The sequence below is a fragment of the Chelon labrosus genome (genome assembly GCF_963514085.1).
Source record: "Chelon labrosus genome assembly, chromosome: 13".
In the NCBI taxonomy this organism is placed as follows: Eukaryota; Metazoa; Chordata; class Actinopteri; order Mugiliformes; family Mugilidae; genus Chelon; species Chelon labrosus.
This window is the reverse complement of record NC_140346.1, coordinates 4,556,566-4,628,654: the sequence shown is the minus strand read 5'-3', so window position 1 is coordinate 4,628,654 and position 72,089 is coordinate 4,556,566. Positions and strand designations below refer to the sequence as shown.

Here is a 72,089-nt window from a genome sequence, read left to right as displayed (position 1 = left end):
ATTATAATGCCAGGTGGGATCATGGCCTTTGTTGGCTTCACACATCTGATAATGAGGTGGGGGTGTATTTAAAGAGTAGGCTACAATAGAAATTGGTCAGACTGTCCCGAATGGGGGATGGTTTTGTGAGCCCCGTCAGCTTTTGTGTAAACATGGTCCCGTGTCTCGTCTCCTCTGGTGTGATATTTTACTGACGTTTGGGGAGTACAGTCCTCAAGTTACAGTGACAGAAGCAACAATAAAAGCACCTTCCAGGTGGGCTGTTCCCTGCTTGTAGATAGTAGTTTGGCATCAACATCTGGTGGCATAGAGACTGCAGCTGGTTGTTGTAAACTCCCTGGGGGTATAGAGGGGCTTATACCTTATCATCAGGAACTTAAGCAGAAGTTAAGCAGAGCAGCAAATGAAAACCACAGTACCATCTGTACACCACGATTTATTTACGTAGATACCAGTAGTCTCTCCTGTGTACACAGTTCGTCCTGCATTTGTTTTTAGCCTCCAGTCGACCATAGTGTATTCTGGCGCACTTCAGCAGTAGCTTCTAGCAGTAGCTTCTAGCAGTTCTAAAAGTCTGGAAATCTCTGATGTCTAGCAGGGCTTTCAAGATGTATGAGGTAGTCCCATGAGTCATCCAACAAGAAAGCCCAGATATTATCGACCGTATAATGATATAATGGACCTTGTAGTGCCACTGCAATATTGCTATTTGCGACACATGTTTTTTAGAGGCACTGATACGTTTGATTGTTGGGTCTTTATTGTGCATACATTTAATTCACAAATTGCTAGTCATTGAGGGACAGACACGGAAAGACATCCCTGTGCCTGTCAGACTGCAAGACGAGTGTGGCTCAGAGTCAAATACTGCACATGTCATGTGAGGATCAAACTGATGAGCAGTACTGTCATCTTTATATAGTGCTACACATCTGAGGTCAAATAAGGCATGTCTGTAAGAGGGTCAATAGTGTACTCAGTGTCCGGTTTAGTGTAAAGTAGAGGGCAAGTGCGTGGACGTGAAACACAAACCCGAAAGAAAGACCAGTGTCGGCTGGCATGCCAGTAGAAGAGAGTGGGAGGATCTTAGAGGTCTGATTTGTAGACTACTCAGGTGTACTGCTTCACGCACAAGGTCTCTCCACTCGCTGACTTCACGGAACAAAGGAAACCAAAGAGGAGTAGATGAGGCTGTCACGCCAGAAAGCCTGAATGCCTTCATGTTTAGACTACAGAATACAGAGCAGTGTGTGAGCATCTGTGTGTGACCCGAATTTAAGAAGAAATGAGTCAGTAGAAGGTCCCTTTTTCCAGTCAGTTTGTCCTTCTTGCAGGTAGGGCGTGTTTGAAAGCAACAGGCCAGGAGGTGGAGCTAAAGTCTTCATATTTTAGTAATATCAGACAAATTAGTTAAGTTATACTGTTAATAAAATGCGGTTGAAAACAAGTGGCTCCCTGTGGAGGAACTGTTACTTGTTCTGCTTCCTCTAAAGGAAGAGGTTAGAGATCGCATTCAGATACAGGACACCTCCCCTAGAGAGCCGGTAGGGAATCAGCATGCTGCTCAAGGACACTTCAGCAGGGAGTGTGTTTATCTTCGGAAGGTCATGACCTGAAGATGGAGGACAACTTGTTGTTCATTATATCACCCTGCTGCCTACACTTCCAGGACTTGCTATTTTAAAAAGACTCCCTCTCCTCTCCTCTCCTCTCCTCTCTTCCTCTCCTCTCCTCTCCTCTCCTCTCGTGCCACTTTTCCCTCTCACCAGGAAATGAGGTGACTGATTCCGTTTCAAAGCCTACCGCGAAACAAAAGGCAACTGCTTCCTGTGTAGAATGTACAGGAGGTAAAGTTCAGACTCCCTGTGAGCCAGCTGGCCTACAAACGCCGCACAAGTATACCAGTGGGCATACATGCTCAGCTCACACACTCCCTCAAAAACACACACACGAGCCTTTCACCTTTTGCTCCGTTGCCCGTAGTTCATCTCTGACATTATTATTGCCACTTCATTGCATAACTGCTGCGGTTGCCATGCAAGTGAGAACACATACAGAACAATGTACAGGACAAAGTGTGTGTGTGTTTTTCAGTGCCCTATGGTGCGTGCTCAGAGACAGAGAGGAAGCAATAAATGAATACTCTGTCCTGGCAACAAGCTGTTTTCCTGTCAACATTGCTGTATCTGTGCACGGGTGTGTGTGTGTGTGTGTGTGTGTGTGTGTGTGTGTGTGTGTGTGTGTGTGTGTGTGTGTGTGTGTGTGTGTGTTCAGCTGACCATTCTTCCAAACAGTTTTTCCAGCCAGGAAATGGTGGAGTGTCATTCTTTCTATCATCCTCCACCACTCATTCAGTCAGTGTCCTGCTCTCTTACTACCTCTGTCTTTCTCGGCACTTTATCTCTGCCTCTCTCTCCGTTTCCTCTGATGTCTTTGTGTACTTGTCATTTGGAGTGATGGACGGTCAGCGAGGGAGGAAGACAAGGAAGAAGAGAGTATCAGTAGATCAGTAAGAGAGGGAAAGACAAGATAACAGGCAGGGGGAGGTTAGAGTTGGGGAAAGAACGAGCGGAGAATGATTCTTTTTACAGCAAGAAAGTTCAGTTTGAGGCACAACCTAACAGCTACTGTAATGATTTCAAATAAAAAATTCAGTTTTGTGAACGCTAGACCTCCGCAATGCATCACACAGGATCAGACAACAAATTATAAACTGGTCTATATGGTGGGATGAGAGAGTGGGCCTCAAAAATCAATACATTCTCCTCCAGAGTTCATTTGTGCTCAGTAACGCTGGCTGCAATCTGTAGATAAGGCATATCTTGCCTGGTGTTTGGCACTAGAGGAAAGCACCAGAAGAATCCAAAATAGACAGGGTTGTGTTTTAAATGTCGGTGCTTTTAGATGTTCCTGGCGCTAAATGAGAGGCTCATCCACTGGGGACCGCTTTGGGGACCATGAACAGAGAGCTCATTGTATTTCATGGCTTGTAATTTTTACAATATCTGCCTGTGGAATAATGTTTGGGGCACATGAACACATAGACAGATGGACCGAACGACTGACATTAAAACCTCCACAGATAGCAATCAATATCTGATGAAAAAATTAGCATGCAGGAGGGAGGAAAAACCGCCAGTAAGTTCCCCCTTTTAAAAACTGGTTTAAATATGTTCCATATCTAACCAAATGATATTCAGATGACATGTCTCAATCAAGTACGGAGTAAACACAGCCTGTCAAGTGCCAGAATTTATACTGTTTAATAGATGTAAGCAAAACAACCGTTACCACATCCTGAACAGAACTCGTTTTAATGGCCTTTCATTTCCTGAGACCTCGTGAGTTTATTTGGTGAAATCAGGCACCACAGAGACAGCGCTGGAGGTCACCATGGCGATAATGTCACCTTTCGCTGGAGTTCATTCCCTGATCAGTAGGTGTAACAGTGTCTTAGACACAGGTGCCACGGCTGATTTCAGGCACAGGAGAGACCACTGACCTTGAAATTGACATCAAGACGAGGCTTGCATTACTGTCCACATGTATGTTTTTAAAGAAAACAAAAGCTGTAGTTCACCCACTGAGATCACACTATTGTGCAAGACAAGGTGCAACGATGTGTTTCATTTTCAAGATAACCCTTCAAAGCACCTAATCTATATCTTTCATGCTGTTTGTATTCTTGTAACCTGATACTTATGATGTAGGGACAAATACAAAGAAATACAATGAAATGAAACCAGGAGAGACGGGGATTTTTCAGGTACAAGCATACAGTATGCAGTATATAATTAAAATTAAGCACAATAAACTAATTATAATAACAGTTAAAGTGATATTAAGTAGCCTATAAATAACATCTGGCTATTACACAATGAGCTTGTGTAGTGCGCAAAGCTTAGTACCAAAACAAGGACAGAGAATGGAAACCAAAACTCCCCCAGCACACACAAACACTCACAGGTCACGTGCACAAGAGCCCTGCACTCAGCACTACAGCAGGACAGTAACAAGTCATCTGCTCCTAGGCTGGTTAGAATAATAAAAAGTGATTGATTCCCAAGGCTTTAGTAAGCGGAACAGACTGAGAAAGGAAAATGGAGTGTGAGACTCATGTAGGGAAAGGGAAAGGACACACACAGCCACTGTGAACAGAAACTTAAAAGAATCATTAACTATCTTTTATACCAACCGGGGTCATGGAATTCAAAGAACAGAGAGCCACATGAAAGACAAAGTAACAGCTTTGACAAGCAGGGGAAGCTGTATACTAAAGGTGTTGCAGATAAAGATGCTACCTGTGAATAATATCATGGATATTTAACTTAATAAGGGGGAGGGGTCCCTTAGATTTAGAGGAGGACGAGGGAGGTATCTGTGGCATTCTAGCCCTCCAGACCTGCTAGGCTGGTTTCTGGGTCATTAAAATTCCTCCTCTCTTCACGTCTCCTCTCCAAAGCCACAGTTTCTGCCCCAAGCGACATGTTGGCTCATGTCCACCTGCTCGGCCTTGCCTTCCCTCTTCTTCTTTCTCTCTCTCTGTTATCTCCCTGCTGCAGAGCACACTGCCTCTACTGTCTCTACTGTGAGTAAGGAAGACAAATTTCTCTAGAAGTTTTCTGTTCCTGGCTTCCTCATGTTTTCATGTACCTTCGCTCCTTTATGTTCAGATGCAATCACAATTAATCCTCCTTGATGTCACAGATCTAGAAAGCCATCCTTCATCTTTGTCTCCTTCCTTCCAGCTTTTCTATTTTATCCCCCTTTAGCTCACCTTCCTCTCTATGTCTGCTCCCTCTCTCTCTCCAGCGAAGCGTGTAAGCCTGTGTTCTCTAGAGTGTCACTTCTGTTCAAATCCGAGATGAAGAGGCAAACAAAGTAACGTCAAACCTGCCCAGACTTCTTACCACTTGTTTAAGTATCCCCTGCCAACAACAGCAACGACCACAACAAAAACAGCACTGACCTGACTAAAAAATGTACAGGCAACCCGAGCTCCCAAGCACTTCCAAATGTCACCTACACAAGAGAGAAAACAACAAGTATTGCAAATCAGTGCTCAGTTAGAGAGTTTTTTTCATGCTGGAATTAAATTGGCAGATACACCTTCAATATCTGATGCTGACTCTACATGCTGACACAAAATGAGCTGAAGTGTTTGCATCAATACAACAGCTGAGCCCATGCAAGAAATATTGGTCTTGTAACCTTCAGTCATAAAGGCTGCAAAGTCCAAGCTTCCTCCAACCATAAACATGGGACAAACAAGATGCCCATCAAAAACAATATAACACTGTCACGTTCAAACATCTAGTTCCAAATGTGAAAGTACCCCCGTTCTTCTGCGTCTCCCATTCTTATATGTCCACCTTTAGGCTCTTTTAACTGCTTTTCAAGCGAAAGAGAAAATGTTGGTGAACATACCATCAGTTAATGTAGGTGTACATTAACTGGTTTAACACATAAATCGGGCCCTTGCAACCAGCTCTAAAAATAACTGCAAACGTTGGTAAAACGTTAGCCGTGCAATAACAAATGGACTAAAACACGGCTTTATGCAGCTTGTACGCAGTATTCTTTTATGTAGTTGAGTGACATTAGCTGTGCTCTTAACGTTAGCCTTAAAAATCAGAACAAAACAAGAGATGAAGACTGGCTAGTGAACCAAAGTGCAAAATGTACAAACCTATAAGACTGGACACATTTATAAAGTTGTGCCAGGTTGAAATATAATGTAATTTTCCTTTAAATCCCAAAACAGAGGACTTCTAGCCGTCACTAGACGGCTGCTGGACTTCCTGGGGAATTGAATTAACCTCATCTGTGACTCCAAGTGGCACCACTCTCAACAGTACATTTCAGTTTTTTTGAATGGACAGTTACTCAAAACATTACACAACCCATCATGACTTCCGTCCATTACCCTATGAGATGTTTTGTTAATTGACAGTTAATAGGCCTTTTAACAGTGCCACATATTTCACATAAAAACAGCAACAGCTCTTTTGCTCTGGAGATTCTGTGAAAATTCTGAGGAAATAACTCATGTTTATCTGGAGTAGGAGGAAGGCAAAATAACTACCTGACTACAATCTACTTATTTAAGAGCCACTCAATTGCTTTCAGAAGAGTGAGTAGTCGACTGAGCTTTTAGGCCACATCATCATCTTTTTTTTTCTTTTTTTTTTTGTGGATGTGACACTGCAGTGGTTTACACAACTATACAATGCAACAGAATACAATTATTAACTGAAAGTGGCTTACATGGCATAGACTGTTTTATTGTTCTATTGTGGAAGGAGTTTGAAAGACGTGGCCGTTCCAAAGGCATCGAGAGTCAAACGGACTTTGACAGTGTTATGTAGCTTGGTGTCTGCTGCAGGTTTTGCCCTTATCGGTGTGATACTAAAACCTTGTGGGCGAACTGAGGCTTGCACCGCTCATCCAAAAAAACGGCAAAAGAGTGAATGAGCTGCAGTCAGTGAGCCGCGTCCTGCTGATAATGTGCCATATTTCCTCCGCTGAGCAGTAGCAGTACGTAACATTTAGCCAAGTGATATGAGGACCACTCATCTGAGTGGCTTCAAACTCAACACTGCACTTATTCTGCTCCTTAGCAATATACCCACCAAGTGTGACGTAGATTGACTAATGGTTCTCGAGAAAATCAAAGAAAAGACACAAAGAGAGTGGAGGTTTATTGCTTTTATAGAGAGATGTTTATTGTATTGATGCCCTTAACAAGTCCAGCAGCTGAAGAAGCCATTTGTCAGCTATTTGTCACTTCTGATTGCTGAACACAGCAATAATTGTGTTAGCATGCACACTAGGCATGATATGCTGGGCTAACAGAAATCATTTGGCAATATATCTGTGACCTTTGGGCCAAATGACACAAGTGAAAAGTCCTTTCTTTATTGTTATTTGTAAAGCAACTACAGTGCTTGTTACTGTAATTCGCGGTCTAACATTTGTATCTACCCAAAAGCTTTCTTGTGTTTCTCAGTGTGATGTTACTTCCCTCGCACCTCGAGACATTGACAAATGGCAGGCTTTGGGGAAATAACAGAAGAGCTGTTGACCCACAGCACACATGGACACACACACACACAGCTCCCTCCCGGGCTAATCTTCCATACAGCTTCCCCACCCCCTGACCCCAACCCCAGGAGCCAGGGCTTGCCTTTGATCAGAATACATTGTCAAGGCACACTGGGTGACCTGTGTGTGTGAGAGAGAGGGACAGAGCCTGAAGATTGGTGGGGGTGGGAAGTCCTAACCTGAAGTGCCGGATATTGTTCCGCTACTTCCTGCCCTCTAAGCCCTGACCCGGGGAACCACAGCCAAAGAGCCTTTTGTTTAGCTGACCCTCAAACTCCCCCCTGCCCCTCCCCGTCTCCCTTCCCTCCCCCATCTTTCTTCTTGTCCCTTTTCCCTCTCTCCTTGAACCTCAAACATACACTAATGCCAGACTCTTGGAATTGATCATCAAAGAGACCACCAGAGCACACGTTTATACAGCCGCACACACACACACAGACACATGCGTTCCTGTTACGTTGCCATAGCAGCAGAGATCCCTGATAGTATGCTTTGAACCTGTGTGTGAGTAGGTCATTCTCACCTTTAGGGGTCCACTCAGACGGATCGGATGTGACACTGAGACGGTTCCCTCTAAAGGTTAATGTATAGTTAGAAGCCTGGAAAGGAAAAGATAACATGGATTACACACAGTGATGAGCAGCACTTAGAGAGTGGTCACAATGATCCACCACATGTATTTTTAGCCTCCTTAGTACCTTAGCTTTAGGGCTTGTAAATTTGGTCAGCCTGACAGTCTGGTGGAATATCTCAATGCACTGTATATAAGAAGCCCTGTCCCAAAATGTTTTACAGACTTTCAGATTGTAGCTTAACTTCTGATGTAGCACCATTGTCATCAACATTTTCATGTTCGGTTCATGAAATATCTGCAAAACTAATGGCATCCCCAGTTGCACTTTTTATTTAGAGATAGTGTTAGAGTGCTAGGGTACAACTGTTTCAGGCACACCTGCTAAACATTGGCCTGTTAACTCAAGAGCATATCCAAATGCTGACAGTAGCATTTAGCTCAGAGCACTGCTGGCTGCAGACTCTTTAACATAAATTATACTTCTGCTACGGATTTACGCATATTTATGCTGCTAGTTGGTCGCCTGTGAGCTATGTTGTGTGTCCTTCAAACAATGGCAACGAAAACTGAGAGACTCATGTTGGAGTTGGAGCTGATAAATGAACAACTGCTTCTTTTACTTTAATTTGAAATACACAAATGTGAGAAAACAAGGCAGAAGTAGGATGGATTTTTTTGGGCTTGTACGACCACTGGGAGCATTTTGGATCAATCACAGCTGTTGCAGTCTTTGCCACGGCATGTAATTCCATTTCTGGACGATGCATGTCAGGCAACAGTGCAGATTACAGTAGAAGGTACAAAGCTGTGCTTATCCCATGGCATAGACTGGATGCAGAAGTATAAAACTAGTTTTAGTTCGGATTCATTTAGGTTAGAATAACACAAATTTATACATTTAAAACTGAGACTTAAATCTTGAAGGTTATTACTGTCATGTCTCCTATAGGAAGATTGCATAAATGCTTGTTCTACGGTACAGGCCTCTAAAAAAAGATGAAAGTTCTTGTAATTTCACCCTCCACTGCATCCCAAGAATTATTACCACATCCACCAGCAAATGAGGTACTAATGCACATGCCACCACATGTGACTGAGCTCTACAGTTGTACAAGGGCACACAGTGCACTGTGTGAGAAAGCTAATGTCTTCAGTCTGAAGCAACGGCGTGTGTGCAGACGACGCATTAAACTAGTTGGTATTTTAAGATTTCACTTCAACTAGCATGCTTGTCATAGCTGTGCTAGTAATTTCAGATTATCGAGAAAAGTTCGGAAAGGCATTTAAAGGAAACCTGACTGGATGGAGCACAAAGAGAATGAAGTCTCAGTGTGTTGTATTACAGAGAGAGGATAAGTGCGTGTGAGACACAGTTACTGTGTAGGACGATCCTGAGTCATGCTGAAGGAAGATTTGACAGATGAGAGGAACTCCTCTCCTCACATGGTTGGGTGACCTTGTAATGGGTCACACAACCATGGTGTTCCTTCCAACACTTTGGGCAGTCCACGGGCCTTTTTAGTCACCTGGTTATATCACCCTTGATTTCTAGCTTGCCTCTAGATTGAGCTCTTCATAGAATGCACATATCTCTGACAGATTGTCTGCAAAAATGCCTCCCCCCCCACACCCCCCAAGTGTTTCCTGTTTTGGTTGCATAAGCGCAAATGTAGCACAATACACAAAGAGAAGACACAAAACAATTTCAACTATTTTAGTCTCCAGATTACTTCTGGGGTGTGTTCTCACAAATCGAAGCTTCCCTGCAAAAGAAAAAACAAAACAACAAACAAAAAAACATTCATTTCAGTGCCTTCTTTCATCATCTGAGAGAAAACTGTGGAGCTATATTTAAAACTAACCGAGTTCTGTGTACATGAGGTCTATGAGGGTGCATGCAGGCTGCTGCAGGTAGCTCACCGGTGATGCTACACTTCTCTTTTACTGGCTGTTTGCATTTCATTTGTTAAATTTATTCGGTCTGTTTGGCAGTTTGCTGACTGTGGAGATGCAGATATGATTTGCAATATCTGCAATACAAAGCAAGTGTTTCTCCAGGGAATGAAATCCCTTTCATAATGTTAATGTTTAGATGGGTAGCAACCAGTGCAAGACAGAAGCTGTATATGTGGGTATGTTTAACTCTATCTTAATGCTACATACCTCATTCATTCTTATTTGTATTGCACAGAATTTTTCATTTGTTGTACTGTTTTGCCGGATTAAAGGAATAAATAGTAAATGTGTATATGACCACATGTCTTTTAGCAATATTGACAACATTTCACAGTATTTATGTGTTTCATACACTTCACAAACTCCTTCATTCATGTCCTTTCATCTGTCACAAGAAAACAATTTAAAAAAAAAAAAAGTGAAAAAAAAAAAGGTCTTGGCAGAGCTGAAAGACAGTATAATACACACAGAACCAGTTTCGATCTGAAAGAATGGTACAAGCTAAGTCACCGACTTACTAACTGAGGCACCTGCTATGGGCGTTGGAAGTTACGCATATCAGGAACTTTAGTCATATAACGACAACAGTCTGAGGTCATTCACAATGCTGTCTGTCGCATCAGAGAAGACTTGACAGCAATGTGAAAATATTACATATTACAAGTCCCCAAAAGGAAATGTTACTTTAGTAAATGCAGTGAGTAACAAAATGAAGCTATTTCAAAGTAAAATCCCCAAATTTAACCATTATGATTCACTTGAAAGAGGTAAAATTACTTGCCGTAATGACAATAATTATACAGTGAGGCTTTTATCGTTGTTTATAACAGCCGTGGGTTCCACCGCCGCTTCAGTTACATCAATAAAACGTATTTTTATGTTTCCATGCCGTGGAAGTGTTTCGCGTGCGTAAAACAGGCGTGTCAAGGCTGATGGCCTGTCACCAGTGTTTACTGATTTGGCTTCAGTAACTGTGTTGCGTGTGGGCATGTGAACAGATAAGACTGAAAGGGTGGTGGCTGAAACACAGCACCTTTACCCCGCTGGCTGGCAGAATCGGTTTACCGTCAGTTTTATTTGGAACTGAGTGGCCACCATTGGTTAGAAAACAGGTTTTTTTCCTGCTTACAACAGCAACCGCCTTGCTGCTTCCGACCTCTCACCTCCTTTTCAGGGAGGTAAGCATTTAGGAATTTACTCACATGGACGGAAGAAGCTCCAGTCCTGGCACAATATTACTCCAAATGATCCTATATGTGTTAATGTTTTAACACATATAGGATCACACACATGTATTAATGTTAGCTTTGGCAAAAAAATGTTTTCCGAATGCTCTAGGGTCTCTATAGGTCTGTGCAATGTTTCATCTTCAATGCTATAATATTGCTCTAATTAGGTTTTCACCTTTGATCATAAAAGCACTCATTCCCAGGTGGATTAATGGTTCGTCACAGTACTTGTTGTTTCATGTGCTGAGATCACTCACTGACTTTTGTGAGACAACAAGCAAGCTGGCAGGCAGGTATCTCTTTTATAGGGCGTCCCCTAAGACAAGTCAAAACTTGAACAATGGGACGTCGTTATGCGTGTCAGCCGAGGAGGAATGCTTGAGATCCGTCGGTATGCAACAAGGCAATTATTCTCATATACGTCAGCACACCAACGTCCTCACCAGCAATAATGTAATTTCCCAGTTACTAACCATCACTGGAACTGCTTTGACGGCATCAGTGTTTGCCAGGAAGGTGGCAGTACATATTTCTCTTATGTGGAAGGAAACTCCTTTGAGAAATGAATAATTCGGAAACTCTCCGGAGAGGTTTGGCCTTTTGACTTGTGTCATCAAGAGGTTAACGGTGGGATATGTTAAAAGATATGCTCAAAACAGCGCTGAGGAGGGTTATTAATAGATAATCAATCTCATGAATAGCAAATTCAGTTCAGTGTTTCCTCTGTGGTGACTCACGCGGAGATCCTGACGGGGAAATGAGGGTTACTTTAATTTCCTGTTATTTCACTTTCTAGAACAATAGGAAAGAGAACAGGACTGAATGTTTCATTGTGTGATAAACGCTTGCTCATGTATTCAGATGAAACGTAAATGAAAATCTCTCCACATGTTACAACAGACGCAGAATTTCCACAGTGCTTCTCTTTGATTAGCTAGATTAAAATGTATACTTAGAGGTCCACCCTTAAGAAACCAGAAACTGTTTTGGTTGAGCTGGCTCAAAAGACGAAACTGACGCCGGAAGGCAGCGCAGCACGGCAGGTTCCTAAAAACCTTCTTCTGGTAAAACAGGCAGGAGAGGGAAGCTGACTCAACGCACAGTCAGTAAACATTACACTCCCTTATGGAAATGAGACTGATCAGCTGCACAAGTCACACTGAGGTCGCCTAAACACTTAAAGGAACCGATGACTACTAGATAAGCAAAATGATATTTCTGTCTCAACAGGTTTCGTGTTTGCTATCTTGGGTAATAAGTCATGCAAAGGGTTTCAGTGGAGTTTCACCTCTTTGCTCAAACAAGATTTAATTAGAAAAATATTTGAGTTCATACATTTCTTGTATCCAAATGTGATGTGTCATGTTTAAAAAAAGACGATAGTTTTGCACTTCTTCATAATGAGCAGTGGAAACTGAACAAATAGGAGTACATTTGCTTAAGAGCTGTAGCTAGGGTGCTTATTCTTCACTCTTACGTGCAAATACTTAGCCTTTTTTTTTTTTTTTTTTTTAACTTCACCACGTTTATATCAGCCAGCTTTGCTGTAATTGTCAAGATCAATATTATGCATTTGATTAAGTAATTTGATGAATTGCAGGGTGTTGTATTCTGCATTAATCTCATTAATCTGAGCATCTTGGGAGTGTGTGTTTCACCTGCAGTAGTGTATTTGTTCCATGTAATTTACTAAATGATTTTTCCATCGCTGCTTGCAGTTTGCTTTGAAGGCTGCACGCTGTAATGTTGTAATGCCGGCCGGTTTTATGAGGCTACATCCGGGGGCCGGCATGAAGGGGCCCGAGGGTCCCCCACCCCACACACCCCCATGCAGCTTCTCTCGATCACCGCCAGACGACTCTCTCACCCTCTCTCTCCGTGTCTGTGAAGCGAAGCCCCGCCTCTGGCAGGTTACGGGGCGGAGCCTGGCCGTTCGGAGCCGGGAGGCAGTCAGAGCGTCTCTCGACACAGCTGTGCTCCGCTCTTTGTCGGTCTGTGCTCTCCTGCGCTCCTCTATCCGGGTACAAGGATACAAAGAGAGGGACAGACGGCACGAAATAGACATGAGGTCTGCGGGGGCAACCGAGAGGGCACGAACAGCTTGACCGGACCACAGTGTAGCCCAGACACGGATACTATTATCCCCGGGCTGGATACGAAGCTTCGCCGATGTGCGCACTGGATTTTACACGCCAAAGAGTGTCGAGATCAGGGGGAGAGGGGTGGACGTTGTCGCGCAGGTAGGGTTTTTTTTGTCGCCTCGGCTTTAGAGACATGTTGAGAGGGTATTCTGTCTTTTAAATCTGCTGCTCTGTAACAAACCACCCTGTGTGTCTGCTGCAGTGCTCGGTATTTAAAAGCTGAAAGTCCACAGTGCGTAAAGCTCCTGCTCTGCTGAATAAGTGCTTCTTAACGAGAGCAAAGCTGCTGTAGCGCGGTGGTGAAATAAAGCACCGGGGTGCCCCGCTTGTCTTTTGTCGTTGCTTCGCTGCAGTGCTGCCTGTGTGTGTGAAAGAGTGTGTGTGCGTATGTGTGTGTGTGTATGTCAGCTGGAGCCTACGTGCAAACTTGCTCGGGCAGCGATGTGTAAGCGGCACGTAGACGGCAGGGGCCGCGTATCGGACTCCCGTGATCAAAATATATAGTCCCGAGAGAGGGAGGTTTTGTTACAGTGATGATTTTATCGCTCCTGTTCGGATACGCAGCTGTAATTGCGGGAATGACGTTAGCCGGAGACCAAAGACACCGGAATAGAGGCAAAAGACGCGCACGCAGTTACACTAATGTCCTCGTCTTCTATGATTAATCTGGTGCTCGAGTTCCCTGCAGCAGGATTAGGTAATATTTTTACGCTTCAGTTCCTGGCTGCGCTAAGCTGCGCGAACCTCCCGTAGCCTCCCAAATCCAGAGTCGGTATAACAGGCTGTTCCTGTGATAATGTGTCCGATCGTTGTGCTGGGGTCATTCCAGGATCAGTCCAGGCTAGCTTTAGGTGGCGAGCGAGTTTCGTTTCAACAGGGCGACGGTTTTCTGCCCAGGAAAGGAAAGAGGAGTTTTCACGGTTATGTTTTTTTGGCATTGTAGCTCCTCTGACCAACCTATTAATCATTGCTTTATGCGCCAGGATGACTTCACCTTTGGAAAATGAGATTATAGGATTATGCGAGTTATCTTTGATGACTACCTCTCTCTCTGTCTTTCTCTTCTAGGACTGTCGGGGTTTAGGAGCGGGCCATGGATAAAACTTTGCACATTCTCCATAAATCCGCAGACGGTGTGCCGGCTGGGATCTCCCTGGACATGAGTTTAAATATGGACGACGGAGAGGATTTCACGGAACAGCAGATCGTGGGGCTCTCGGACAAAATACCTCTGGTGAAACCTTATTTTAAGAAGAAACAGAGGAAATTGGATGCTAAATGCCTCCACCGCGCCCTGGAGGATCCTATACTGACCACTTTGCTGAGCACGGACACGCTGGTCTCTGGGGATGGGGTGTTTGTTCCCCGGAACCAACCGGGCCGGACGCCGGGTAATCTGTGCGCTGCGGCTGTGGTGAAACAGAACTGTATGGGCCAGGTGTGTCTCAAAGGCCCGGGAGCTTCTGAAGATGCCACAGCTGCGGCGGGGGTTGGTGGGTTGATGACCCGGGACGTCGATGTGGAGATAGCCGATACTACTGCGGAGCTGGAGGAGACAGAGAGGCGAGGGGAGCGACCCAAGATTGCGGAATCTACCCCTGACTGTTTTCAGCTGAAACCTTGCCTCAAGGCAGCCGGCAGCACAGTGACAGTAACACCCCCAGGCAGGGATTTACCTCCCACAGTTGCACCCCAAGCTCCTCACCAAGAGGGGGCCATCAAAAGCAACGACCTCTTGACCTCCGGGGCTAAGAATCTCCCAGTCAAAGACTGCACTGGAATCCAGGACCCGCATCCCCTCCTCCTGCAGCCTGACAAAGGGGTGCTATTTGAGGATAAAAGCGAAGAGGCCTCCCTGGACCTGGTTTTTGAATTGCTCACCCAGCTCCAGTATCACACACACCAGTCGGACTCAGTGGACATTTGTGTGGATTTTCTCCAGGGACGCTGCGTCTATGGCAATGACTGTGCCCACCACCACACTGTCCTGCCCTACCACTGGCAGATCCGCAAGAGCAGCACTCAGACGTGGCAGAGCATAGTGGACGACTCCCAGGAACAGCTGGAGAGATTGTACTGCAACCCTGACAATGAGCAAATCAGGCTCAAGTTTCAGTAAGTACCCCACTTCCCTGCAACCTGTAGACCTAAGCTATTCTATTCTCTGTAGACGCCATACGGTTAGATACTGCAGAGGGAAGCAATAACAGTGTCTGTTTTACTGATCTGGATCTGTGCCATCTGTGGAAGAGGGTAGGGGGGCAATTCACTTTCAATTCAATCAATTCAAAATAGGAACTGAAACCACAATTTGTGAGCATGTGGAAGTTCATCCGCCTTCAACTTTTTCTGTTTATTCCACACAACATTTAGCGCAGCATTAAAGCAGAACAAGTTTCACATTGCGACAAATATCCACCCTCTGGATCAATAGAAAGTGCAGTGCACTGCAGTAAACTGTTGTGTTGTAAGTACTGCTGAAAAGACTGCTGTGCGGTAAATTGATAGGTATTTGTGACATGGCAACAATGGTGCAGTAAGCTGAGATAGGGTGCCTTTGAATGATAAGCCACTTCTGGTTCCGTGTGTTGGAAACAGTAGACATTGGCCTGAACGTCCGATTTGGTTTCACCGCCGGCGACAAACTGAAGGTTTCGGCTCTACAGGTGTTCTGTCTGTATGTGTGGCTGATGGACTGTAGCCAGGTGAATGTTCCTGTTTGGGTGTTACTTTCACAGCTCTCGGTGCAGCAAATGTGATTTATCTGTGCACGTTGGAAAGTGCACATTAGTCCCTTTGGCCTTCACATGCCTTCAAGTTAATGTGTACCCTACTTGTATCTTTTTATTTGAACTGCTATCGTGCCCTTGTGCACGCATGGCACCCCATCTCCTGATATTAGTTATCTTGTTTCCTGTATTTCCCTTCTTCCAAGCCTAGCCCTTTGATTGGCTGGATCCCCGTACAAACCAGACTTTACAGCCTTCACGGCAGTGCGCTGTGAACTTCCGTGACCCTCGGCTGCCTTGTGCGGTCAGTGACACAGACGCACTTGGCAGCTTCTCTCCTTCCCTCGGTCAGAGTCATGCACATTGCTGTGTACATTCACACCCACACACACGCACGCACTGCTTGGCACGCAGACGTTCGCACGGATCGACTGCAGAGGGAAGCTGAGTGGCTCGCAGTGCTCACACGCACGCTTTATAGCAGACAGAGATAAACCTCTCTTTGACTCTCTCACACGCCCAGAAGATACACATGCATGCTAGCACTTGGCAAGCCACAGTGGGGTGACATAAAGGAGCATGCACTGTTTCCTGTGAAACCGTGCTGTGTGCAAGCGCATTTATACACGAGCGTTCATACACAATGAGCCTTCAGACCTTATTCTGAACACAAGATGCTTATCGTTTATTCTTTTAAAACTCTCCTACTCACGACGGAAAAAGGTCCCCATAACAAATTACAGCATATTTTTGGTCACATTATTGTCTCGGTCTATGTCAGCGGCTCAGTATTCTACGCTTAAATCTATCAACCACATCCAAACCTCCAATCGCATTTAAGTAGCCATGTGTGTTTGTTTATGTCTGTGTGTACGCAACACACACACGGGCTTGTGTGTGTGTGTGTGTGACTTGTTGACTCATGTTTTCAGCTGAAACTCTATGCAAAGTGCATATTGCTCCCCAAACAGGATATGCACCTGTAGGTGTCAACCTAGATTCTTCAGAGGCCTTTTGAGTGTGTTACACTGTCAGACAAGACCATCTGGCACTCTCCACTGAAACTCTAGTATTAAACTAGAAATACCAGAAACATTTTGCCAGTAAATTTCATGTGTATTGGCATGTCGCTAAAACCATAATCAAGATTGCTTTGAACTTACTAAAAGCCACTGTTTTGTATCAAGTACTGAACATTATATCTGTTCATCTTGTGATTAGTGTGTAAAATATTAAAGGGCTTTTCTTTGCGCACAGTTTATCTGTGGCGGAAAGTATGTCGGGAACCACTCCGTAGAGAACTGATTATGCCCCAGCAAAGAGTTGCTCGTCCAATGGGCGAGCTTCATGCAGGGATGGACAGATGAGCAGTGACGTAGTCTTACAGTCACCTGAGCGCTGTGGAGTTTAATTTGTTTACAACAAAATGGCTCTGATTGGTTGTGGGATTATATTTATTTCTCTGTATTGGTTGAAGCACACTTTGTGATGAAATCCAAATGCCCTGATACCAGATTGATATTCTGACAAGGAGTCTGGCTACACCGGGCTAGCTCAGACCTATACTGTGATAATTAGTATTTAACTCACTATTGAATCCAACCTAATTCCACTTAACTAAACCCTTCTGGGAACTGTGAACTCATTTGAACTTGGTCTGGCACTGTCAGAAAATTCTCCGCATAGGCTTTCTTGTTTCTGTTGCTTGTATAGAATTAAGTTTCTACATTTTTTCCCCGAAGCAACCAGAGCATAATAGTCTAAAGAATGTGGCTGAAGTGTATATTCTTACCCCGAACATAAAAACAGGTTTGACTGTTTGCGAATGGTCGAGTGGCGACACTTACATTCCTGAAACTCATGACCTCTCTGACAAATAGCAACCCAAGAAGAGATCCCGGGCTAGGCCTGTAAATATACAGTTGTTTCGTCTCTGGTGGATACCGACATTATTAAATAGTTTGTTTCGGTGTTGCGTTGATGATGGGCGGATTCGGTATTGGTTTGAGAGTGGTGCAGCCTGTTGAGTCACAACCCGGGGAAAGTCAGCAAACTGTTCTGGTTATTCAGTGCTCAGTTCAACCATGTACTCAAAGCTTTGTGTTGCGCTGGGTGTGTGTGAGAGCCCTTTTGATGCCTCCTCTTTACAAATGCAACCCAGCTTGTCTTTTCATGCTCGCAAGTACACACACACTGGGCGAAGGCATCGCCGTGGTTACTACAGCCAAATGATAACATCGTTAGCGATATAAAGAGCAGCAGATGACTTAACAAGCTCTACTGTCGGTATGGCAACGCGGCCCTGTTTTGCCTTGTGCCTCCTGTGTGCAGCAGGAAAGGAGGAAAAGGACAGAAAAGAAGTATTTTTTCATGTATCCGCGTCTGATTATGTGCTGAGCGGCCTGTTGAGGTGCGCGACATGTGAGTGTGTGTTCTGTTCACCGGCTGAGCTGTTTCCCATGTGTGTATGATCCATAGCACAGGTTAATCCCATCCATATGATAAGCAGGAATGGAAGTCTGGCTAATCCGTCTTACTCATGGACTCAGCAGTAAGGAGGAATGTCGCAGTCATCGCTTCTAAAAGTTATACTGTAATAATCCTCCGCTGTAGAGTTGCTTGTTAACAGATTTACTCAGCGAACTTACCCAGCGAACAGCGCGGTGGTGTGTGTGAGGAGGAAAGTGTGTTAAAAATATATTTAATCTTATTTCTACTTGGCCGATTAGAGCATTTCGTGACATCTATTACTTACAGGGAAACAGAAGGCCTCGACCAGATCTCCCATAATTGGGCCAATTTCCTGTAATATCTGGGACTTTAGGACTTCAAAAACATCTCGGCCACTTTTAAATAACCCTGATGAAGCCCACTTTTGTGTGTGTGTGTGCATGTGTGAGTGATAGAGACAGACTCTTTTGTCAGCCAGGTGATAAAAGCCTTGCTTGTCATTAACTGACATAAAGAGTCACTGAGTACCAAGGACAGAGCGACCTGACACCAAGGTGTGTGTGTGTCTGTGTGTTAGCGTGTGTGCGTCTTTGTGTTTATATCGCAGGGATTCCATTTTACCTTGCCATGCCACGAATCAAAGAAAATGAAGGATGGTTGAACCTAGGCGAGCTTGTTTGTGAGCTCGAAAATAAGCGGTGTCAAGATAATCAGTGTGTGTGTGTGTGTTTGTGTGTGTGAGGATATAACGTGTCAGACAGATCATGCCATGAATCAGAGGGGCGAGGTCTGGGTCGCTCTGCCTCTCATTACTCTTGAGTCTGCCTTCCTCCCTCCATCTTTTTTTTCTCCTCTTCACCTCCTTTTGCCTTTTTTGCCCCGCAATCATTCGCTAGGTTTCCTTGTACCTCTGGTCTCGGTATCAATTTTTTCACCCCTCCTTAAGCAAAATCACCCATTCAGTCCTTCTTTTCTCAGCTCTTGGCCTCTGAGGTGTCGCCAAGTGTTCATTTTAATGCAGAACTAAAGTGCTTATCTCCACTATTTTTATCTCATGTTTTATATCCTCACAAATTATACCCTGGGCAGCTTTAAGAATTTAAAAAAGGGTGAAAGGACCGAGAGAGGACACCGCGAACTATGAGCTTAATGATGTGGACAGAAAGATCCACTCTCACAGGAACAATCTAGTACATTCAAGAGACGGCGGTGTACTTTTTTCCCTGTACTTGTTCTCTGGTTGCTCACAGCCTTTAGAGCTAAAAAAAAAAATGGAATCAAATGAAGCTCATTTAAATAGATAAGTTGAAAGTCAGTAGGTTTAACATGAGGAACTAACAGTAACCCATGACATCAAGGCAGTGTGAGTGTGAAAGAAGCCTTCGTCAGCAGATTTGGTTGACTGGCTTATCTAGGCGTGACTGGATGAAGTTTGCATGTGTGTACACGAAGCTGTCGAAAGAATGTGTGTGTGCGTATAAGAGTGTCTTCTATTTTTTTTCTTCTTCTAGCTGGTGACGCTCACAATGGCATGACTGATGCAGGAATGCGGGTCCTTGTATGTGCAGCCGTGAGAAAGTTGGAAGGTGTGTGTGTGTGTGTGTGTGTGTGTGTGTGTGTGTGTGTGTGTGTGTGTGTGTGTGTGTGTGTGTGTGTGTGTGTGTGTGTGTGTGTGTGTGTGTGTGTGTGTGTGTGTGTGTGTGTGTGTGTGTGTGTGTGTGTGTGTGTGTGTGTGTGTGTGTGTGTGTGTGTGTGTGTGTGTGTGCGCTCGAGGCAGCGTGAGGGGGGATTAAAAGTCATATTGACCGTGCAGTGAGTTTTTCTTTATTCATCCAGGGAAGCATTTTGCTGAGCACACACTCTCTCTCTTTTTATTTTTCCATCAACCTGCTTGTGCGTTCCCAGTTGGGAGCTGCCACAAGAACAAAGCGGGTTTGGTGCATTTTCAGAGCCACTTGCTTTGCTCAAGGGCCTCCTTCTTTTACGGCTACCCCCTCCCTAGCCCGCAGTTGGGTTTGCTATTCAAAAGTCGTTTTCCTTAAATAACAAAAGACATTTTAAATATGCTGTCTGAATTTGCATTCTCAGTTTGTGTGCATAGCATTGCACAAACTTGTCAGCAGCCTGACATTTCGAGCGTGGTCTCCGACCTTGCGTTGTGGCCGTGCGTTGCATCCCTTTCCAACTTTTGATTGGCCTCCGCGCTGAAAGCACTCAGGAATCTCAGTGCACTTAATTTAACTGGTGGAATTTTATTTTTAGAACAACTCAAACTAGTCAGGGAGCAAAGGGACAAGGACTGTCAGTAAGAGACAGGGCGTGTGAGAGGTTGATACAGAGGTAATCAACGAGGTGGGGAGGCTGCTTGTAAATGCGCTAAAGCTCACTTCCTCATACTGAAACTGGAATATTTATGCACGCACCATGGGTCACCCTTGAGTTCACACACACACACACATACGGAATCTCTTGTCATCGTGACACACTGCTGCAAGCAGAAACTGTTCTCTACAGATACAGTAAATGCTATGCAGGTGTGTGGCGTGCACTTTAGTTCTCAGAATGAAAAAAAAAAAACAGAACAGAGACGTGCGGAAAGACCGAAAGAAGCAGTGAAACGGGGAACAGAGCGAATGTATGACAGAACAAAGTGAGAAAAATGCAAGGAAACAAAGTGAGCAGAAGAGGTGAAACAGAAAATGTACCATGTCCTCAGTTAGTTTGTTTTTACTGCGTCTTCAGTCACTTGCCTTTTGCTTCCTTATTAGTGCTCTCCTGAATCTGTTGCTGCCTTTAACAGTCAAATTAAAGGTTTGGTTTGCTCTTCGTGCGAAACTGAAATGCTTTTTATTGACGTGAGGTCTTGAAATCAGGTGGATGTTATCTATGTGTCTGGTCTTTCTGGTAATCTGGTGATCTGATAATCAGTGACTCACTCCACAGTTACTGTTTTGTTTCTGCACGTGCTCAGTGAATGAACTCCTATTTCACTTCCTCTTACGGACATGCAGTCACACTGTGACTTAGCAGAAACAGATTGTAAATATAGTGTATAGAACTACTATTTCTATCTGCGTGTGCACGTTTTTGGAAAATGACTCAAGGCCCGTTATTATCACCTCCCTCACGGAAACTGATGTGTGTGTGATCCCGTGTAATCCCACTGACCAGTAACTGCACTCGCAGCAGCCGAAACTGGATGCTTGTGTACTGCATACTCATTGTAATATGCGGTTTCTCTGCTTTAGGCTGACTAATGAGGAGGTTTACACATTCCTACTCAGCTTCTTTGTGTGAAGGGCCTAAAAACACTTCCTTTATTTTGAACAAACACAAATTACCAGAAAACACCCCATGCTCTTCACGCACATTCTCCAAGACAGATGCACGCTCGCAAATGTCTAACCTTTGACATTGCTTCCACTTAGTTTCCCGGCCATAAAAAGTCAATGAGCCCATTAACACAGCGTACTGTTTGCCCTGTCATTGTGCGCGTCTTTTAAATTTTGCATGGCTCTATATGTGTTTGGCTGCATGTACAGTATGTGTGTGTCTGTATGCCTTCCATGCCATAGCGTGCCAGTGTATGATGCCCACATCCATGTAAGTGGTCTGTCTGACCCAGAAAGGATTTGCCCAAGGCCCTATGAAGGACTAATATAGAGAGACTGATGCACACGGCCCGCACTCGTCCAGACAAAGAGGGGTTAAGGGAGGGTGTATGAACGTGACACGCTCATGTGTGCCTGCTATTTATTTAAACACACAATTGAAAAGGGGAATCTCGTCATGCATGCTGATGATCAATGACTTCTCTATAAGAGGACAGGCAAAGCTTCAAAACAATTGTTGAGAATTTTTGGATTCTTATTAGCATTCTTTCTAGGGAGTTAAGTGAGAGTTCATGCAGCTACATATAGGAGGCAATTAGCTTTGCATAGCACAAAGACCAGAAACAGTGAGTCACAGCTTGCTTGCTGTGCCCAAGGTGACAGAACCAGAATTGACTTGGTATACTAATATAAGCTAACAAGCTAAGCTAACATGCTGCTTGTACAGATATGGCAGCAGCGTCAGTCTTCTCATCTGACTCTCAGGAGTATTCTGTGGGGGTTACGATGATGTTTTGATCATGTGTGCCTTGTGTATTTCTATTCCTTGCTTACGTGTGGCTTGAAAGTCACGTATTTGATGCCATGTGACTCATCTTGAGTGAGCAATTAGAGGTTTGGGCATCTTGCTTCAGGGCGCACGGGTTAAATTAAGGTCCCGTCTGTACCCACATGTTTGATCACACGGCTGCTGATGGAAATACAAACTGTGACCATTTAACAACAAGGTGCCACAGCCGCATGTTAGCTGACCGTGCGAGCATTGCCCTTCTCACAGCAGTTGCTTATTTCATTTTATTTAATGACGTCAACCTTGTGTTTCAGGGGCCGATTGTTTACCCTAGACTTCGGGGCGATGCGAGTGTGTGACCTCGAGTTCGACTGCGTCCGGCGGCTGACCACTCCGCCCAGCCCGCTGCCCGTCCCCGCAACGAACGCAAACCCAACCCCCAGCTGTCACACGGTGTGGAAGTACTACTGCAGAGACAACTTTGGCTGGAGGGAATACTCCGAGGTGAGTCATTCAGTGCACGCTCTGCGAACACGTGGCCAGACACATTAACATCGCCAACCCCGATCAATTGTGTAGCCACTGTGATAGAATCAATTAGATAACACATACAAACTAATCACCCTTTGTGACATGGCTATCCCCAACCTACATCAATCCATTCCGCCAAATCAGTGAAAAGTATTATAAGTATCATAAGTACAGTGGCACGTATTATCATCATAGCTTTTGTCATTTAAAAACCAGGCACGCACCACTGACATTTCCCTCTTCCTCCTTCCTCTATTGAATGAAAATGCAGAAAATGACAAGCAATTCAGTCTAAATTCTTCTTTATGTTTTTGCCCTACTCCTTCTCCACCGCCTCCTCCTCCTCCTCCTCTGCTTCGTTTTTGTCCTCCATCCTGTCCTCCTCTACAGCCGGTGGTGAAGCTAATAGAGGAGGCGAGTTCAAGGGGTCTTAAGGAGGTGCGATTCATTACGCTCCAAAACCAGTATATCCTCAACATCAGGGAGGGCTTCCAGCAGAATGCTGTCTTCGGGTTCAGGCGGCAGATCAAGAAGCGGCCCATGTTCATGTCGTCTGTGATACTCACGCCACACCTACAGTAAGTAAACACAACAGATGCTCATTCTAACCAGCCTGTGCTGCTACGGTTAGGAGGTCAGCACCAACATGCACCTAGCTAGGATCCAGAGGTTGAGGTTTTAGCCATAGCATTGCCATGGCGGTCAGCTTGTCAACCAATTATGGTCCAAACTACAGTGATTTCTAACTATTATTCTAAGTATTATTACCTGTAATCAGTTGTTCTCCATAGCATTGTCACTGATGTTAGCATGCAGGCATCACCAAGCTGCTAACATGGCTTGTTAGCAGTCTTGTTCATGCCAACCAGATGAAGGCTGAGCTTGTCAATATGGAAGCTGTGTGGATGCCAACAAGCATTGTCTATGTGCAGTCCATTAACCTCTACAAAGGAGAGCCAAATATTTGGATGAGGACTAAGGTTTGGAACTGGTACTAATTGATAGTAAAGGAAATTAGACCAGTTTCTCTCTCCATGCTTCCGTTTTCATTCGTCCTCTCTAGCAGACCCGTGTCAGTCATTTAGCACACACATTTCAACAGAGACATTTAGTATTTTGGACTAACGCCAGCTATTAGAAAAAGGCCTTGATTTACATAAAGTTCCTGCCAGCATGTAAAAAGTCACTCACACAGAAAGTTGGCACTGAAATACGTGGCACACTGTCTCTGCATGTCTCTCTGTGTTCTCCGAGCGTCATGAGTTCCTATTTGGAGACATGCGGGCACACAGAGGTTGGTACACGATGCTAATGTCACAGTCAGGGTTGCATTCTCGAAATCCTGCGAGCACTGCATTTGCCTTTAATCCATTCCAGTGCTGCTTCACAACGGCAGCCGGAGCTGAACCCGAAACCCGCATTAACACTTGTTATGAATCAGATTTTTTGGCAATCAAACGGAGTCACCGGGAAGCAGTAGATGTCCTGTGTAGAATAAAGCAGGCCTGAGCCAGACAGAAAATGGGATAATGAGGCAAAAGCGATGAGGGGAAAGTTGATAAATGAAGAAAGGTTTAAATGAAACGAAAACATCGATGCTTCCAGTCCCTCTTCAACTCTGTAATAAGCAATTAAGTTTCTTTTTCTCAAAACGTCCTGTCTTTACAACTATGAAGCGATCTGTCTTGCAGCATTGTCCCAGTCTTATTTCTGAAACAAGTGATAGCAGATTGGAAACAAGTGGAGTCATTTCACCCCATTTGCAGATTATTTTTTTCACTTCCTTCGCCGAGCAGGCTGCTGTAGCGGTGTCCTGCCAGTTTCCCACACAGAGCGAACGCCGGAACGAGCTGTTCCTACCGGGCCCCGGCAGTCAAGAGAAAACAAAATGGAGAGCAGGAGATGGAGGAAGGAGAGAGAAAATTAGATGGAGGAAGCATGAGACGGGGAGAGAGAATGAGGAAGAAAAGAGACAGCGAGCTAGAGAGCCCAGCTGAGGAAGTGAGAGAGGCCTAAATGGTTTCCAGACTGGGTGCACAGCAGAGTGGAGCTGTTGAGTGAAGGAGTGTGACATGTTAATGTGGGAAGCCGGAATTTGGATCGAGGGATTTGTTCATGGGACTTTGTCATCTGTTTGTTATGTGTGCGCTTCAGTTAATCACTTAGCAGGGCAGAGAATCTGATCACAGTCACATGATGAGAACAAAAGGCTGCTTCCAAAAAGACCAACTGTTAAACGCCTAGTATTCAGGCTTTAAATGTGATGTGTTTCCAGGGGAATGAATGTAAGTCAGCGCAGTGTCCTCCCAAGTGACCAAAGTAGTTTGTGTGTGTGTGTGTGTATCCGGAACAATCTGTGCTAGGCTTAGAGGTTGAGGTCATTAGCTTGATTGGCACTCTCCCTCGCTCCCCCTCCCACCTATCCCCCTTTCCTTCTGCCATCTCTCTCTCTCCTGATGATGTTATTTTCAGCCATCTCCTCCGTCTCTCCCTCCCTTGTTATCTGTCCTAATCTTTCTCCCTTTCACTCTTTCTCTCCGCAACTCCATCATTCTCTTGTTATCTGTCCCTTTTCATTTCACACTTGTTTTCTGCAGCAGGCTGTCTGTGATCTCTTCAAAGCGCACAGGGAATAGAGACATCGATTGAGGGGGGGAAGGATTGAGACCGGACAGATGAGATAAGAAAGAGAGAGAAAAAAGATGAGAAAACCTGTCACACTAACTCAGAGCCGCGCTGATCACAGTCTCTTGACAACACGTAGACACACACACACACACGCTTCCTTATGGCTGATAGAAGTAACAGCATTTACACTCAGAGAGCGACAACTTGACAGCCCAACTGCTGATATTGACTCAAATGCCAGACATAATAGTTTTTTTGTCACTTCCATGACAGCTCCACAATTGCCATTTTTATTTCCCCTCTCCCTCTTGTTCTCGCTCCTGTCTCTCTCTCGCTTTGCCTCCCCGTCGTCTTGTTTGGTGTCTGGCTTTCATTTTCGCGCGGCCCTGTTGCTTTGTTTGGTCGGTGACGGCTGCCGTGGAGCTGCTCCGCAGTGCAGTGATGTCATTGTTGACAGTCGATGCGGAGCGATTTTGAACGTGCAGACGTGTCGGTTCACTGCAGCGGTTTTGTTTTACGTTTGGATGCAGCTCTGATTGGAAGCACATGGGAATGTGTAGCTGTAGGAAGGTGGAGGTAGCACACAGGGACGTGTGGCTTTTGTTGCTGTACAGGCCTGCGACGGTGCTTTCACTGACCCTCAGCAGGCATGGATAATAGCAACAAAAAAAGTATTATCTGTAGAGATGAGATATGTGGGTGCTATTTGAACTTTGTTTTCTACATAAAACACATCTTGATCAGAGGAATAATCTGTTCTGATCCAGCTTCAGTTCTGTATGTCAAGGCTCAGAGGCTCAGAGTTGGCTGATGCACCAAGATGTGTACTTTATGTGAATGACTAAAAAGCAAGAGTGAGTCAAGAATGAACATTTTTTAATGTTTACTTATTCATTGTATGCACTGCATGTAATTAACATCATCTTGAGTTCTCTATAATAAGGACTGGATTACATAAGGTTTTCCAGTAACATTTCTTGCAATTCATTTACAGGAAATTATGTCAAAACCCATCAGAAGTTCCCAGAGCCTAAGCAGATGACTATACATATGCTTGTTTTGACAAATATTTGGAAATTTTCCCTCAGAGAGTGCTTGCCATAAATTGAAAATGTTACCCTGGCTGTAGTGCTGAAGTTGACAAAACCATCAACAGTATTGTCTGATTGCATAATTTTTATTTTTCAGGACTTTGGGTGGCCTCTCTTTATCTCCTCTCCCCTGTTCGTCCTCCTCCTCCTCATCCTCCTCCTCCTCCATGGACGTCTCCCTGTCGCACCCCCTCTCGCCGACATCCACCAACCCGCCCAGCCTTTTTCCGGAAACGTGGCTGCCTATGACGATGAGCCAGGACTTCTTGCGCGTGCCCGTGTCCCGCGAGGACCGCAGCTACAGGACGGTGTACAGCCTGTTCCACAAGACGGTGTCGGAGACCAAGTTCCGTATCATCAAGATCCAGCGTGTGCAGAACCCCTTTCTCTGGGAGAAGTACAAGAGGTGAGAGCTGCAGCATTTTATTTCTTTTTAAAGCACTCCCTCCGTGCTGCAGGTATCGTCTGTTAATCTAACCACAAAATCATGAATTATTTCCATAAATCTTAACTTGTAGCCGTAACGTATTTGTGCTGGGGTCAGGAAGTGAGCCGCTGGCAGGATTGTGTGTATGCATTTCTTTTGCATGCAGTTTTTTTTATTTTTTATTTAAAGGCTGCACATTGAAGCTGTGGTTTCTGACTTTGGTGCATTTGTGGTTGTTATTGAACGTAGCTCTGCAGAAATTATCACATCATATATGACATAGCAGCAGCATCTATGTTTATAAGATATGATAAATCCATGATGATTCTAAAGTAATACCAGAAGAGTGCGAGAACAGTCCTTGTCTGTCATATTTTGCCATTTTTGGAACAAAACAGATAATCAACATCTTATCCAGATATCTGTTGTTGAACTGAAGAATGTTACAGACCCAGCTGTGTATGTTCTAGGCAGAAACAAGAATGAAAAATCCTTAACAATAAACACAGAGGGAATGATAAACAGTGTAAGAGGCAGAAAATTAAAAAAAAAAAAAAAAAAGAACATGGTGCAGATGGGAGCAGCTGTGTGGGACTTCGTGAGAACAGTTGACAGTGGTGTGTGAACGCAGCAGATGGAGAGATGTTGGGTGATGGCGATGTTCCTGTCGTGAACACAGTGGGCTAACCGCTGCGGTTTGAGCAGGGCAGGTCCTATCAGCTGTGACAGTTAAACTCTCCCACACTGACTGGCACCACACGGTTTCACAATGACTGAAAGTGTGTGTTTGTGAACGTGCATGACGCCGCCTCTGAAAGTGATGCCCCTGCTGAACGTCACTTGATTTCCTCTTCCCACACTCAGGAAACCATAATGCCTCGCTTGCGTGTCTGCGTGTGTGTGTATTGGCGTGCGAGCGGCTGGTTGTTGATCTGAAGGGAAGGGAGCAGCTTTTCCCTAAATTTGGATAGCACTAGGAAATGAAGCGTGTGCCTCCGAGTATGTGTGTGTGTGCATAGCTGGATGCGTGCAGTGGCAGTCTGTGTCAGGTCACGAGCTGCAGGATCAGGGGAGGTCATGCCTGGGTCACAGCCTCTCTGGCTTGAAACGCGCTCTCCTCTGCATGCCTGATTCATCTTCTCACATCAAAAGCCCTGCGTCAATGTATTTGTTTCTCAAGAAGCAGATTAGGCCCCGCATTTCTCCGAGGTGTTTAACATTTAATTACTTAAGAGATGAAATGTCTTTGCATCTGCCTGTTCAGTTGTTTGCTTCAGATTAATTATTTCTTATCAATATATTCCGAGTAATGACCCGTTGAATTAAATACCTGTACTGTCCTCATCTCTGCTCAAACAGGAAGAAGGAGTACATGTCACGGCGCATGTCTGAGATGGACCGGCTGCTGAGCGAGCGCCACCTCTTCCACGGCACCTCGGCCGACGTGGTGGAGGGCATCTGCAAGCACAACTTCGACCCACGGGTCTGCGGCAAGCACGCCACCATGTTCGGCCAGGGCTCCTACTTCGCCCGCAAGGCTGTCTACTCCCACAACTTCTCCAAGCGCTCGCCCAAAGGAGTTCATTGCATGTTCCTGGCCAAAGTCCTCACTGGCAGGTGTGTATGTGCGCTGCTGTTAAAAACTGAATTAGTTAGTATTGCAATTGTTTTGTTATAAAAAGGATGTTTGTCTTGGTATTTTCCTGTTGGAAATGAGTGCAGTAAATAATTAAATAGTTTAGATATTCATACATTTATATATTATTGGTGATTTAGCCATTGAATTAAATACATGAACAGTCAGATGAATGAATATCCACATGCACCACTTATTCTAATACTAGTGCCATAAGTTGTTTAATTCTTCCTCGTCTCAGTTGTATATGTTAGCTACGTCACCCTGCTTTGGTTTGAAGGGAACTGGAAAGAACTTAGTTTGGAAAATGCTAAATCAAAGCCTTATGCATTCTGCTTTTATTGGGGGTTTCATGGTTTAGCGTCCCTAATGAACAGTCCGGCGTGTTTGACAAGTGTGTTCCCTCTGGCGCGTACCTCTTCCTAAACAACTTTCCTTTTTCACCCAACCTCTCCCTCGCACTTTCGGATTAAATTTACAGAAGACATCAGCCTTGATTTGGATCATGAAAATCCCGAGGTCCTTTTCCATAAACCATCTTTCAGTCATGCTATGCATCATGCTTACCCCCCCCCCCCCCCCCCCCCCCATTCCTTAAAGTGCAAGTCAAATCTAGAGCCGCACATGTAAAACAGCTGATTTGGCTGCACCTATCATACATCACTGGCTTTGTTATGCCGCAGCAGACAGTCTCTGGTGCGGCCAGAGGATTGTGCAGTGGTTTGGAAACGCACCACACGTAGCCCACCCCACCCTCCACACACACACACACACACACACACACACACACTCTAAACCTGGGTTCAATCTGTTCCACCAGAGACATTGCTTCCAGACCTGAGTAGGGATATACTGTACACTCCACGTCGTTGTCTGTAGCTGAAAGTGTTCTTATTTTAATATGCTTTATTTATAACCCCCGAATAAGTGCGGCAAAGATTGATGGATGTTTGGGGCTTGACATAAATATTTAAGAGAGGAAAAACAAACTGGTTACAATGGAGTGGCTCATTTCGTATACATGCAGTACATTAATTTCATGCACTTACAGAACATGCTTATATTATTTAAGGTGCCCTAAGACACACAGAAAAGCTGCAGTCTTGTAATCATTAAATTTAGAAGAGTCGTCTTTTAGGTGGTAAATTATTCCTCCGACACTCCAGAAATGAATAAGTCAATGAAAGTCTGTCTCTGGAGCAGCATTTAAACTCCTTCTTTGTTGTGTTCATGCAGGTTTACTGTAGGAAATCCCTCCATGCGCCGACCTCCACCCATCAACCCTCGCGATCCCTCTAGTGACCTTTACGACTCCTGTGTGGACAACTGGGTGGACCCCCAGATCTACGTCATCTTCAACGACGACCAGAGCTACCCTTACTTTATCATTCACTACGAGGAGGTACCCAGCACAGTTGCCGTCTAAGCCCTGCATCAGACCTTTATCTGCAAATACTTCTGCGCACAGCTCGCTGCGCTGGTAGATGAGTGGAGTTTGCAGCTCATGTTGAAAAAGAACAAAGAAGACCGATACAAAGTGGGACTTTTGGTGTAACCAACGCTGTTTGAATCACTTCCAAGCGTCACCCCATCTGGTGCTTGAAACATGTTTGCAAATACTCATTGATTCAGGACTGTAATCAACTGGATGCAACTAGACAGGACTGCACTAAGGAACAACAGGGCGGATTCTACTGGACAAAACTGGACCAGCGAAGGACAACACCTGCTCCGTCCAGTTTTCTGAGGTGGATGACATTTGAAAACTGCTGCATCAGACTTGAGTGGACTCATACACAACTCTTAAGTATCTAGTAGAACTGGGTGCCTAGTGATGCAAATCACCGGCCCAAATTATCTGTTGATTTGAAGCAGATGCAGGAAAAACCAAACTTAGTCCCCTTATCATTTTGACTTTGTCGTTTGGCTGTACATGAACGTATTTCCACATCAGGACAAACGCTGCAGTAGACAGTTAGCGTCCTGCCAGTACTGTGAATGACCAGCTGGCCATATTATTATTATTATTATTATTATTATTATTATAATATAATTATGCTGAGGAAGCCGCAACCAACCAATCAGAGGCTTCCATGACAACTCTGACCCTCCCACCATTCTCAAATCATAGTGAGTGTTTACCTAGCCTCCGGCCCATACGTTTGTTTCAGATCTATGTGCTGCGTGTTTGGATCTTTTGATTTAGTGGACATTAATATTGTGGCCTCTTCAACCAGACAACGGACGTGAGTTTCAGAGGGACTTTAACAAATGGAAATCCACACACTGTAAACCTCCAAGCAGAGGAGTCACATGAAGCCAGCGCTGCTCCCGGTTGCCGTTTTTTGCTTTTTGCGCCCACTGCTTTGGTCCCAGTCGGAGGGACTGAAGCGCGTACACATTCATGGTGAGACTCAGCAGCGCTGTGGCGTATTTGTTTTTTTTTTTGTTCGTTTTTTTTGTCAGCAAACCCCCTGAAACTCATCTCTCTTGGACCGCTCTCTCGCTCAGAGAAAGTAGACTTGTTTTTTTGAGACAAACTGTACAGGCGTTCTCTTTGTTTATATTTGAACTGTGTGCCTTTTGTTCATAAAAATGTTTATTTATGTTAGTTTAATGTAACATTGATTAATAAAGAATCTAAACGAGGAAAAGACTGAGTGGCCAGCTTGTGCTTTGTTCGAATGTATAGGTCAATATTCCTGTAAACATCAGGCTAATCAATACTCACTGAAGGCTAGGAAAGTGGGGGATTAATTGTGTCATGGCAATACAGATTTCATTCCTTCATTCATTCATATAAGTCATTATTATTGGTGGAGGGAAATTTTGCAGTAGTTTCCTGTTATTCCCTATCAATAAACCGTTCTTTTAGGAGCTAGAAAAACGTCACCCAGTCAGTCACCAGTGCAGCCAACTTATAAGAAAATCAGTGACCTCCAATCAGACACAAAAAGGGCAAGCACTTTGTTGCCCTGAGCAAAATCAATCAGCATCAGCATGATGATGCCTGTCGTTACTGACAATGACGACAGCGGGGACCAAAGACTCTGGACCTCTGTCTCCTTCAAATTTAATAAAATCTAAAATTATTTCAGCTGACGGAGTGGAGAGAGTACAAGAGCTTGGCCCACATAATAACAGGCTGCAGGCTTGTGTAAAAGGTAAAGCTCTATCTGGTACAGCAGATATGCTAGCTGGAAGCCTTCACTTTGATTTATTTCCTTAAACAGCAGGGACACGTATAATGTGGGCTGTTTAATGGAGAAAGGCCAAGAGGTTTGAGTTGAACTTTAGATGCTTTTACACAGTATACAGAATATTTAATCAAATAAGTTTTTGATAGTTGGATAATTGGATAATTAATCTGTTATTGATAATTGGACTCCATTAAAGCAGCTAATAACAGCGGTCTGATGTAGTACAACCCCGCCTAGAAACATTTTCACCACTGGAAACTTCAAGCTTGTTCAAGACAATACAAAATACACAAAAATTTAATATATTTACAAATTTTTGTAAATTTCTCGCACTGTACACTACCTTTACAACAGTACCTACCCTACTGTTGACACAAAAAAAGTAGTTTTGTAAGGATTCTTGTTTGTCCTTTACTGGAAATGTTGCCAACTCATCCTGCACGAAGGGGCGTGTTCAAATCCTACATCCAATGAAATGCTCTCACACATTTTTTTGTCTCCCCCTCCTCCTGTGTCTCTCCTTCACTAGCAGCACTACAGGCTTTGTCTCAATTGAACATGCATGGGCGGTGCCTGCTCAGGCCATTTGAGCTGACCAATCAGAGCAGACTGTGTGTGTGTTAGCATGGGGGGGGGGGAGTAGTTTCTATCTTTGTCACTTGTAAATATGCAGTGACAAATTGCACACCGCTAGCCTGTATCATGGGATAGATTACTAATTAGCGTGTTTTATCTTCACAGAAACTGCTGAGTGGTTTTAGTGGCATACTGTTTTCAGCTGGCGTACAACTCGAAACCAATCCACTCCCTGCAATTTTTTTTTTTACATTTGGATGTTTCTGCTTTTAATCAAAATATGTCCAACACGTCAGACAGGGCCAGGCCCTCTGTTCCCTTCTGTTTACAGTCTCGCTATGATGAACTCGTTGTCTCCTGACTCCAACAATATTTACCCTTCTAACAGAGTGCTATCAATCTTCCCATCAAACGTTTGACACAAAAGCAAATAAGCACATTTAGCGAAATGTCAAACAAAAGAACTTCAGTTCAGTCCAACACGTAATGGAAGTAGTTCAACTTCTACTTCGTGTATTTTACCGTCAGCGGTTTTGAGTGTAGTTTTTTTTTTTATCCGATTATTTGTTCTTGTTTTGGTCCAGCTGTAATAAAATCTGAAAAATAATTCTCCCCAGGCTCAGCCCTCTATCTGCCACCTCCCCAGCCTCTGCTCTCCCCTCACCTCCAGCAGTGTATTATCTAAGCGCCATGTCTAATGCGGTCCAGAGGGAGGCTGGCGGGGGCAGCGATCTATCCCAGCCCAGAGACAGCTCACGGGGGCAAAGAGTTGAAGAGCTTGGCGCCCCACCCCTCCTTCATTGACTTCTCATTTCTCAGAAAAACTCCCCACTCCTGTCATATGTTCCACCTCTTGCCATCTTTTAATGACTAATCCTTTTATCTAACGTTCCTTTCTCTCAAGTTGATGTCGTATGCAACTTTCAGTTCTTTCCATTGCCACAGCTACGATTAAAGACAATAAGGTCATGTAAACAGGTCAGTATCTGATTCTGTTTTATGTATATATGATGGTTAATGGACGAGTTTGACTAATTTTTTCTTTATTCGATGTATTTGTGTGTGAACTTTAAAGCTACAGCCACCAGTTTGTGCAGATATTAAGTTATAAATATCTACAACTCAGGCTTCAGCTCTGTGATCACCTGTTGCTAAGCGGAAAGAAAGAAATAGATATTGCAGTTTTTATCAACTTCAAGATTAATTAGCAACAAGTTACTGATTCCTGCTTCATACAGATGTTATTCTGCAACAACAGACTTTTACACGTGATGACTTATAATATTATTTTATATGCATAAGAAGTTGTTGTCAGCACTCCGATGAAATACACTGGTGGTGTCCTTTCACTCACAGCTGCCAGACCACATTAACTAACAGCGTCAGTGCGGTTGTTACGCAATTAACATTAAATAGCTACCACTGAAATAACGAAACATGTTGGTCATTTAAACTACAAAAAGCAACAGTGGATCAATAAGAAGCTGGCCGACCCTGCATGCCTTCTGTTCTCAATAAGTCTCTTCCCCCCCCTTAACAGAGTATTGTTCCCTAGCTTTGGCGCAATTGGTCAGCGCGTTCGGCTATTAACCGAAAGGTTGGTGGTTCGAGCCCACCCAGGGACGATGGTTATATTAATATACACACTCTGTGATTTATTCACATGCTCTCTATGTTTAAAGCTACAGTCTTGAAAACTGGCATTACGGGAAGCTGTGGAGTAGTGGTTAGAGATGTGGCTTGGGACTGAAGTGTTGCATAGCTGAGGTGCATTGAGCAAGCACCTAATCCCCAAATTGCTCCTGGCGGCCCTTCATAGGCAGCAACCTACTGCTCAGACTGTACACACTACTGTGGGAACAAATGGATGCGATCAGTACACCATAAATTATTATTATTAATGAATCTGGGTATTCTGCCAACCAGGAACAGAATACATAAAACCAGCTTTTCAGGCTCAACCCTGGTCTTAAATGAGCTAAAATCTTCCCACCAGCACGTCAAAACCTCACTTTTTAACATGTTATATCCTGTTGAAGTGTAAAAACAATCATTTGTGGTTTTATAGGTGGTCACGTCTCAAGCTAATTCCTCTTTATCATTTAGGAACCCTTCATGTACTTTATGGAGCTTTTCAGGCGATGCAACCCCCAGCTTGAGAACTGCTGCCTTTAAGAATGACCTGCTGGTAATTGTTACTGCTTGTGCGTGTCCAAAGTATCCTGACGTGGGACTCCTCGTCTATTCAGCAGCTTCCCTTCACTTCCATTTCCTTTGTGTCTTTGCCGCCCTCAGCCCAGTCTGTCCTGTGAGACAGTCGTGCTGAGCTCTGCTTTTTGGCAGAAGAGAGAGAGAGAGAGAGAGAGAGACTGAGTGAAGAGAGAGGACGGGGGAGAGACAGACAGAGAGGTGTAGAGAGAGGGAGGAGGAGGAGGAGGAGTTATTTTGCTGAGCTGCGTGCCTGTCTGCTCCTTTCGTGTGCATGCAAGATCGCGCAGGTTGCCCTCTGTTTGCCCCCATCCCTCTCTATCTCCCAGTCTCTCTCTCTCTAGCCTCTCCTCTAGTCCCTCTTAATCTCTCTTGCAGCCATTCGTTCTCTTCCCACTCTTTTTTTTTTCAATCACCTTCCCCAATCTGCCTCTTCTCATCAGCTTTTTACAGCTTCAAATCCTTCCCTATTGTCTTAATGATTCTACCGCCTTCTCTCTCTCTCTCTCTCTCTCTCGCTCTAGCTCTCTCTCTCTCTGTTTCTTTCTCTCTCTGTTGGTCTCTGTCATGCAGCGGGGACTGGCTGGGGTTGTTTGCCTGACTACCCTCCAGGAATTGCTGCTGGCACACCAAAAGCACTACTTTGTAGACCTGTTGGCTGGGGTTAAAAGAAGAGCAAGAGGCAAGCAGGAGAAGATATAGATGGGGGAGAAGGACAAGTGTGTGTGTGTGCGTGTGTGTGTGTTCAGTTTTAACGAAGAGGAGGGATGAGGTTGCAGAAACACACTGAGGACTGAGTGTGTGAGAGAAAGATAAAGTATAACCGACATAAGAGCGACGTCAGACCTTTGAATTATTCAAAGGAGTGTGTTGTTTGGTGCAGCCTCACTGCATCCATATATGTCTGTGTTTTACTTCTTAAAGTCGCTTGCTCATCTAAAGTAAGACACTGAGTGGAGACCAGGCACTTTATATAGACCCAAATCAGATTTGATCGATTTATAATTCATTTGGGTCCCGTAGCACATTAGATTTAAATGTGGTACGCAAACACGTCAGTTTGAATCCAGCCTATTAAACTTATATAAACCAATATAAATTGATTCCTGTGTAAAACGTGGTTTTCTTTGGAGATGAACTAGACAGTCAAACACTGTTATTGCCACTGCTGAATTGATTTGACTTGTAGAGTTATTTTATCTACAGAACGTTGACACTGTTACCAGTTGCAAACCTAGGTTCTGGCTCAGGTAAAGACATACGTCTGCTTTCGAGTCCAAAGTCTGTAATAAGGTAGATAGAAGAGGGGCCTGAGGGTGGGTGGTGGAGCATTGTTGAAGCACTTTAGCACATTCATAGGTTTAAGGTGGTTTATGGTGGTCCATCTGGGGACCCCCTTTCAATTTTTTTTTTTTTTCACAAGGCCACAAACAATTGCTTGGTTTGCCTGTCCTGATGGTGACAGCCAGATAATACCGACTGTTGTCTTGGAAAGCAGCCAAACCCCACCACAGTTTATATCCTATGCACTGTGCAACCAACCAGGGTTTCATAATTACTTCAAGTGAGAGTTTTCTTGGCTTTTAAAAACATTATTAGGTTATCCCATAACCTTTTACACCCGTGTCTATCATGTGTCTCTAAGGTGTTCAGCTCAATAGTTATCTTCATACTTTGTTACTGTCTACATACACTTTTGCTGGACGAGTCAAAGAGCCCTGCACACAGTTATTACATCAGTTCATTTCCAGGCAAGATCCAGATTTTATTCACACAAGCTTCACAAAAACAATTACAGCACATTTTATCTTCCAGTTCCATCATTGACATGTAGCATTCTCACTAGTAAAAATCAAATTAGACCCACACCACCTTGCCAAGTTGTTAGAGTGATTGGATCAGAAGTCTTCTTGATGGTCATTTAAACTTTGATTGACCGCCCACTTGTGATCTGATCACCCAGGATGCATTCAAGTGTTACAAAGATGAGATGTACGGATCATGCAGCATCACACTCTCACAGTCGAATACTGTTGTTATTTTTTCACATAAAGGGATGCACATGAAATTGTGTCATGATACTGGATTACAAAAGGTAACAAACCTTTTGTAATCCAGTTTTGTTTCCCATGTCTTTCCTTTGTCTCTTCCCGCCTCTGTGATTACACTCACCTGTCTTGCCTTGTGTGTTTTGTCTTTGGCTCCGCCCTCATTGGTTTCACCTGTGTCTGCTAACACATCAGCCCTTGTGTGTATATTATAGCTTGTTGTCCAGTTGTTCTTGCCTGCTTTCCCCCATTCTGTATACCTTTGCTTTGGATTACCTAATCCACTACTGTTTCTCTCTTTTTTTTTTTTTTTGGGATATGTGTTTTGTACTCTACCTGCTTACCTCTGCACCTTTTGTTCTTTATTTTTGTAGAATATCATTAAACTGACTTTTAGTCTTCCCTTCCTTGCTACACCCATGACACATTTGACTTTGTTTCTATCCTCTTGTATGTATTTGATATGTATTCTGTTGCTTCTCATGAATGAAACCATCTAAAGAGTTAATAGTAGCATTTAATCTTTACCAATGGCATCATGTTGAAATTATATTCCAAAGAATGAAAAATAAAATGAAATATCAAAGTCAAAATTTAATTTTCTTCAGTAGCCCAAAGGTTTTGAGTTTGAATTTTAATGCCTGAATTCTTCTTTGTTCGGAATTTTAAGATAAATTTGAGCAGGTTTTGATCCCACAAAATGGGATTCAATTCTCAGTTCAGTTTTTAGATTTTTTTCTTTTTTTAAATTGCATGCCTTATAATTTTAAAGAGCGTGAGACAAGTATTGAACTTAAAATATTTTGTTGTTCAGTGGTGTTGGAGCTACATTCGACACAAACTGAGGCTATAACCCTCACCACAGTGGAGCAAGTTGGATTCCAGCATGTGCACTGTGCTGCGTGTCATCCCCTTTCTCTTACCCCATAACTTTCTGCCTCTCTCCTCTGCAAAATCCCAAAAAAGCACAAAGACTGGAAAAAAACTTTTTTTTAGTAAATTTCAGTGGCTCATAAAAGTCATTTTCCCCCTATTCTCCTCTGCTCCTCTGTTCTCCTCAGCCAAACCCCTCCACACAGGTTTCACTGTATCCCCGTACTTCCGGCTTAAGCTTTCTCATATTGCTCTAATATCTCTGTCATTCACACACATACCGACATGTATGCAGTCACGCACACACGCAGAAGCTAGCATGCATGTATTTATTTTTTTACACACACACATGTAGTCCCGTGGACACATGTATCTGGAAATGTCTAAGCTTTGGTCTGCATTAACCCAGTATCTCATAACTCTTCTCTCACACGCATGCACTCATAAACGCACTGACATGCATGCACACATGTATGCACACAGACCTACATGCGCAAAGATGCACACGCACACACTTCCTGCATTAAGCCCGGGTCCATATTGCTCCAACGATGCCCAGCTGCAACCAATGAACATTCCAGTTACTGTTTTTTTTCTCCCTCCCTCTCTATCATTTCAAATTTCAGCTCTAAGCCTTTAGGAGAGCAAGCAGCCAAATATGGTCAGGCTTGTGTCACGAACTTTGCACGACCTTCTAAAGCGGCACAGAGATCGTGACCTTTAAGACCCCGCCCGAGGCTGAGCTTTAGGCTCGCTTTCGCACGACCACGGAAGGAAAATCAGATGTGTGTGTGCATGCGAACGCTCTCGTGGGTAAGTCGGAGAGCGAGAGTTCATGACCTGCATCTCGATAAATATTTCTGACCATTTAGTGGCTCATTTTACAGTTTTTTTTATCCCCGTTTTATGGCTTGGTAATTATCTCCACCACGTATTTTGTGCGCTCATTTTTTCCTCTCTGCAGTTTTATTACTTCCTTTTAATGCTGTAAAAGATATAGGAAACAGAACTGTACCGTATAGAGTGTCAACCTGTCTTCTCTCACAGGTTTTAGTGGTAAAGGTTCACAGTGATGGAGCGTACTTTCCTAAGGCCTAAAATGAGGCCACATCTTGTTTAGGGAACTTGAAACGTCTGCTCTATTTGGTGGATAACAAACTACAGTTAACTACAACTATCTAAAATTGTGGGATGTAATGTCATGGTGATGCACGTAAGTACCAAAACATGTTGGTTACAGAAAAAAATCCACCTGTGACCATAACCAGATAACTACCTCTTTAGCTTTCTCATTCATTCCAAATCTATCCCTCTCTCTCTATTTTACCATCATCATCATCATCATCATCTGTGCTCCACCGGCCCTTCTGTCAACTCCTGTTTATTTAACTGGGGTTCAGAGGGCTCAAGTCCGGCAAGGAGAGGTGAGCTTAATGGTGGAGGTAAGTGTTTAAGCGGCACTATTTATGATGTAGGCAGGAAAAATGAAGATTAAAGAAGTTCTTTGATAACCAGCAAGGTGCAGAGTCTGCTCTTGATTAATTTTTCTTGCACGGGAAAAGAGATTTGTTTTTTACTCTCTGAATATGAGTTGACGACAGCAGCATATTAGCTTTAATGTTAGGTGTCCACACATCTGTTTCATAGAAATTCACCAGGACCCAGGAGAAACAAAACATCATTTGGAAATAGAATTTTCAGCCTTGTTTTGTTCCATTACCAAAAAGGGAGTTCAAGCAAGCCACTACCCCTGTAATAATAGCTTTGATTTAAAGTCCCATGGTACATATCTGTCCGTGCTTTCATATGCCCCCATTGCACACCATTAACTTTGTCTTTCTACTGACCCAACCTGGGGTGCTGGCTGAGGTTTTGTCCTTGCTCGGTCACCTTAGTGCTCTGAGGGTTTCAGGCTGTGGGTTTTATAAAGCTTCTTGAGACAAGTTTAATTGTTAATGACGGTATTTAAATAAAATAAATTAAAAATGTAAATTGATTTATTTTACTGAATTAGTCCTAGCAGTGTAATGGGTCAGCCAACAGTCGATAAACTTGATTATCAATTTCAGTACAAGGTAGAGCTTATATGAATAATGAATAATTTCAAACTTTAGTTTTAGAGTGTGACTGGAAATAAACACAGAAATGAGCATCTGTAACGAGCATCATTTTGTAATTCTCCTTTAAATCTAAATAGTTTAAATCAACAAATTAGAAAAACTGCTTTTAAAGCCGCACAATTCTCCTCCAACCCTCCCAGGATTCTCTGCTCACTTTGTCCATCTGTACGTATGTATACGATGAAAGGGCCTGAAGCCATCAAAGACATCCTGTTTGGCGTACCACTATACTTTGAAGAGGCAATTCAAAGCATCAGAAATGATGAATTTTTTGCCACTCCTAAGAACACAACAGTCTTTCTTTCTCTTGCAACATATGCAGCAGTTTTACTCAGATGCATGAGAATCAGGTAGCGTCTGCGCTCACCGATCCAAATGTATAATTTGCGTGCTCAAAGGCAGGAGAGATTTCGGAGAACGTGCTCACACAAGGCTGCGTGTCAGGGTCTGAGGATGTTCGTTTAAGCGTCTGCGTCCATGTATGTTCATGCGCATCTGTCTACCAGTGTCGTTGGAGGTTCAAAAGGTTAATTGTGCCATATGGAGCGTGAGTGCGTGCAGGCGCATGTGTGCCAGTGCGCAAACTAAGCTTGTCTGTGCTGAGTTCAAAAGGTTATCCGTGCCACAGTGTCGTGAATCCTGCCTTAATAATTGAGGCTTAACAAGCGCATGTTAAAACATCATGATCCTCTCTCGCAGTCAGTCATGGCTCAGACATGAGAGCGGCTAAATGTTTGTCCTAACTCAATTATTCACCAGTTCGTGTGCCCAGTATGGGTCTAGTTTACCTGCTCTGGTGCATTACGGTGGTCATTACTGAGAGTTTTCAGTCATAATTTCTTCAAGTTTTGGGTTTACATTCTTATCAGTAACACAATAGCATCAGAGAGGACTCGGATTCATTGGGCACCATCACAAAGCAATGCAACCATTTAGCCACAGTCATAAGGAGCCATCTTCAGGGCCAGAATGACTGAGGACAACATCATGTAGTTACTAGAGATACAAGTATACTATAAGAAACTGAGCTGTTGCATATTTTTCTGTAAATTTTCCTTAGACTTAGACTTATGTAGACTGTATTCATCCACAGTAGCTCTTATTGAAAATAATTTAATTAAAAAAATAAAATTAAAATTAAAATAATGAAACAAATACAGGGAGACAAAGTTGCCACACAGCAAGAAGGTTCTGGGTTCTAATCTATAGGCCGACCGGAGCCTTTCTGTGTGGAGTTTGCATGTTCTCCCTGTGTCTGCGTAAGTTCTCTCCAGGTATTGGAGTACTGGTTGTCTGTGTCTCTGTGTTAGCCCTGCGATAGACTAGCGACCTGTCCAGGGTGTACCCCGCCTCTCGCCCGATGACAGCTGGGATAGGCTCCAGTCCCCCCCGCGACCTTTAATCAGTTACAGAAGATAAATGAATGAATGAATGAAACAAATACGATAAAATACAATATAATATAATAGTATAAGCAAAAAAATAAATAAAAAAATACAAATTGACAAGAGACAAAAATAGGAGTAAACACTATATACATAGGAAGGATAATGGTAAGGTGCAATGATATGGATGGTGTTATCTTTTACAGAATGGTGAGTTGTTGTACAGCTAGATTGAGGATGGTATGAATGAAGTCCTGTGGCATTCATTGTGGGAGTGGAGCTGAATCAGTCTGTTGGAGAATGAGCTCTGCTGCTCCTCTATAGTCAGAGAGCATTTTGTCCAGTGTCCTCCTGTCCCTCACTGCCAATAACGTGTCCAGCCTTTCGGATCAGTTTCATATGGCATGATTATTTTGAACACAAGGTATTTAAAAGTGATTTCACATACAGGAACACGCCTGCCCACTCATCTATTAGTCACAAACACCATCATTCTCTTCACACCGCCCTTAAAAAGAGACGGTTTGATATTTATTTCAACCATACTGGAAAACAAGATCACTGATAATCTGTATTATATGTCTAGTGTGTGTTTCTGTGTTCGTTCCTATCAAGATAAATACACCGCTGGTGTAGTCTGGATAACAGTGAGTCATAAACCTGCAGAACAAGTCTGAGATTCAAAAGGTTTTAACAATTAATGATCCCAGGAACAACATTTCAAATCACTGCCCATTTCTTAGTTTTTCTTTTCTTTGAGGAAATTGCCATATTACCCATGAGTGTTTCATGCTTATCGTGTGGGATAATTTAATCAGCAGGTATTATGTACTTTGTGCTCACTGGATTATATCTAATAAATGATATTATCAGGTGGAGCCAGTCTAGACCGATTCTTAAAACGCATTTTCAGAGATTGTGTAGCCTTCTTCCAAACATCATTTTATCCACAGAAAGGAACATTAAAAGAAACAAAGCAAACTGAAATTCAGCTTCATGTACATTTAAATATAGAATATATTGTATGCAAGTGGATCAACATGATGCCGATATGGCTTCTGGTTCTGAGAATTAAACATTTTGACAATTTAAACCCAAGTTCTGAAGCTTCTGGAGTGGCTTTTCTTTAAGGTTTTTTTGATTTATTTGGGACAGGTAGTGTTGTGTTGTATTGTCACAGTTTTTTAATTAAATTGTTGTCAAACAGTTTTTTACTTAAATAAATAATGTTAGATTGCAATGTGTGTGTGTGTGTTTTGCAATGTGTGTATTTGTGCAAGTGTGTGCGGGCTGTGCCGACAGACACACACTGTCCAAATGTTCCCAGCTGGCAACGCCTCAGCTCTGAGAGCCTCATGCACCGTGCCAACAGCTCATTCCCATGGCAACATTATCAAAAGTTCAGCAGCCATGTGGCAGCTGTCTTACGCGTTCCAGCAAAATGGCCATTCAGATGTTGATTTGAATAAATATGCTGCGCCTCCTATCCATTCAAAGTGGGATATGTGGAGCCGCGGCCGAGGACAACGTGTGCAGCGAGGAACAGCGTGCAACAGAAGAGAGCAGCCTGGTCTTTCTGGGTGTTCAGTAAGTCCTACATCTGGGGATTTAGACACAGGGAGGAATGGAACGAGGGAGGAGGCAGGAAGGGTGAGAGCCAGCATGGGCTCATTCCCAGTGTATACAGGTGGAATTAATGGGAAGCAACAGGAAAAGACTGTGTGCACTTTCGTAGGGCCTCAAGGATTATAGCTGGGGCACAACACATACACACACGCACGCACGCACGCACGCACGCACGCACGCACGCACAGGGGCTATTCACTAATACTCACTCAGTCTTGCACATCTTATCTTTATTCAGTATCTCCCAGAAGCTCATACATAAGCAGTTGTAGACATTTGGTTTTGTAGATCTCACACCCAGATCACAGTAAATCCTCTCCGCCCCTCATTTATTCATACACATTTAATTATTAAACTATTACAGTGACTAAATTCCACCAGTTGCCAAATGACGTCCAGCAATGAATCAGCACACCCACCCTTACCTTAGTTTCTGTACTGCAGTGTTTCTTAACATAATGGGCTGGAACTCAAAATGAGTCTGACTGCTCCAGACGTGATAAATGAACTTGTATGTCTTGTTCATTAATCCAAGTCTCCAACGGAGGCTAAATGTGTTCAGGCCTATTCTTGGTCCCGAATGGAACATGCTCCTCTTACAGAAGAATGACCTACAATTCTATTTATCAAGGTTATTTCATTAGAAGTAAAAACTATGTGTCCTTTTAGAAAATGCAGCAACAAGATTATTTAAAAAACATAAAAGTTTAAAAATTAAATGTCGAAAAGCTTTGCTATGCTGGAAGATAATGGGAATCATTAGAAATATACATTTTGGGTTTTTTTTATCAGGCCAAAACAACAATGAACATTTACTGATGAAAACATGGACATGTAAGGGGATTGTTTGGTGGTACAACTCAGAAGAGTCCTAAACTATGAAGGTAGATAGATAGATAGATAGATAGATAGATAGATAGATAGATAGATAGATAGATAGATAGATGATGGCTTTGTTGTTGAGGTCTGAGATGTTTGGAGTAGGGAGGCCAACAATTTTGGAGGCACTGTGTGTAATGTATAGGATAAGTACAGGAGAAAGCGCTGAATTATACTTTTGTAGAGCAACAACAGATGGTCTAGTCTAGTGGTGGCGGCGGTGTATTAGATGAAGCTGGCAGGTGGCTGAAGGAGAATCTTCATTTGTGGTGACCATGGAGAGGTGGAGATGGGGAGAAGTAGAGTTGCGAGATAGAGTGAGAGACAGAGTGACCGAGAACTTAGAGCAAAGGGACAAGGGAATGATTGGCTCGGAGAAGGGGGCCAGGTAGTTCATTGGATTAAAGTGATGAAGTTGAGGACGGACTGATTTTGACAGCGTGGGGGAATGGAAGAGATACAGACGGTCCAGTCAGCCACATTCATTCAGATTGAACCTTCGCCTGAGCTTCTTAAAGAAAGAAAGACAAAAGTAAGAGAAAGAAAGAATGACAGACAGAAAGAAAGAATTATATCCCATTGCCTTTGAAAGTTTAATTCCTCGATTATCAAACACTTGTCAGTCCCATGTAGAATGGGCCATCCTACGTTGACGCTTGTAACACGCCTTTGCACCCCTACGGGCTTTGAACTGTTGGTGCAAGTTTCTGTGGGTGGTGCGAGCTCTCGTTTATCTCGACCGGCCACACCTGAGTGGGTGTAGAAACCAAAGAGCATCCACTTACTCACTCCTGAAGCTCACCCTCACCTCAGTGGTGGCTATTTTTACGTGGACAATATTTTGTCAGCTTGTCTGAAATCATTCCAATAAGAGTTTCCATCTTAACACCCAAAGTGATTCGGACCACTGGAGAGTGTCTGATCTGCTGGAGATATAATAGAAGATGGACCCCCCCCCCCCCCCCCCCCCGAACTTTATTGACTCAAGTCAGTCATTTACACCACCCAATTCCTTCCAATCACGTCACCAATTGAGGTGTTTTTTGTGCTTCTGACTTTGCTATCATTTCAATCAATAGAACTTCCTTTTGGTAAGCTTTGGTGTCTGGTGTCAGAGTGTCTCGTAACGCTTTGATGACACCTAAATAGTTTTCATATGAATTACTTGAATTATGAGAAACCACCCTTTTGAAAATGTCACAGTGGATGATCCAGAGTAACAGGGACAGTGACTTTACGCTGACTGCGTCATGGTGCTCAGATGACACAGGCCGTCAGAGGGACAGAATTACTAACATGGAGGTCTGCAGCCATATTTGTGTGACTCATCAAATAACAGGTTCGCAACTGTTATTTCTATCTGCCTTTTGTAAAGATCCAAAAGGCAGATAGAAAGAATGAAAGAAAATATGAGTTGACGTCTAATTGCGGTATGTGTAAATTTTTATACTGTATGTAGGAGAAATGTAAGATGTTTTCTTGTTAGCTTTCTTGGTTCCCCTCCTATTTGTGTCACTTTTGCCCCATGTCCCGGACTGCTGCTGAACCCTGCAGCCGAATGATGCAATGACAGGTTACAGGGAGGAGAAAGAAGGATGGGAGAGTGTAAAGTCAGCTTATCAAAACCAAGTGTTCCCCCGCCATCTCAGCCAGAAATGTATGTGGGGGGAAATGGAAAACAGCTCACCGAGTTAGAAAAAAAAAAAAACTTGTGTCGGAGGGAACAAACATTAATGCACAAAACAGAAAGAAAGAAAGAAAGAAAGAAAGAAAGAAAGAGTAAGAAAGTAAGAAAATGACGTTATTTCCTGTCCTAGGGAGTGTGCTGGAGGAAGAGTGGGCACCATAGTGGGAGGAGGAATGGGTGGGGGGGTTGCTTGCTTGAGTATGTGAGACGTGCGTACGTGCAGCGTGGTGTGTGAGCCTCGGTGGAGGTGGGGAGCGAAAGAACAGGATGCACAGCCCTTGAGGAATGTGTACAGCCTGGTGGCACGTCTGTGAAACTCATCCCTCCCTCCTCTGCAACGCTTTCTTTTTCTCCCTCTTGCCTTCGCTCCGTCTCCCCGCTGCCGTCCCTTCCCATCTCTGTACGGGACATCAGTCGCACGGGCGAGCAAAAGGGAGATCTGTAAAGTGAGATAGTGAGGGAAATTAAAGGCGAGATGACGGGAATGAAAGAGGCTGGTGACTGGCAGAGGGGAGAGAGAGGGCCTTTGGGATGGGGGGCATTATATAAAAAAAAGGTCAGAGAGATTGCTGTCAAATGAAGAATGATAGCTAGCGTGTGAGAGGACGGGATGGATATCTGAGCACTGAGAACAGAATACATGATCCCATTATCACTCTGCGTTCTCAGATCGCCTGCAGCAACTCAAAGCCGGTGATTCCCCGCTTCAGCGCTATGGGTCACGTCTTGCTGCCGTAGCATGAGTCACGTATACGCAGGGAACTTGCAGCTCACGACTTGTGACGTGTTGACCTTTCTGCTGCATCTCTCCCTCCTCCTGCAGGAGTATCCCTAAAAAATGGAAAACTCAGAAAAAGAAAAACTCAGAAAAACACATCCGTCTCACTTCTAATTGTATCGCTTGTGTTCCACCTGCACTTTTACCTCATATTTTGCTTCAGCTCCAAGGCCGGATCTCTCCGGTCTTTTTTTTTTTTTTACATGTCGCCTTGGGCATGTTCTCTTCCCATCCATTTCATCCACATTCTTTTCCCATGTAAAAACTCTGCCTCCTCCATTTTTTTTTCTTTTCTCTTGTACACCCCTTCCTCTTCCCTCACCCCCAACACCACCACCCCCTTCCCAAAAAAACAGCTGCTCTCCATTCGTCCTGATTATCCCGGAGACCAGAACAGAACACACCATGTAACAGAACAGCACAGACTGCACTTTATGCATGCTGCTTTGCTCCGGCTGGCTAACTAGCCACAGCAGGCCTGCATTCCAGCCTTCTACAGTCAGCCTGCAAGCTCTGTACTGAACTGAACCGTACCTAAACCGACACACCTTTCACGTACAACATCCAGTGGTGTCCTGTCCTAAATAGCTGTTGTTGTTTTTTAGCCTACATAGCTGCTGACATACTGGACAACAATACGATTCTTTGCTAAAGGAGATGCTGCCAAGCATAGGGCGCAAGCATGTGTGTTACTGGCTACACTTACATGGACACTAGTGTTCAACTGGATTGAGAGGGCTAAAATATTAGCCCCTAATAACCATGTAAACGCCTGATTTGATGGTTTATCTCTGGTTGATCATCATCAAGCAACATGATGAGTTTCAAAGAATGTCAGAAGCAGGATGTTAGCACAACGAACTGTTAAACCGAGTGGTTGAAAAAGTGAACAAAAGCCGGAATCAATGCGGGCAGCACATTCAAATGTCAAATGATGAAATTAAGTGTTGTCAATTAAGTTGTGTGGAAAAAAATATATTTATATTGCTGGTAGATGTGATGCTCTAGTGTGATTGATAGTCAACAAAGGCATGCAAACACATGTCTCATCAGAGCGCTTTATTTAGTGTTCGTGTAAGTTTGAAGTTCGAATCTTGAAGAGATCATTTCCATGTAAACGCAGCCACTCTGTGCCACTGTTAGAACCTTCCACCGCTGACCAGACAATCTGACCCGAGAACATTTTCCAACGCTGCACTGAACAGAAACAGAAGCTGTGGAAATGTCAGAGCTTGTAAACAGTAACTACAATGAACCGTTGTGACTCACTGTATGACTCGTGTGCTGTGTGTCTCATATGAGTGGCTTGGTCATCATAATTTGGAGTAAAGTGTCCCACATGGATCATCCTCGTGAAGGGAAACACTGGTGAGATCACTGGTGTAGAATCAGTGTAAGTGACAAATTACTGATCACAGAGTGGTAAGTATAAACACACTCAGTGTATTCTGCTTAGCTGTCACTCAGACGTTTATAACTTTTCAGTGGCTTTCACCATCTCCCTTGTTTAAGGCGGCTGTGGCTCGGTGATAATGCAGGTTGTCCACTAATCACAGAGTTGGTGGTTCAATCCCTGGCTAAGTGAAGGCTGGCCAAGATGTCCTCAGGCAAGACACTGAACTAGAAGTTGCTCCAAATGGCAGCCGAGCACCTTGCATGGCAGCTTCCCCTGCCGGTGCGTGTGTGGGTGAATGAGAAACACTTTGAAGCGCTTTGAGTACATCTAAGGTAGGAAAGCGCTTCATAAGATCAGACCATTTACCAGGCCATTTATCTTCAGAAGCTCTTTGTTCCAAATCAGACGGGAGGACAGAATGGCATCTGTCCAGCCTGCAGTTGTTTTTTGATCCATATCATTCATGTCAGACCTCTGATTCACTAGGCATCCTTACAAAAAATGTCAACATGTAGTCCACAGAGTTGGTTTTACTTTATTCTGGTTTTAAGCTAGAAAAAGAGACTACAAAACACTGTCCTGGCTTTTCATTAACATCTTTAGCTGCATTAATGCTGAGACTACACTTCCAGCCACTTTGGTCAATATGCCAGATGAGCGTTCATTTTACATTTAATGAATTTCTTTCTGATTTGAAATGTTGCACATGATAAAGAAAGACACTCCTGAAGAACACGCTGTCTGACTGCTACATGGGCTCGTTGCTCCTCCTATTACGTCTTTCAACACTGACGGCTTTTAGGTAGTTACTCTCTAAAACTATTGGATTCATGTGGTGCGCTAATGAGGGTCTACTCTCAGGTTTGATTATTGTTGCCAGTCAAACTTAGTCGATTAATCAATGGGTAAATGAATATGAAGCTATATATTTGCTTTTTGGACTGTCATTAGGACACTTGAAGATGTCTCCTCTCTCCGCAGGTGAAAATAGATTTCCTGACATTTTATAAACTAAAAAAATAAGTTGTCGTTATTGTAATCGACGTTGGCTGATAGTCGAAAATTAAAAAAAGAAAAAAAAAACTCTCTTACTGTAACCTGCACAGGCCAGTAATGGATCTGTCTTTTGTCCGTGGTGTGTTCAGTAAAAGTTTGTTGTTGTTTCTTTTCTCTGGTAACCATGGCAACAATCCTTGTGGGCTTCATGGTCTCCAATCATCTGATATTGTTTTGGCAGTCGCTATGTCCCTCCTAATTGACATGCACAAACACACACACACACACACAGACTGCAGTTTGACAAGGTGGTAAAGGAGGGGGTTGCAGGATATTGGTTGGATCACAGCTACAGTGTCTGGTACTCTGGTAAATATCCTACGCACGCCCTAAACAAGGGAGATGGTGAGAGACAAACACCAGACCTCAAGGAACAGATCCTTGTATTCACCGGGGACAGGTTTACCTGTTCTGCTCTGTTTCTATTCCAAACTCTCAGTTCATTTGTGCAGTGGAGGAAGGCTGGTGTTTCGGGTCATTTTCACTGACTCAGTCTAAAGCTGTTTGTACTCACTAGCCAGCTAATGTTTACTGCCAAACACAGCTGCTGGGTGGGATGGAGTTTGTGGGGTACAGTGGAAAGCAGCATGAATGGCAGAGCAGGCACTCGGGATCACTGCACTACAGCATGTTAGTCACTGACGTATTTGTGCCTCTGAAATACATCTCTTGCTTTACAAGACAATAAAGCTAAATAAAAACACTGCTACTGTTACAGATACAGATGATACATTTGCCTTGCCCTTTTCATATTCATGTGAATAATGTGACAGGTCAGATGAACTGTAGGTCAAGACGTCACAGTCAGCTTAGCTACTGTTGAGATGTGAAAAGTTACTGTATGTTGTGCTATAATAATCACGTTTGTTCAACATTTGGGGAGACTGACTTTCTGTCTGAGCGAAATGATTGATGCCATTTTCACATCTGTCCAAAGCCAGTCAGCTGTGCTTTGCTTAGCTTTAAGACCGGAGACAGGGGAAACAGTTAGCTTAGATGTCTGACGGAGGTTTGTCACCACCTTGAAATTGCCAAGAAACTGGCTGAAACTTTAGAAAGTTTCTGATCCTGGCCAATAATAAACAGCCTGGATCATAAATGACTGTAGAACTGTAACTTGTCATTTTCACAGTTTAGTTTTTGTAGGGATTAGACAAGCTACATATAATGTGCTTGTAGGTGGATTATGAACTTCGGATAGGGCCAGACTAGCTATTGTTGAGTCTTTATGCCAGACTAATATACTCCAAAATACAGTTTCTTTAAGGTATCACATCCTTTCCTAAAGCCAAAGCCACATAGAAGGACTGGCCTCAAACCTGAAGCTCACAGATGTGCTTCTTTCTTCCCTAACCGCATATCAGCACGATCAGCCTACATTTGCTGCTTGACAGGTGAGAGCAGGTGGGAGAGCCGTGGGTGTCGTTCACAGGAGAGGTGAAATGAAAAGGCGAGGCCGATGTCGTTCTCCGTCCTCCCTCTGTTCCGATTCCTGCTCCTGCGTTGGTGTGAGCCCGCTCTCGGCTCCAAGGGCAAACAAAAAAGGAAACGGCGGCAAGGTTGTCAAGGCAACACAGTAGCTACACACACACAGAGACACAGGTGAAGTGTATAGTTCGCTCAGACACGTGTGCCAAAGACGTCAGCATACTTGTGTTTTGCAGCGTGAGCGAGCATTTGTAGGCTGGAGCCGAGGAACCTTTCACGACTTCAGCTGATGAGTGGGCATCTAAACTTGGCGACGTGTCATGAGTTTTATTTATACAGTGCTGTATCTTTAGTCTCACAGCTAGTGTCCTGTTTTAACACAGACTCTGCAAATGATGCATTGCTCCCAGTACGTCCAACATTACGCCCACAAGTAGAATTTATGTTGATGACACATCTATATGTTCCCTATTAGTGTCACTGACATTAAATCCTGGAATATTTGAATGTGTGAACCTTTCTTCTAAACAGTGCTTTCTACTAAAATAACAAGGCATTTACCATTAGGCCGCTCCTCCTCTAAACCACTCACGAATGTGGCTTTGATAATCTCTCTTTTTCTTTCTTTCTCTCTCTCATGTGTCATTCATGTGTCGTTCTCCCAGAGAGCCCTGAGATAGTTTTAATGGCTGGGCGTGCCTGCACTTCACATGCAAATGTGGGAAAAGTAACGACCAGGCAAAATCAAGACAAAAATTCAAAACAAATGCCTAATTAGTAGCTGGGGGATTCAAATGGAGCCAGCGGCACCACAAGCCAATATAGCAAACAATTTTGAGAAGGGGAGTTGAGAGAGGGAGTGATATAAATGTCAGGTTTTAAAGATGTGTTAATGTGCACTTTCTGGTACAGAGAAAGCATTCATGGCTGGCTTAGGGGGCTTTGTGTGTGTGAAAGCCAGTGCTCACATCTGCGTCCGTGTGTTTCTGTGTGTCTGTGTGTGTGTATGCGATGTCAGCTCTTTCCTGCGTGTGTCTTGCTCTATGTGTTAATTAACTATGAAATGCAGAAAGCATTACCAAAGGGGAAATGGATCTGGGACAGCTCAAATGCAAACATCTCGCTTAGCCATGCGAAAGATCAGAATGACACTGTGAAGTTCAGCCTTCACTGGCAGAATTAGCGATCAAAGGATTATAATCTGGTCTTGGATTGCAGCCTAAAATGAATTAAAGATTAATTTGCCAGATGTTAACTACGAAGAAAGGATTGCGCAGGTATAGAAAGAAAAAATGAACCTAAGCAGAAGGAGGTATTTAAACTCAAACCTGAGCTTCTCTCAGAAGGAAGACAGTTTTATCCGCTCTTCTACATATTTCATTACTCTGTTAAAACAGGAAATGCTACCCCTGCATGTTAGAAGGCCGAAGTCAGTGTCTACTATATGAGTACTACATGAGTAGCAAAGTTAAAATTGCTAACTTTGCATAGAAGCTGGAGTTCCTGTACGCCCTCCAAGATCCCATTCCTAATAAACTCACCCCTGGTCCCTGCCAAGTCTAATTTGTTCGCTCTGCTTGTGTTTCTGTGCCGACTGATCTTGATTAAGACACACACCCCTCCAAAGGGCCAGACCAACTTCTTATCTCACACTAAGGAAGCGAGGAAGGAACCATCAACACTGACTCAAAGGGTGGGCCTCTGGCTACGTGAGTCAGCTATGTTTTGGTTTAAGCAGATTTTCTCCAGTCTCTGCCAGAAACTCTTTTGTGTGTATGTTCTTTATCGCGACACTGTGCATTATAAAATGGACACAAATCTGGCGGTGGGACAGGAACGGGCTGACAGAGTGCTAGGAGTTTTGTTGCCCTGTCAGATTCATCTGTGGTCTGTAGGTACTAAATAGTACATAGATCTACTGTATGTTATGTTGAAAAATGATTTCCTGCCATTAGATGAGAATTGATATCATAGTAGTTCCTCAGTTATGAAGGGACAGCAAGGATACAGTTAGCTTAGCTTGGGCTAAATTCTGACAATAATGGAAAACAGCTGACCTCCTTGTCCGAAGACAAGTCTTTCTCACAGTGCCAGTGTTCTGTAAAACCCCATTTTGAAGTTTTCATTCTTCTACATGTTAAACAAAAAATATCTAATGTGTTAGTCTATGATTTTTTATTTTTTTTTATTTATTTATTTTTTTCTGTTGTCAGGCTTCCTGTGTTGTCAGACTTCCTGTTGTGCTAAACAAAAATCTTCTGGCTCCATCAAACTATTGGCAAGGGTATATGAATTACAGAGGAAAATGAGGCAGGTGTTTCTGCCTGATGAAGGAAAAGAAAGACCTAAAGGAAGAAGACTTTTGAATGTAGATGTAGCATGCGGGTAGGACGAGTAGTGCTATGGTGTCACTCCTCTTCCCTTCCGCAGGGGTGGTCCTCTAGATAGATAACCCCAGCCAGACAGCCGTGGGTGATAGAGATCAGATTGAGATGACAGACTGGAGTGCTGCCCAGATGCATTCGCGCACAAACACACACACGGTAATGAGGAGGAAATTAAAAAGGCATTCTGTAGAAAGAAAAGAAAAATGTGCTTTTTGTTGTTTGTCAGCCTGTCACAGGAGAAGTGAAAGAGAACAGACGGCTGGAAGTTCTTTTTTCTGTCAAACATGTCAAGTTCCCTTAACTGTGAACGTGCAATGCGAGAGTGTTTAAACTCTTTCACTGCCTACTGCGCTCTAATCTAGATATGTGCAACGGTGCAGTTAAATGAGACGGTCTTGTCATATTTGCTCTATCAGCAGTTTTTGCCATTGCCCTTGCGTAACCAAACGCCTATCCTATTACCAAGCAAGACAATCAAGATAAAGCTGATATGGATGGAGCCAAATTGTTTTTTTGCTTTGGGTAGTTTGCCGTGTTGTACTTCTGAAAGAAAGAATAGTCAGATCATCACCAGCATACAATTATTGTTGGATTGCAAAATGTTCCAACAAGTGGGTTTTTCTGAAGGGCAGTTGCTGCTGTGATGCAATCAGTCATCTTTTGAAGTATTCAGCCCCTGAATTGAGACACGGTTTATGAGTCATGCCAGCCTTGGGCATCAAGCTTTAGTGCCCACATGAAAACGTTCCCGTTATAGTCTGTACTATTTTCATTTCTGTATTTGGTTTGGTTTTCTGTGTTTGTAGTGTTTCATTTTTTTTTTTCTGAATGCTGCACCTGTGCAGTCCAGTTGCTAAATGTGTTTTCTTGATTTGCTTGTGCTTTGACTATTTGCACGTATTCTCTCAAGCTGCAATCCAGCTCTTCGGGCCTATATTCAAATTATTTTTCACAACTACTTGGCTATCCATTGTCTTCTCAAAAATGAATTCCTGTTTTTCATTCCTGATGTAAATACGTCCCCCTTCACTTTTAGTTATTTGTGGTGTCCCCCAGGGTTCTATCCTGGAACCCATTCTTTTCTGTGCATGCAGCCATTACTAGCTTACTAGTTGTCAGACGACTGATATTCTGGATTTAAGTGTACAGTAATGCTACCTATAAGTATTTTCTATATTTTTGCTCACTCACATTAATGCAATTTGTTAGCACTCTATATTTCACTTTCTTGCATGAAATGTGCTATATGAATAAATAATCTGTGCATAAGCAGTGCTTCTGTGAAATAGGCTTCAGATGTTCAAATCTGACAGAGGCCTTAATGGAATATCTCAGCCTCTGTTGGTTCATGTGAGGTTGCATTTTCATTGAAGCATCCCGTCAAACCTAATTTCATCAAAATGCATGCAGGTACCACATTTAACACCAAAGCAGTGCTGTACCATGAGTGCAGTAGAATGTGTCTATGGATGACAGGTGCCCTTCGTCTGGTGAGTCATCATAGTGGACTAATGTGTTGTCATTACTTCATTGATGTTATTCATGTTGGAACTTTGCTGTACCTCAGGGACTCATGAACACTCAGGAGTGCTGACAGACTAAAACCGTGGAGCCCAGACTGGAATTCATGAGCATGGGATAAATGTGTAGATACCATGTAATTTTTTTCCACTTAACTCCACCATTTTGTGAGGAGCTCTCCAAGCTTATGCGAGTGTGTATGAAATGCGTGAGTGGCTTTCTTTCCCGGAGGTCATTGTCTCTGGGTCCAGACGGCTCCGGCTCAGGTTCTCAGTGTGGCTTCACTAATCTGCCATAATTATGTCTCACAGCCTGCTCACTCACAGTCACACACATACACCAGCTCCTTGTCTCCTTGACTGTCTCTCTCTCTCTTTTTTCTCTCCTCCTTTCTCTCTCTTTGTCTCCCTTTTTCTCAGGAGAACAGAATCACAGGTAACCGCCTCTGGTTATCTAACTGCGCATTTGTGTATATGTGACTCAGGACTACCCATTCAACGGGCCTGCTACTGCCGAGATACAACTCAAAGGAATCCCCTTACAGCTTTAGGGTAAAAAAAAAAATGGCTTTGTGACGCCCCATACAGTGAAAGGGTTTTTTGTAATACAAGAGTCACCCACTATACGCATCACACTGATCTCCTCCGTCCTACAAAGTGACGCATTTCTTCCTGATGCCTCATCAGTCGTCACGCCTCGGGGTGTGAGCTGACGCAAAGCTTAGTGGGCTTCCTCAATCCAAACTGGGTTCTCAGGAGTTGAGTTTAAGGGGATCCCCATATAAGTCCACATAAAAAATAAATAAATAAAAAAATCATTGCAATAGCTGAAATGTCCATCACACTTCATGAATCGGTCATCGATAAGTACGAGAGAGAGAGAGAGAGAGTGAGATACAAGCTACATATATCTTGTATATAATAATTATTACTAAAAATCACACATGTGTAATACAAAAATTATTTTCCTACTTTCTGACTACTTGCAGAGTATAGGAATTAAAATAATTACAGTTTGGTGCTGGATAGTTGAACCTGAATCTTCCATCCTTACTGTCCTCACTGTCTTTACGAAACCCTCCTTTATGGCGCTGTCTCCGTCTAAGCATGACTTGGGAGCACATAAAATGTTTAATTTTGGTTTTGCCACAAACAAACATTTTCCATGGTGCAATAAATCTAAAGCTAGAAAATGTAGAGACGGCACCGCAAGGACAAAAACGGAAATCGCAAAATATGTGAGTACATATTTATGTAGCACTTTTCCCACAGTTGTAAGGCACAATAAACAACTGCTATGATACAAAGACATGCTGATGACAGCTTCAAAGGATGCCACCACACAGGATAGTTATACAGTAGATGTCAGGTTTCAGTATTGGGGCACAGATCTTGGTGAAAGTAAGCCTTTACGTTAAATATAAACCTTGATTTGGTTAAGACATATTTGTTTAGCTCTGTAACTTAACTGTAAAAATTAAATAAAAAGAGTTTATATCACTGGGTGTGGATTTCATTAGCTTTTGCTTATTGACACACATGGAAGGAAATGATAGTCTATCAGAAACATTCCACCTTTTCAGTTTATTGTCTTATGCCTGTCTTTTAGGGAAGTTCATAAGACACCTTTTTTGTGTGTGTTTTAAAAATGTATTGCGCACGTTATGGTTTGATATTCATGAGAAAATATACAATAGCTGTGTGGCCTAAATACGGAAATGAAAAGAAATATGTTAAGTGACAGAATGGAAACAGACATAAAATGAGGGCTTGTTCAGATAAACAATCTAAAAATAATTAACTTTTACCATTAACTGACTGCACCTTCTTTAATACATATCTATTTAAAGTCTCACACATTGTGACTAAGATGACGTGTTTTAATTGTGGTTAGAAATAGAATTCATGTTGCAGTGATGTATATTGAAGTGAACTCTATTTGACCTTATGACAACATTCATTTATTTAGAAGGTAGGTTGGTCTTGCAGGACAAACCTGTTCCCTTTCAAAGGAGCTCTGTGGAGTGTTTGGCCTGTGTGTCAGTGTGTGTGTGAACCCCACTGAGCTCATTAAACTGTTAATATTGCTGTCTTCCTCCTCACAAAACCTCAAACCTCGCAAGATATTGCATGCTCAGTGCCTGAAACACACAGTTCTGCACACGCACGCAGACACTCACTCATAAGCACATACGAAACCTTGCAAAGCTTTTCTGACAAAATGTGTGCCTGGCTGCTTGCTTAAGCACACACACACAAACACAGATGCACGCACACACAGACACGTACACCCACGCGGCTGCAGCACAGCACTCTTATTTAAACTGATGTGAGTGCTGTCACGACATCCGACTAGTCCTATTTGTTCCACAGAAGCCTTGGCGTGAGAGAGCAGGGTCACCCCACTGGCTCTCATGCAAATCCATTCAGCACACACACAGCACACATTCACACACACGCACACGCTTAATAGTCCCGCAGATAAGCAAAAAGACAGAGAGACAGACAGGCAGCCAACTAGAAATCTATATAGAGAATCAAGTAGAGAGAGACCAGTGGATAGGAACACTGCTAGGTAGAGAGACAGACAGCAAAAAGGACAGAAGCAAATCAAACTAAAAACACAGTCACATATATTTAAACAGTCAGGCATACAGCTGGACAGATTTCATGCCTACATTGTTCACTGCAGACATGAAATCTGTCTTTAAAGATGTTGTGAGCTTCTTCAGTCATTGGTGGCCTCACGTTGTAACAAAAACTAGTGCAACTACTTTTAACAATTATATATAAATAGAAGGATACCTGGTCGGTTGATGCTTGAAGTATGTACTTGTGCGATTATTGGTTTTGGAAGATAACATGAAACATAGACACAGAGAACCTCCTCACAGTTCGGATGTCAGTCACAACTGTGGGCGGAGGACATTTCAGATGCTTGTTTAACCGTTTTTTTCTTGCTGTCGCCATCTTGCCAGTTCTTGACTAGCCTAAAGGCTTTTACATACTATACACATACGTTCGTTTTCTCAAGCTTTTGCCATGGACGCACTCCTCTGTGCACGATGCTGGGCTACATATCTGATTTTTCACATTAACCACGCCCACTTTCACTTTCTGACCAATCACAGAATAGCTGTCGGACACCACAGGAGAAGAAAGTTCTGCCTAGATGATGTGTTGAGAACAAGCTGTGAGAACTCTAAAAACAAGGGTTGCAAGACTTTACTCTCTGCTAATTAAAAAGAATGGGCAAAGCAATGAAGAAAAGAAAAGAAAGAGTGAGTGGAGCTGAGCCTAGGTACCTAGTCAGACAGCTAGCAACCTATAACAGGATCCACTTGTCACTCAAAGTGGTTTGGATAAAATTATAATTTAACGGATTAACTGATTAATTATATTAACAAATCACCCATGTACAGTTGTCATGCAAATTACTTATAGGGAGCAAAACTCTTTTTTGTTTTTTGTATGGAGGTCAAATGGGATCGACTCACTTCTGGAACCAGCATCAAGTGGCCATTTAAGGAACTGCAGTTTTGATTACAAAATCTAACAAGTGATTCCATGATCACAATAAAAGCACAACTCTAAACATTTTTTATAATGTGTTGGCTAATTGTGTAAGTTTATGTAAGCTAAGCTAACAGTGACTACAGCTAAGGTATCGTAACGTTAGCTTGGGCTAGCATAACAGCCTTTTTCACCTATCTGTAGCCTCACTGAACAACTTCTCTTGTGAGGAACTCTTTTGCCAAGACAAACTCCCTTTCAGCTTTGCCAAATCTATTCCAATTATGGAGAGCAATGTTTTTCTAAGGTTACAGACATGACAGCACAGCCAAGACAAGGTTTTGTGAATGGTTTATTCTCCATATAACATAACTTAAACTGTGTTAGCTAGAGGATACTCAAAAGGCCAGATACAAGACATGGTTGTGACAATATTGCCTGTAAGATATTATATAATGTAGTATTAATAATGTAGTCATTGCTGGACTGTAGTTGGGATTTTGACTATGGTTTTCAGTATTTGTGTATGACTCTGGAGACTCCTGTCTTTGTGTAAGATTATTTGGACATTTACACAAGCCAGTGACAAATAGCCTGGCATGTAAGCGAATGAACAAATCAGTGGTCTGGAAATGTTTCATGACTCAGACGTGGGGTTTTTCTGATTTTACTCAAAAAGGAAACCAGTGAGTGAGCGGTTGGCAAAACAGGATCAGGGAGCTACGCACACTGACGCAACTTAACAGGTGGACAAGTCTCACATTTAGATGTAGTTGACTGTGCTTGTACAGTAGAACACTGCGTGCTCAAGGGGGCCATTTGATGTTGACTAAAGAAATACCAAGAAAAGCTGCTCATATCTGAGGAGCAAAGCATGTGTGGGATGGGCTATTTGGGTTAAGTGAATGAGTGTAGAGAAGTTTATGTCACGAAATGCAGTTCATAATACTGAAAAAACATCTTTTGTGCGTGTGTTCTGTCAGTGTTCCTTTATACTGTCAGTCGCCGTTCTGTTTTATGCTGGTCCTGCAGTATTTTGCAGTGCTTCAGCTGAGTTCAGCCTGCATATTTGGCCATAGGATTTGTCCTGCATGGTCTAGCCTCATTATGTGAAGCGTGACAATATTAGTCATTTCATGACAAAAAAAGAATGGGTCACAGCCCCCCCCCCCCCCCCCCCCCCCCCATCTCCTTAAATCTGTGCACGCACACACATACACATAACACTTTCAACTGTCGCCCCCCCCTTCCCCCTTCCTTTATCTCTTGCACACACACGCACGCAAGCACACACTCAGCATGCTTCATTATACACTTGCCCACGCAGCATAGCGTGCCGGAAACAGACTCAATAGATGCCAAGCTCCCGGTCCCTGCAGGCTCAGTGCCCCTAAAACACTGGGTGCACCTTCCCAAATTAGGTTAATTTGCTTTTGCCACTGTTACTGCCCAGAACACAGTCTAGTGGTTTCACAAACAATTATAGCAGGGAAATAATTAGATTAGAATTTTGTACATTCCCAGTTCTCATCAACAAACATGGATGGCTGGGCTCAATAATAAGACCAGCAGAAGTGCAAGACAGACTTTAACCTAAATTACAATAATACTCAGATATCAAAATACTCAAAGGTTTCACTTTGATAAACTTTACAGATGACAAGACAAAATGCATGACAACTGTTTCATACCCTTCCCTTAAGGGTATATGAGGATAAGACCACATTCAGAGAGGATAAGAGGTGGTGAGACAGACAGAAGAGTGGTATTCTCTGTCCTCTCTTTGGCACTATATGGTGAGAGGTTAATTGTCTCTGCCTGAGTACAAAATTTGTTTCCCCCCCCTTTTGTCACGTTCACCTTTTTTTTCTGCTGTGGAGGCAGCTAAACAAGCACAAAAAGGAAGGTAGGCTAGACTTGAGTGGGTGAGTAAGTAAGTGCAATTTGCATCAGAGCGACTGAAAGCACTCAAAGCACGATTCATTGACGGCCCCATAAATGGCACTACGTGCGTCCCCAATGACTTCATACCATACTTCTCCCTCTCGATTGGAGTAGGGTTACACAGGTTGCTTTTGTCAGTCCCAGAAAATGAGGACAATAATATCACATAGAAAGACATAAATGTCTATATAAAAACACTTGTCAGCAATGTGTAACCATTAAATGATCGACCCCGTAGAAACCCCTAAGGGACCGTCTGGCCGCTAGTTCATGTTAGTTCCGAGGCAATGAATTAAATGCACACAACCCAAACACAGCTTGGAGTGTGACCTGTGCATGCATGCATTCAGAGCTCAGACAATGTGACCTCATGGCACTGTCTGTATGCAGTTTGTATACAATAACTCATTTATTTCAAAGCATTCATTTTAATAATTTATTATTTATTATTGCGGATTTGTGTTTTGTGTGTTTCTGACAATTTGGAAACAAATACTTGCTGAATATATCATGAATGTATCAAATTACATGAGAATAATAAGATCAGTTTCACATCCCTGTATCTCATAACCACCCTCACTCAATTTGTTAACTCTGTTGTTGCAGTCACACAACCACAGGAATGCAATTGGCCTGTTTGTGTCAATCAGGGCCCTTCCTGTCATGTGAAGCCTCCAGCTGCCAAAGCATAAAGCTGAAGTGATGACCATTACCAACTGAAATTTCCATCCCCTGAGACTGAAGTGGCTGTGGTAAGGGGTAACTGTTGCTCAAGAGGGTAAAATGAGAAGCTTCCACTGAATGTCTGACCATGACCGTGTGAACAGGCATGTTTCCCTGTTTGTGTCTAGGTTTCTATCTAGGACATTTTCTATAAACAGCAAAAAATAAGTTAAATTTACTACTTGAAGTGAGGTGGCTAGTGCAGGAACAGCAAAAGTTGCTTTTATTTTGGTAGAAAAGTAACTTCCGGTGCTCGCAGTTGGTCGTTTGACGTTTGACGGCGTGGCTACGTGACACTGTAACGTCGTAGCCATGGCAACAGCCTGCACACTTCACTCCAGTTAAAAGTTCAATGTTTTGTGGGTTTTTTTGCCTTTATTCCAAACAGGACTATTGAAAAATGGGTAGGTAGAGGATTGTTCCGTTTACAAGTTAGCACAACAAGGCTGCATTCTCGTATGACTGCAGTGGTAAGTTATCTGAGCGAAGCACTGATTTGTTTACAGTATTACGACGATGTTTGAGATGAGCTACAGTGAGTTAGAATCTGCTTAGCGACTACTTCTGCTTTTTTCAACCCCACATATACTCAGTCATGCATTAATTTAAAATCGTACTAGTTTTGAGTTAACACTATATAGTGTTTACTAGCCTAGCATCAAAACAAAATATTATTTTGGACACAATAGTCCACACACTGCTAAGCTAATTTAGCACATGTACCTGGGTGTATTAGTCATTAATTCGTGCATTTCAGCGTTAGATAATTTATTCGTCTTCATTGTGATATTTTAAGCCTTCTGTTGCACGAGGACATTGTGACTGTCTCACTGTTATGGATCATGGGTCCTGTTGCTGAATTTATTTGGGATCTATCAACTGGTTGTAGTATAAGGTGGATAACAGATGCAACTTGGTTACTAAGTTAACAGTACTTTCCTAGAGTATCTGTATGGACCTACAAACTGTTCTTAAAATTTATTATGGAAACAGGTTTGGACTGTGTTTATTAAACCATAAGCAAACATGTAATTATATCAGGTGAGTGAAGTATTTTTTTCAAAGTTTGTTCAGGTAGATAGCTGTTAAATGCTACTTTAAAAAAGTAGTTATTTGCTGTAACATTATCATTTTATCTCCATGTGCCTCCTTCTGGACGAGGTCAGTCGTGGGGATATCTTATTCTTTGGCCCTATCTCCCTAAGTAACCAAATACTTCTTGCCCTCTTAGTGCTTGTATTCATGCTCAAACCAAGCTGTGAGCCCTCACGACTGACGATGATGTTCGTGCATGCTTCCTCTCACGATTCAGGCATGCGTCCATGCAGAATAGATGAGTTTATAAACAGCTTGCCTCTCGCACGTAAGACTGATTAATAGTTCAATCAGGGCTAAAACGGACAAAATGTCACAGGGGGACAGTTGTCATGCAGATTCAGCCCTTTATATTTGTGTCCATCTAAACGGACAGGCTTGCTTAGTGCTGTCACACGGCGTTACTAATTCATTTGTGTTGTGTGAGCCGGTGATTGAGGATCTCTGCTGTGTTTTAAATGCAGAGCCCAGAGACAGGAGGGGGGCAATCAAGCTATTAGCGTGCGTGAGCATGAAGCCTCCTCTTTGATTGGGCAGGGCCTGTGTGCCTGCACTGGCATGTGAGGATAAACGAGACTGAGGGAGTACTCGTGCCTTTTTATTAATGCATGCAGGTTTTAGTTTGTCCATCAAGACAAACCTGCCTGTCTGTGCATTAGATTGCATGTAGTTGAATGAATGTCCGTGTGTGCATTGCGCTGGTGGCCAAATTGTTGTGTGTTTGCGCTATACATTTCCCATGTGTCCTCTCACTCTATTTCCATGAGTTGGCCTGCGAGGGCTTTTAATGTCTGGCATGCACCAAGGGACCATCTGACACGAGTGACCTCTGGCCCTAAGTTAGCCAGAGGTATTTAATCAGAGGTCAGCGTGTTGACTTCCCCTCACTAATGGTGAGCTGATAAATGCCCTGAAAGTGTGCATGCACCGATAGACAGACAGTGGCCTCCTCACACAACTTCCTGCACCTATGGCCACATAACTCACCTCAGAGACCACTATTACTTAATGGGAACTGCTCCTACAAAACTGATAACGCAACATGTACAAATAATGTTATTCTCTTTGTCATTAATAACAACATGCGCTAAAATATTCATTCAATTTTTGTGCTGTGGAAAGTTTCCACACTTGAAGGTTGAACCAGTCCTTGTGTTGTGCTGCAATGAAGGACAGGCTAATGTATGGCTGTGAAATAAAAAAATACCTTTAGTTGTGAAATGCCATAATCTACAGTCCATAAGCTTAATGCCATAAGCTTGACAGATTCATCTATTGAATAGAGTTTACTGCAAATGGGTTTAATATGGTGGACATCACGCTAAGGGATTTATCATTACATTAACCTCAAAGACAAAGCACTATTCATCAGTTTAATAGTACCACACACTTTTATCACGAAAAGAGGAGTTTTCCTGGGTGATATGGTGTAAAAAACTGTGTCTTGGATTAATATCTCAGTGAGTGATTGTAGTATTGTTGTGGTTTTATTTTTTTTTAAATAAGTAGGTAGGCTTTTGGTTTTTCACTTCTGGAAGCATAAGGGGTTTTAATACAGGAATATGGTAAACACAGACACAGTAGTTACATTTTAAGATCACAAATATTCACAAAACTCAAAAGACATGTAAGCATTTATTTCTCCCTTAAAATCCAACATAGTATTGCCAATATATTAATCATTTATCAGACAAAAATACCAGACATTCAGTCTACAGTAAGTGATTGTTGCAGTAGTGGTTTGCAGCACTAATTGAAAATCTGTAATACAGACCTGCATGTTGACCATTTCCAGCCTAGCTAATTCTGCTCCTTGTTTCTAGGAGACAAAGAGGGATCTATGGAGACAGAGCAGGTGGAGGAGAATGAAATGAAGGTGGTTCTTCAATGTCCTCCGATTTACCCACTGCCTGAAGAAATAAAAAAGGTAATCACTGATTCAAAACCTTCTGGAAAACCTGACTGATTTTTGTCTGGAATTTATCAGAACAAAAACTCCCATCTCAAGTGAATCAATATGGAATGTTTATGAAACACATACCTGCATTCAGTTCAGGACCATGCTGCACGGCCCTTTTCAAAGCACCATACTAAGGAAAGACCATATTGACACAACATATGCTGTTAACAAATGTGTGCATTTTCTACAACACAGAAACGTAAATGTGTTGAAAACACATTTGTTACATGCTGATGAGTGTTTCAACACTGCACCATCTCCATATGCCGCAGTAATCCATATGATCTGAATAAGAAATGGGACAATGACTTCTCTTTTTATGTTCCATCTGTTTTAAGATAAAGCACATGGGAAATAACATGGCAATGATGGCAAGCTGCTTTTATGTCCTTGTCAAGTCAGGTGGCAGTTGCATATTCCCATATGACGTGCCATATGGGATGAATATAAATCATGGAATAGCTCCTGCTCACGTATGGTATCTATTACTAGTTGCTGCAATGTTTATCTGTAATAATAATCGGTCTAACGTATTTTTAAGCTGATAAAAGTAAAATTACATATGTCAGTATGACCCCATAGTATTAATATTGCGCCGTGAGACTATTCTCTTACTCTCTGGGCTCTTCCCACTCTTCCTGTTTGCTGTCTCACTTCCCCTGTCTGGTGCTTTCTAGTAATTTCTGGAATTTCTCATTTAGGCCAGTAGATGGCTGCGAACAATACCCAGCCTGGTATCATGTGAGGATGGCTATTCCATGCCCATGTAGATGTAAAATCCCCCAGTCCACCCCCCAAAGTCTCCCATGCTTGCACAGTGAACCCATTTTCTCATCCATCCAATTGTCCAGCTATCGTTCTGCCTGCTGCTGCACCATAGCCAACAGACTCAAATGGAAATTCCTTTTATTTTTTTATTTCCGTGGTATTCATTCATTCCCAGTGTGTTTGTGCCCATTTCTGTCCTTCTGTTTATGATTCATCACAAGGGGCATGTGATAACCACACATATAACCCGAAATAGAGACAGAGTGACAATAACTAAGAATGAGAGAGAGAGAAAGGGGGAGAGAGAGAGAGAGAGAGACAGAGAGAGAGAGAGAGAGAGAGAGAGAGAGAGAGAGAGACTGGTATTTTGCCCAGTCTTGGGATCTACCTCCCTCCCTCTCTATATTCCTCCCTCTGTCATCTACTCAGATTCCAATAGGTCCGTAAAATAGAGGATGTTCTGGGCTTAGCCCCCTGCTGAGTGCACTTCAGCACTATTTATTGGAGGAGGCTTAGGTGGCTGGGGGCATGCAGAGAACAAAAAAACACACACACACACACAAAAAAAACAGGCATTGTGCATTGCAAGCACAGAGCTGTGGGCAGCACTATATGTACTAGACGGTGTGGGAGGCGAAGAGGTGGTGGTGTACTAACAGGCCTGTTTAAGTGCTGTTAATCCCGGTGTGCTGGGAGAGGGCTGGCACTAAGGTTTAATGGTGGGCTGCTGAGAAGGAGAGGGCTGCGGTTACACACACACACACACACACACACACACACACACTATGCCTCCCACACACACACCCTGGCACTGAAACACATATACTTGCTGTGAACTTTGATGTCAACATATGTGTTTATTGTGACTACACACTTACAAGGATACAGCTGAAATAGCCTCAGGTACACGTAGCGTACACGTGAAAATATCTACTCATACACTGCAAAACAATAGCTGAATGAATTAGATAATGTTAGACAGGGTGTGATACCTCTCAAGAACGTAAAAGTGATGTGGATTGGATACTCATAGCTTTCCAATCCACCTCCATGAATCTGTGTATTTTTGTTAGCCCTGCAACATCTGGTATTTCCAGCTTATCCAAGGCATCCTGCATCCCATTTACACTGATCAGCCACAACGTTAAAACCCCTGACAGGAGAAGTAAACAACAATGACCATCTTGTGACAACACAATGTTCTGCTGGGAAACTTTTGGACCTGTCAATCATGTGGATGTTACTTAGACATGTAGCACCCACCTAGACCAGACCAGTCACCCCCACCCCATAGCAATGACAGTCCTTGATGGCAGCAGCCATCCCCGACAGGATGCAGCCTGACACAGGCACACACACAGAAACGGTTTAGGAACAACTCAGAAAATATGAAAAAACAACACAAGGTGTTGACCTGGCCTCCAAATTCACTAGATCCCAAACTGATCAAGTATCTGCAGGATGATCCACAGAGGCCCCTCCCCTCAACCCACAGGACCCAAAGGCCCCCACTAACAACATCCTGTTGCCAGACAACACAGGTATTGGTGTAGTTTGAACTGCCTCATAATTATTCTGCATTTTCTCTGTGAGTGTTTTTAAATTAGAGCATATATTTATTCTGTTGCCTTCTGGCTTGATATTAAATTAATTACTTGGTTGAGATTAAAAGAATTGTAGAGAACACTTTTATTGTTCTTTTCCCCCCTCATATTTCTGTGAAGAAAAAACATTCAATTTAGCTCAAATATGCTGAGAACGAATGCTGTTTTTCAGTTTCACCCTGTGTCATGTGAAGAAGTCACACTTCCTTTAATCATGTTCTTTGTCTTTCTCAAAGGCACATTAGCAGGTATTTGTCGGAGACCAGAGAGAAATACTCACACTCATCTTTCACAGGCAGTTAATGGTCTTGGTATTAAAGAAAGTAACCGCTTCCCCAAGTCAGTGGTCAGATTGTGGCTGGCGTGATGATAAAGAAACTACAGGGAAGACTTTGGATTTTTTTTTTAAAGTTGACATCGACTAGTTGATAACGTCACACATAAAAACACAGTATTAAATAATACTTTGCAACAATGAAACTTTTATTCTTGACCTGAATACATATAGTAGCATTTCACACAAAGAAGCTATGAAGGATTTTCTGCAAGTTTACTGAAGCTTCAACACAAACTGCTGTTGTCCGTAGCCCACACCAACACCATAAACACTGTCAGTCTGACACTTCTAATATGCGACTCTCACTCGGCAAAAAAAACAAACAAAAAAAACACGCTCTACAACCACAGCATCAATGTCAACTAATAGAACAGAACTGAATATAAAGACATACGTTTATCAATACTGTGCGCTGCAGATATGTATTGTCTATATACTCCCCAAGATGTTATAAAAGAATATAATGTAGCCAATCAAGGTCTAATAACTTTGGACAATGCAATTTACCAGCAAATTGTTGATCTGCAGCCTCCTTCTCTCTGTTACCGCAGGACTTTTGGTGTAGTCGTTAATTGACTGCCGCTGAGAGGATTTGGACTGTTCCTCTGTTAGCATTAGCGGATGCCTTTTCAGATGAGTGTGTAATGCAGTAGTACATTTGTTGTATTTCAGGACTGACTTATATATTCTGCATGTCATGGCAGAATGGGCTCCATCTTTGGTGATGAACTCGACGAACCACTGCTAGTTTGCTGCTACGAATGGGCTCCTCACCTGTCTTCTAGGAGGCGTCTGTGTTGTTATTGTCATGGGATCGACGACTCGTCGACTTGATAATAAAAGCGTCAACCCCTAAAAGGAAGGAAGGGGAAAAAATAAATCTAATAAGACTTTGAAGCTTCTACTAATTTGAAGGTTTATACGATGCCAAAACAGTGTAGAATCATTTATAAAACTGCGAGAGAAGATTTTAATATTCTGCAAAGTTATCAATGATTGTATTTCTTCTCCATTGACAATCAACAGGAAAAAAGCAGTATACAACTTACTGTTAGAAAGTAGCCTTGCTTAATTTTGCATTTGGACTTTCTGCCTGGTCTATATACCAACTCTTTTTGCTGGACAACCCAGATTTTTTTTCTTGAGGGCCTTCTGCTTCAGGGCCCCTGCTGTGCTAATGCATTACTAGTGTTGACCTGCACATGGCATAAGCTTTTTTTTTGTCACCCCTCCAAAACTCAAAACAAATCTTTTCCACTCATTCCTTTGCCGAGTAGGATTTTTCTCCAAGCTGTCCAAGTGACACTTAAAAATATTTCACTGCGCCAATGTTGGAGCAGCTGAGATCAGATCTAGACACGCATTTGGAGGCACATGTTCAATGCCAGGTCTGAACACATGTACCTGAAGCTGATCACTTGCGATCGGATAGCCCAGATTGGATCTTAATGCAAGGTCTTTAACAGGCCCTTAAACATGGAAGGCGTGTTACCTGTTTCCTGGCAGCGTGTTCTAGTCCAAATGTGGCTGAAGGATTAGTTGTTTTCAGTGCAGCACCCAGCAGAGTACACCACAGTCTTTTTATGCAGCAGCTGAGCACCTCTTGTTCTCCATGAGCTGCTGATACTACCAATTCACTGCTCAAGTGTCACAGTCTGAGAGGTGCTCAAACACACAGTGTAACAGGACAAAACGTTCACCTTCTAAAGAGAGAGAAGCACATGGAGGGAGAGGAGAAGAAGCAAGAAAAGCAAGTAGAGAGACAATACTCTGTGTCAACTTCTGAAATGTTGTGATCTGTGAGGAGCTGTGAAACACAATGTAACAGGACAAGACGTTCACTTTTAGAGACAATTAGAGAGCGAGTGGAGAGCGGTGAATGCAGAGATTGAATAGGGAACATGTCACGTTGTGTGCAAGAGAGATAAGTGAAAGAGTTTCTCTTTTGTTTACTTCATAGAAAATCGGAGATTGAGACCAGAAAAGCAGACAAGGAAGAAGCTTAATTGTATTAAGTGTCTACTGTAGCTTTTTCTGTTTCCTTTCTCAGGAGATCATAGACAAAACATTGGTGCTTAAATAATAACACACAGACACACACTTCACGCCACTGTATGTGAAGAGGTGCTTTTATATTACTGTGTGTTTCAGCCAAATAGAAACTGTTATCCGCACTGTGGATTCTTAACAGTTTACGTACTACTTTTCCCGTGCCATTGTCTCTTTCAGTGAAATCATCAGGCAGGGAATTTTATTCCATCCAGGCCATCCTGTTTGCACAAACTACCACTGCTTATAGACTCTATTTGCTGACATAATGGTTGCCAGACTACTAGTTATGAATTTGGCCACCAGGGTCAGAGAGGAATTTTATCCAGAATCCAAGTAGCCTGTCTGAATACTGAGTTGACAAGGAATGTTATGACTATGCGTGCAGTCTCAAAAACTCACAAGGAATACCCCAGTCATAGTACATACAGAGTTAGCTCACATTTTCAAATGATTATTGTTACGTTCAAATTTTAGATTACATCATTCATTACACACACAAAAACACAGTTAGTGAACTTGAACTTTGGCAATACTGCTGGTGTCAAGTGTGGGTTTTAAGTATTCAACAGCATCTGTGGTGAGGACCTTTCTCTTTCTTTGTTCTGACATCACTAGATAAGTAGGTAGATGTTGGCTATGTGTTGCTAAGAGACACGATCGTTTTGGTGCCCACTCTCACACTGTTGTGTCAAAACAGGTGCACCTGATACATGGATTCTGAGAGGTTCTTGCCAGACTATCACCAGTCAAGTTACCTGTTCATGACTAAACCTCAGGCCCCTGGAAATCACTCTCTCTTATGTAGGTCTACGTAGTAAATCTATCAGAGGATAGATGCAGCATTTGTTGCCAGTTACTGGTTGGGTCCCTATCACTGCTGTTTCTAAAACAGAACCACAGGTAAAACTGTATTAAGTGTACTGAGAGACTTTTGTATTCCTGGATTTTTAAAGGTCCAGCCTCACATCTACACATTGTAGTAAGGAATGTTACAAACACTTCTGAAACTCGATTTTATTGATAATGCTACATCATTTCTGCCCTGTCCTTGTAACAATAGCTGAACATTAGCGTGAATCTCAATCTGACACAGTCACTGTAGTCATGCACATAAAGTGGAAGAACTTGAATTAAGAAGATACATTATATAATGCATGTCACTAATGTTTTATTATAATTTAACAAATCAAAAAATAAGGAGCTGATAGTATTTTTGAGGGCAATCTCCTCTATGTACACCATGACACATATTGTGAAGCTTAACTTTTAGGTTGACTTTATATTTTGTTTCTGTCCTGAAGGCAGACTTCATATCTAAATTGTACAATAACTGTTATAGCCACTGTTCCGCATGTGTGATTCCTGGTGTACTGATACAGACCTGTGGATGTAATCAGATGTAATCAGAGCCCATGCTGTGGGCACACTTGCATCTGTATGTCGATTATACAGGTATGAAAAAGGCAAATTACCTATGTTGTGTGACAGCTCATCCTTATTGCATATTCAAATTTTGAGTGTTCCCCAAACCAAACAATGATCCTCCATCTCTTTATCTGACCACTTAATATCTATGTAACTCCATCTTTTGTTTCTCTCAAACTAAAATAAAATGTGTTATTCTGTGTAATGGACTCCGCAATAATGGATTTTCACAAGTAAGTGCCAACCTAAATTTTCTTTGTGGCCCTGAAGCTCTGTGTGAAGTTCAGCATCCTAATAGGCTCACACAAGGGAATGAGTATTACAGAACACAAATTTTATTTGTGTTCTATACCTAAAGTCTTTCTCTACTTATGGACACATAACAGAACTACTGGCAACAAAAGCAGACTTAGTGTTGTCTCATGTCGCCTCACATCACTTGTGTCTAGACCAAAAAGCTAGCAAATACACCGTGAGTCTGCGTGAAATGAAATTATTCTTTATACCAGTAGGTAGCAGAAGTCTGTATTTGTCATTCAAAAGGAGAAGCTGGATTACCTGAGAGGCTAGGGAGTTAGGAAGAGCTACAAAGTGTCTACAGAACTGGCCTCTCCTGAATCATGCTGATCAGTTGTTCAATAGTTTAGCCATGTGTGTGGCCTTTTAACTTCATCACTTTGTTTAATTACGTCATTTGCACAGACGGGGTCAGACTAGTGCTAATGGTGCGTGACACACCACCAAAACTAGGGCCACTGACGCTCACCGATCGCTCGACCCAAGCAAATGGCCAACCGCCCGGCTTGATTCACTCCAAAGGTGTAAATCAAAGTCGTAGCCTCTGTCACGTCTTTTCGTGCCTCTGACTATTGACCGTCCAACCGAGGGCTCTCAAATTCTCTGGCTCTTCTTTTCCCTCCATTCATTTTTGATGCGAGCATGGCAAAGCCTTCTAGAAGAAAAGAGGAGACACAAGCCACATGTCCCAGTAAATTACACCAGGCTACACATCTTTTTCTTCTGTCTTTGTCTGTCTAACTTTCTTTCTCTTTCGTTCCCGCAGCTCTACTTTCCTTGAATAATGGATAGTTTCAAACCGGAATCACTACCCCCTTTTTTCCATATCCTCCTTCTCAATTATACTTCAGGAGGTCGCTGGATAATAGTAACACATGTGTTGTCCGTTCACTCTAGTGTGTGTATCTCAGAGTCCTCCTCCCTCTTCATCACCATCCTCCCTCTTCTTCTTCTGGCTGTTTTTCCTATTCTGCCTTAACCTTTCCGGCCCATTTTCAGACAGTTTTCTTAAATCTGAAGGAAGAGAGGGAGATTACGAGAGACATGGTGATGCAGTGGGGATTCATCAGGTGAATGCTGATCTGCTTTAATGACAGACAGACAGTGGGGGGATTATTGTGCAATATTGTCACGGGTTAGTACAAAGTGACAATACTGCATGATAATCCACGGGTCATTACAGGGTCACTATTGCTTTTAGGAAGCAGTTGCCATGCCAACAGCTGTGGTAATAATTTTTTGAAAGACACATTAATCAAGTGTGATGACATAGAAATATTCACTTTGAGTAGTACTGTAAATTTCTGTCCTATTGTTGTGTGGTAAATCTGCTCTCATCCCGTAAATGTCATGTTAAGATGCCTCAGGTTACTGAGCTTGAGGGCAGCAAAGGTATCTACAACTTTACATAATTATTTTGCACTACAACAGTAGTTGTCCTAAAGGACCATTTTCTATGATTTTAACACAAATGTTTTTGCACCCATCCATTTTTTACTACTGTTACTATCATCTCTCATCATTTCATACTTTTGCTTTCTGCTTTCATCGCTTGCAAATAAACAGCTAAATACAGCCTGTGCTGGCATGTTTTTTGTGGTTGCTTACAAAAAAACTCCTTCTAGGAAATCTCAGTTACTGAGCTACATAACAGTATTGCACATGGATACGGGTAACATTAATTTAACATTCTGTCTTGCCAAGCCAAGAGATGGCACAGTTAAACTTCGGTCCTCCCTGTTTTACTCATTCATAAGTATAGAAAAGAGTTAAACACTGCGGGCAACACACTTGTTTTCTTGCTTGAGAAGGTTATTTGAGGTTACATTTACTGTGCTCCACTGTATTTCATGAAGTCAAAGTGAGAGAATGTCAAATAAATAACATAAAAGTAAGATAAATTATAAGAATGTGCTTATTCATTGACAAAAACAACAACAACAAAAACGATGATGCATAGTGTTACAGGCACACATGCACACAGCTCAGCCATTGTTACCTCCTCTAGCCTCTCTTGGCTTACTGCGCCGTGCCATGTCGTGCCGAGCTGTGTGTTGTGATGCGTGGCCTAGTGAGGCTAACGGAAGCACATGTGTTGTCTGCTAACTCTGATTAATGTAACAGACTATACTCCCCCTTCTCTCTCTCTCTCTCTCTCTCTCTCTTTCTCTTTCTCTGCCTCATTTTTTCACTGGCTGCCCTGCTGTCCTGCCTTCACCTCTGTACCCTGTCTGTGTTTTAAACCAGGGCCCCGACAGAAAGAATAATTAATTTATGATACAGTGTTTCTCTTTTTGATAGTATGTTACATTGTGTACTGGAGGTTAAAACTGCAGATCACATCACTTGCAGGGCTCAGGTTGTGGGACTGTATTAATAACTAAGAGCAATCAATAGTGCTACCAGAACCTCATTGCAGCGTCACAAGCTGTGAAATAATCATAGTCATGTCAGAAAATAGTCATGTGCCAAACTATTTAGTAAACTTAAGCTGCGGCAGGTACACATTTTAAGAAGGTAAAACAAATTAAAAACACAGCCCTCCTCCCACAGCCCTCACCTCTCTATCCTAAGCTCCAACCACC

General features: G+C 42.9%; 1 protein-coding gene across 2 annotated transcripts; it reads left to right on the top strand.

Moving 5' to 3' along the window:
- The first annotated feature begins 12,832 nt into the window (after window positions 1–12,832).
- Window positions 12,833–31,312, top strand: tiparp (TCDD-inducible poly(ADP-ribose) polymerase). Of its 2 annotated transcripts, none has more exons than XM_084558949.1 (7): window positions 12,833–13,103; window positions 14,073–15,119; window positions 22,621–22,810; window positions 23,228–23,415; window positions 26,654–26,962; window positions 28,343–28,600; window positions 29,856–31,311. In XM_084558949.1, exons 2-7 carry the CDS (start codon window positions 14,098–14,100, stop codon window positions 30,043–30,045), a joined length of 2,157 nt encoding a protein of 718 aa, XP_084415075.1. In that variant the 5' UTR covers window positions 12,833–13,103; window positions 14,073–14,097; the 3' UTR covers window positions 30,046–31,311. The 2 variants fall into 2 exon arrangements, with proteins under 2 accessions (XP_084415075.1, XP_084415076.1); XM_084558950.1 differs by lacking the exon at window positions 12,833–13,103 and adding an exon at window positions 13,642–13,701 and having other exon boundaries at window positions 29,856–31,312.
- The last annotated feature ends 40,777 nt before the right edge of the window (window positions 31,313–72,089 follow it).

Coding starts and splice junctions, on each gene's coding strand:
- tiparp (XM_084558950.1), top strand. CDS start 14,098: ATGGATAAAACTTTGCACATTCTCCATAAATCCGCAGACGGTGTGCCG. Junction 26,963..28,342: donor CTCTGGGAGAAGTACAAGAG/GTGAGAGCTGCA, acceptor CTGCTCAAACAG/GAAGAAGGAGTACATGTCAC. Junction 28,601..29,855: donor GCCAAAGTCCTCACTGGCAG/GTGTGTATGTGC, acceptor GTGTTCATGCAG/GTTTACTGTAGGAAATCCCT.